At 38.7% G+C, this 61,671-nt stretch overlaps 1 protein-coding gene across 1 annotated transcript; it reads right to left on the bottom strand.

Moving 5' to 3' along the window:
- Positions 1-4,461: 4,461 nt before the first annotated feature.
- Positions 4,462-45,757, bottom strand: LOC121341487 (mucin-5AC-like). Its single transcript, XM_041415012.1, has 34 exons — positions 45,661-45,757; positions 34,082-34,147; positions 33,423-33,684; positions 32,709-32,823; positions 31,994-32,084; positions 31,059-31,168; positions 30,631-30,847; positions 29,591-29,716; positions 29,006-29,123; positions 28,016-28,154; positions 26,864-26,974; positions 25,595-25,664; positions 25,044-25,181; positions 24,795-24,959; positions 24,165-24,259; positions 23,271-23,397; positions 22,273-22,528; positions 20,675-20,727; positions 20,153-20,253; positions 19,248-19,399; positions 18,683-18,821; positions 18,482-18,595; positions 17,790-17,969; positions 16,311-16,550; positions 15,500-15,656; positions 15,214-15,342; positions 14,739-14,865; positions 14,001-14,044; positions 10,147-12,477; positions 7,205-7,248; positions 6,251-6,373; positions 6,053-6,151; positions 5,558-5,680; positions 4,462-4,608 (listed from the first exon to the last, which is right to left on the bottom strand). The coding sequence occupies exons 1-34, from the start codon at positions 45,755-45,757 to the stop codon at positions 4,462-4,464; spliced, it is 6,606 nt and encodes a 2,201-aa protein (XP_041270946.1).
- Between the last annotated feature and the right edge of the window lie 15,914 nt (positions 45,758-61,671).

Raw genomic sequence — 61,671 nt, 5'->3', positions numbered from 1 at the left:
CTGGATGGGAGTGGTGTCCAAGTGAAGAGTTATGAAATGGACCATGTGTGCTATTCCAGCTACAAAAAGAGCTGGCTTTATCTGCTAATATATGATAAATGAATTTGAAAGATTTGGTTTGCATAGCATCACTTTCTAGTACTGTGATGGTAAAGGTATCTGGGGCCCTCTCTGACCTAACAGCATCACCATGTGCAGTGATGATTATTAACCAGTCTGAAGCATTACTGTTATCAAGCTAACATTTTGGGATTTACTGTCCATTCACAGTGTGCTTTTTCTCCTAATCAAGAGTTTTGGTTTTTCTAACAAATGATAGTTGAGAGGAATCTTTCACAGCTGGTTTTTCTTTTATTTATTTCCTTAAAGTATTGAGTACCTACTGTGAAATAAAACTATGTTAAAATTGTGCTTTTTTCTAGCCCTTGAATATCAGTTTCTATCCCAACTTACCTTCAAAGGTTACAGTTTGCTTTCACATTTCTCCATTTTGCTGTGAGAGATAGGACGAGTGAAAATTAGTTTACTTTAAACAAAATGTTGGTGTTCTTGTGGCTGCTGAAGCATCTATTTAGCATTTTGTAGTTTTATTCGCTTTTTCATTTCAGTGTTAATCAGTGATGATGTGTGGGGTATAAAGAGAAATCAGTATATTTTGAATTATTAAAACATTTCAGAACATCAGGGTGAGCAAGGCCTCTAGGAGAAATGCACATATGTGTTTTCACAGAATAAGAAGGAGAAATGAAAACCTTATATTAGCAATCTTCTTTGCAGTTTTGAGTTGTAGCCTACTGAAGACTTGAGCTTTCTCTTCTAGATCCTCGGAAGCTTAGTCAGAAAACCAAGTTAATCAATTTTTATGCAGCAGTATATTTTAGAAGTATTTTCTTTACTATCTTGCCAAAAAGCATAATTAATTTTGTAAGATATACTTGGGTTATACTATAACTTTTGAAGGAAAATTTGCATATAAACCAGAAAAATGAGTTTATGGAAAGCAGGTAGATTGAAAATTATCTGAGCTACATATGCATTTCCATGGATGAGAGAATTATAAAAGTACTACTGTTTGAAGTGTTCAAAGAGTTCACTTAGAACATGTTTTATAAAACATCTCAGTGTATGAAAAATAGACCATTTTTGTAAGTTTTAATATATTTACCATTGAAAGAGAATGAAGGATGATTCAATTTATTTTAAAATTATCTCAAATTATAAAATAACTCCAGTGAATTACACTTTCCGTGTCTCTGGGGTCCATGTTTCTCTATGGATTACCAGGAACTTAACACTCACAGGACAATGTTGTTCTGGTTTAAATTTGTTACCTCTGTAATAGTTATCAGTTTAATGTGGAGTATTAACTTGATTTAAAATGCTTAAAGCTATTTGCAAAATTATTCTTTAAGTATTTATAAAAGAGTATGTAATGGGGGTAATGGTTACAAATTCCAGCCTGGTATGGCCAGGACACTCCTCTGTGACTACCCTACCTTCCCAGGTGCCCTTGTTTAATAGGTACAAGGCTCTGCAAGTGGAAACCGAATGATGAGGAAGATGGTTCATCTCTATAGGAAGACTCACTAAGGTGAAGTTTCCCTATGCACTGTGTTGAAATTGCTTCCAGAAAGAAAGATAAGGTATTGGCATAGTTCCAGTGAGGGGAACAGAAGGTCCAATTTCCTGGCAAGCCCCACTTCATAGGGAAGTCATCTGCTTCCCTGGGGGCTGGGTTACCGATAACATGAGGAAACTTTCAGCTCTGGTACAGCCCTTGGATTATTACCCCTTATTCCTTTCTCATGTAGGCAATTACGAAGTTTGCAATATGAAGGCCAAGGACAATCAGAAGAGGTTTCGGGGTCTTGGGACACGTGGTTACTATGGGATCAGGAGCATGAGTAGTGTTCTCCTTTATCCTTCCAGTTGCAGGGAATGGTGAGGGAGGAAACAAGAACCAGCAGATCGATACTTGGTGGCAACAGCTGGGCACACCTGTCTCAGACAGAGAGAAGGATCTTTGCACGAGGGTGCCGTGCTCGCTGAAAGAGCATTAAAGTGGATTGAAGGGGAAAAGGGCTAAACTCAGGCTTGCTAGACATAAACCTGGTGGCCGCACAGCAGTGTTGGACCAATGGAGTGGTAGCAAGATCCTTCACAGTGCTCTGTGATGTGTGAGTATGCTGGAGCACGTTTGAAATACATACAGTACATGCAGCATGAGGAACAAACTAAAGGAGTTGGAAGTGAGCAAATAAGGAGTTTTTTCATCTTTGTACCTCTTATGCCAGTGGGAAGAGCTATTTGGACAGGGGTGAGGGAATTTTACCTAGTTCCGGAAGAGGGCTGTATTCCCAAAGATGGCTAGAGAATATACCCCTCTGAGTCAGAAAACTTCCTGATGCCATTCATTGGACTCTGTCATTTAGGTAATGAAGATGGATATTGAACAGTCACCAGAACTGAAAAGTACTGAAAGTTTTATTGATCCAATAAAACAGCTTTGTCTCTGTTTTTGAGATGTGTTAGGACTATTATGTCTATAAAAAGGATATGCAATAATGCTTTCACTAGGATCAAGAAGGGCAATGTAGCTGCAATGTTTTCTTGCTTTATTTTTTAGACTCCTTAATTCTTTTTTACCTCAAATACAGTTTTGTGGTAAAGCATGTGCTTGCATATTTCTGTAAGTTACATGTGGTATTTTGCAGTTACCTGTTTTTACTCTTCAATACTGTAACATTAAAAAAAAAAACCCAAACACTGCAATTTAATTGACCTTTTTTTTAATTATTTTTACAAGTAAGACATGAAAAAAGAATGTTAAAGTAGGAGCACAAGTTATTTTTGGGAAGACATGATTCCAGCTTCTCTACGGTCTCTGCTTTCTTTTTCCAGTGATCATATCCTTAGCTGAGTTGCCATTGGGAACCAAGTGATACAGCCTGTTGCAGTTGGGAGCCATATTTTCTAGATTGTTGGAATTGGGAGTCAGGTGCTGCAGTGGTTTCTGAAGAGCAAGCATTCACACACTGGCAGCTTTCCACGTAGAGATAGGTATAATTTATGCTGGTTCCATTTTGGCAAGTGAGGGTCACCTCTCTCATTTGGGTGCTGAGTTCCTGGCAGCAACCACACTTGTGTTCCATCTGGTTTGCTTCAAGAGAGTACCTGTGTTCCACCGGGTGAAAAAAATGCATCTTGTTAAAAAGGCACAGAAAACCCCCTATGTGATTTTTGTTTTGCGAGTGTTTGGTTTGGTTTTGGGGTTTTTTTTTAACATCCTCTTTTCTTCCTTATCATGCACACTTATGATTTTCATTGTCTTCAATAATTAAACTGTTCTTGCTTCCATTGAATCCAATTCAGTTCAGTGGAATCATAAAAACATATTAACTTTGTTGCTGTTCTGCAGAATCGTGTAGGTTGGAACAGACCTTTCAGATCATCAAGTCTAAGCATTAACCCAGCACTACCCAGTCCACCACTAAACTGTGTCTTTAAGTGCCACACCTGCATGTCTTTCACATACTTGAAGGGATGGTGACTGAACTGCTTCCCTGGGCAACCTGTTCCAATGCATGACAACCATTTTGGTGAAGAAATATTTCCTAATATCCAATCTAAACCCTGGTACAACTTGAAGCCATTTTGTCTCATCCTTTCACTTATTACCTGGGAGAAGAGATCAACCCCACCTCACTACACCCTCCTTTCAGGCAGTTGTAGAGAGTGTGAATATTTCCCCCGAGCCTCCTTTTCTACAGGTAGAACACCTCCAATTCCCTCAGCTGCTCTTCAAGACTTATGCTCCAGACCCTTCCCCAGCTCTGTTGCCCTTCTCTGGACATGCTTCAGCACCTGCATGACTTTCCTTCAGTGAGAGGCCCAGAACTGGACTCAGGACTCAAGGTATGGCCTCATTATGGCTGAGTACATTGTCCTGGTCCTACTGGCCACACTATTGCTGATCCAGGCTGGGATGTTCTTGGTCGTCTTGGCCACCTGGGCCCACACTGGCTCATGTCCAGTTGCACCCCCAGGTCTTTTTCTACTGGGCACCTTCCCAGCCCCTCTGCCCCAGCCTGTAGCACTGTTTGGGGTTGTTGTGACCCAAGGGCAGGACACAGCACTGAGCCTCACTGAACCTCAAACAATTATTGATAAAGACATGCAACAGGACTGGCTGACACTGAGCCCCAGGAAACACCGCTGGTGACCATCCCCCAGCTGGAGGTAACCACTCAACACCACCCTCTGGGTCTGGCCATCCAGGCAGTGAACAGTTTTTTATGCAGTAAACAGTTCACCTGTCCAAGCTATGAGTTCCCAGCTTCTCCAGGAAAATGCTGTGAGAAGTGCTGTCAAAAACTTTATAAAAGTCTTTGTAGACAATATCCACAGCCTTTTCCTCATCCACTAAGTGGGTCCCCCTGTCCTAGAAGGAGATCAGGTTGGTCACGCAGCAGCTGCCTTCCCATACCCATCTTGGCTGGGCCTGATCTCCTTTTTACCCTGTATGTACTCCGTGATCACACTCAAGATAATTAGTTCCATGTCCTTCCCTGGCACCAAGGTCAGGCTGACAAGCCTGAACCCTGGGACCTTCATGGTTAACCAGATTGCTGACAAATTACTGAAAGTGGCTTTGTGAGCACCTTTTCCAGATCCCTCAGTACCCTTGGGTGATAAATTAACTTGACAGACCAGATAAAGGAAGCCATAGAGATGTTAAATGAATTTTTAGAACTTACATTGAGGAGCCAGGACAAGTTCCTTCACAATATGACAGCTGAACAGGTTCAGAAGACTCGCAGTCAGCATGGCTGATCACAGTTTCTTTGGTGTAAGGCTTGCAGGTTTTAGCTTCATAAAAAAAGGGGAGGAGAGAAAATATACTTCAGTTCTTTAGTTCTGAATTAAAGGAATTGTAAACCAGTTTCAAAGTGGTTGATGTCTGATTACTGAGAATCTGAAGTATGTGATGGGATAGGTACTGTGTAATGTATATGGAGTTGTCAGATTATTCTTTGATTTTTGGCTGTAAAGTGCATTTGGAAGATAATGCAGAGGCCTGAGTATTGCTGGTTTGATTTGTACTGTTCAGTATTAGGAAAAAAAATTTCATTTTTCTTTTGAACAAACATTGAAACACAGGATCTTAAATAGACTATGTGAAAACAGGATGAGTGAAGAATCCTTCCATTCACTCAAAGATAGTTACAGGTTGAGTATAGTGCTCTTCAGGCAGAACACAAACACAGCATTACTTACGTTTACATATTTTGCAGCAGCCATCAGATGTAATCTCTGTTTCATCCTTTGTAAAAGAAGAAGGATTTGTATTAGTACAAATAGTACTCACCATAGGAGTTTTCAATACTTGTAGCCTCATAAGAAAATACAACACTTTTCTTATTAATCATAGAGTAAGCCTAGTTTCATTCTAAAGACATTCCTGCAACTTCAGTAAAAGCAATTTGTTGTATTCTTCCTTGTCCCTCCTTGTTCACTTAAACTGAATTGAGTCAACGAAAGACTGAAAAAAACTTACAGGATCACACTCTGCGGGGTCGTACTCAGGGCATACTCTCTTAGTTTGGACTGCAACAAACTGATCTTCAATTTTTTCACATTTGTAGTGGCTGCACTGATCGAGTGGCAGGATCTCGTTAACCTAAGATTTTATAAGAAAAGTAAAAGTTGTTTTTTTTCATTGTGATCAGGTATGTCTGAGCTGATTAAATTCTCACTCCTCAGAGTCTCAGATGCTTCTGAACTTCTTTCAAGTGGCAAAAATGAAGTTCTACAAACTGTAGCTAGCTTGAAAGTTTAAATCCTGGCTCTGAACACTTATACCATAAGTTAGAAACCATTAGCCACAAAAATCAAAAATTTGATTCTAAATAATGTTCAACTCAGAAAGCTGATACATTGTTTTTTCAGAGCAATTTCAGTATTCTATTTTTACCATTAAGGGACATGAGTTGACTCTTAGCTGTTCTACCTTGTATGGCCTAACAGATGTGAAAATGAAAGGAATACTTACATTGAGCACATGAACCGTGTTGTTTCTGAGTTTGACTTTGCAAGCTACTTCAATACATTTCCCACAGCACTCTCCTTCCTCAGTCATGTATTGGTAACCCTACCCAGAAAGGCATGAACGAGAAAGTATGTTGAATTAGTGATGGAGAATTCTAGTCTTGCTGTAGCTGACTGGGCAGCCTAGAGAACCTGAACTCACCAGCGGGCACGATGTCTCACACTGAACTGTTTCACAATGCATAATGTTTGCATTAGTCTCTGGATCCTTCTCAGAACTGCAGGTGCACTTCTTACATGAATCAATTACTACTGACTTTCCAACCTGCAAGACAGAAAAAAAACAAAAAAACATTCAAATGACAACATTTCTATATAATATAAAGGCAGAGTTGAAAGCATTGCTGAGAACCACTAAGGTTGCTGAAACTCAAGTATGAGAGTTCTCAAATTCTCTTTGAATGTAGAGGTTTTTTGGCTTTATGCCTTGCAGGAAAGCTCATATTAAGAGGAAACTAAATGAAGCAATGTAAAAGAGAGCAGCAAATTAATTAAATTAAGATTGGTTTGTACTAATTTTTTTACCAGCTTTTTAATGCTCCATTTAAGAATACTTTTTCCTCTATAAGTTATGTTCAGTGGTTGTAAAACAATTATAATTTAAAATAGGTCTTTACATATGCAGATAGATAAGCAGACATCTAAATTTACAGATGGATTTTAGTCTTTCTAAAATGTATCCCCAAAGACTCCAGTGCTAATATTTAAATTACGAGTTAATGACCTAAGTACCAATTTTAGCAAAAGGGTTTAGGTATCAGTTAAATCAAAAATGTTAACTTTTGGGTTTATTTCAAAGAGCAATTGAGTTTGGGCTATTCATCAAATTGTCTGGTAAAGTCATTAATTACAGAAGTGAGAGGAAGCTTAAAAAGAAAGTACATCACTAAAAATGGTACACTCTTCTACTACTCGATGAGGAAGACTTCTGTGACAAATTTGACTTTGACTTTAAAATACCCAAACAATGTCCCATTAAGGGCTACAGAGAAAAACCCCCAAAAACAGGTACTGGGTAAAGAACTTTCTCAAAGACTTATTTTGGTAGAAAGATGTACCTTTCACTTCCAGCAATATACTGCTATATCATTCTTACCGTGTACAATGTTCCGTTAATCACACAGACATCAGGTATTGGTTCTAAAAAACAAAACAAAAAATAAATTCCAGAATAACTCAAATTGTGAGTCTTCCTGAGAAGTCAAGATGTTATCAGGTTTTGTTAGTAACACAGAGTATGGAAAAGTTGAATTCAATCCCCCTATGCGCTTAGACTTCATATGTAGTGTAGCTGAATGTTTATGTAAAGCTTTATCATTAAAATCAGCTGGAAGAGATGGAGAGAAATGGCTTGAAACACAAGCTATGCCTGAAAAATCCCTTTTCTGCTCTTTCAAGATCTGGTTCAATTCAAATTAAATTAGTTGTTTCCTCTGGGAACCCTCAGCCTCCAAGTGATAAACAAAGATGCTTCAGTTATTGATTCTTTATGACATTTCAATACATGGCTTGTACAGAAGATTGACCCTGTGGAAATACTAAAGGTATTCCTACCTAATGTAAATCTGACAACATGGCAGAACTCATCTATGTCTTTCACAGAACTGCTTTGAACTTGCCTGTTCCTTTGTTTTGACTTTCCTTTTTCAGGCTTAATTTATGGGTACTTTTTTCTTTTTAGTCTATTGCACAAGTATACATACATAAAATATGTGTATATAAAAGTGTATGTTCATAAATTAACTAATATAACTGTAGGATTTTTTTATTTTCATGAGCATCTGGCAAGAGTGTAAGTATAATTATTACTTTTCATACAATGTCAATTCAGTTATTGATTACAATTTACTTTGTACTATTGCTTCCTGTTACTTGGTCTTGTAGTTGACTGTTAAGCTTTTTAGTGTCTTATATTTATGCATCTTAGTTTAGGGGCATTTAGGCTGATGTTAATGTGCTCCAATGTTCCATTAATAACATGAAAAAGATTCATTGATAACATTTATAATTACAGGTACAAAGATAGTTGAACTACATAGACCAGTGAATGTCCAAAATATTATTCTGCTCTCCCACCCATTCTCTCATCAAAGTTAAATGAAAATAACATTATTTTTTTTAAACAAAGCTTCAATGCATATTTAGCCAAAAATCATTGTGTGTTCACTGAGACAGAAAAATTTAAGAAATATTTTGCTGTTATTGTGATACATTAGAACTTCCTTAGGTATTAACAGAAGTGCAAATGTAATTTACTGGAGTGCTATTTATACATGTATTTTTAATACTTACGGCATTCAAATGCAGGACAACATGGGTCTTTTTGTGGTAGTACAGCCATGGAAACAAATCCTAGGTCACAAGTTGTTTGCTGAGCTGTTTGGCATGGGAGTGGCTGGCATTGCACAGTAGCAGTGAGAAAGTCACAGACACACATCTGGCATTCATCTATCCACTCCTCTCCAGGCTGAAAATATGTAAATTATTTATTCTTAAATGCTCCTTCATCCTAGTTGTTTAGTTTTAACCTAAGATATACTCTCAAAATTAGTAGAAAATTCAGATTGGAGTTGTTTTAGCACATCATTTAAGAACAGATATGCTAAGAATAAGCACAGAATTTTCTTCTGCATAAAAAGAATGGTATTTTACATTTCACAGCTAGTCTACTTATGTCTATGAAATTTAAATGACTTTTACTAAAACCAAAAGTCTTTGCCGTGGTCTTAGTGAGCTTTTCCACCAAGAGATTACTTCAAAGTCTGGTAATGCCAGGTTAAATAATTGTGTGCTCTCAGGTCATTTGTTACATGACCAACTTTGTTATTGAGCTACATAGAGGTTGATTTGAATTGGCTGTTAAAGGACAGAAATTGGTCCGGTTTTGCAACAGTGGTGTATTAGAAAGTAGGGAGGGGAACCACCTTTCGTGCAGGATTGACATCAGTGCAGTTTCTTTCTACTGAAGTTGTGGTAGTTGTTGCAGTGGTTGGTGAGGCAGCTTGTGATGTAGTTGAGGGGGCGACTGAAGGAGCAGGAGTTGTCAGAGGACATGGCCCGTAGAAGGGCTCAATCTCACATTCTTTGCTGCAAAGTGCATAAAAATTACAGCCAGCTCTATCTGTTCTGTTGTATACCACTTCCCCTGCAGATGAAAATTGGAAGAGAAATTACAAGAATGAAAACACATAGGGAGAAAAACCAAGAAAATATTGTAAAAATATTAAGTGTATTCATGTATAAAATGTTCTATGTTTAGATGATTTTGAGTTGTTATATTTAATTAAATAGAGTCTTAGGAGTTCATATTGCTTATGAAATTTTTTATAATTGTAAAATCAGACACTTACCAGGAGAAAATAAAGTTTCAAACACATGACAAAAGCATGGAGGTATTTTGCTGGATGTAACAGATGTGCTGGTGGAAGAACTGAAGGTTGCAGGAGTCCTTGTTGTAACAAGACTTGATTGTGATGTACCAGTTGAAGCTGCTGTTGAGTACAAGTAATAATTTACTTTGCAGGTACAGAATTTTGATTGAATAATTTTAACATCTTCAAGAAGTCTATTCAACATTCTGGCAAACCAAGTGAACATTGAATATTTGCATTCAAATATTTGACCTATTCATAAGTGGAGATTATGGAAATTTTTTCATTGCACATTGAATAACATCTGACCTTTGGAAAATCTGACAAGATTTACCTCTAAAGTTTTGAAAAGTTTCAACTTTTTAAGGAAGTATTGATACTAGAAGATAATTAAGCTGAAACATAAATACTAGCAAAAAAGGGGGAGAATGATTTAAAATTTGTTTATGTGTTTTAACAAATATAAATGGTCATAGGCTAATATAATCACAGACTGGTATAGGGAAAGAAGCCACAAAATTCAGATATTAATGTTGGTCTAAAGAAAATGATGCTTGTAAAATTTTAAAAAGTAGACAAGGACATACCAGGACTGACAGTGGTGTTGAAGAAAACTGTTAGAGGGGTATCTTCTACAGTAGGACAAAAGAATGTTATAAGAATTTACCTGTAGTACTTCCAGACTGAGGAAGAGTGGTAGTGAACACAGCTGAGGGGCCAGAAGTGGTTGTTAATCTTATTTCAGGTGAAGTGGAGGCAGTGCTAGTGGTGGTAGTGGTGATGCTTGTGCCCTCACTAGCTGAGGCTGTGGTGCTGGGGCCAGCCGTGGTGCCTGTGGTGGTTCTTATTTTAACTTCAGAGGGTGTTGTGGGAGATGTTGTAGACTGGGTTGCCACAGTGGAGGTTTCTCCTGGAGCAGAGGTGGCAGAGCTTCTTGTGGTGCTTCCTGCTGTGGTTCTGGAGGTGCTGGCAGTGCTGGTGGCAGGGGTAGGCACTGTTGTTGTGGGTGGGGTGATGGTTGTTGTACCTTCATTCTGAGGCAGAGAGGTGCTGATGGTGGTAGCGGTCATGGTTGTGCGCTCTCTGGCTGAAACTGTGGTGCTGGGGCCAGCCGTGGTGCTTGTGGTGGTTTGTATTTTCATTGGCTCTGTGTATCTTGGGGTGACGATGGTGGTTCCTTCTGTTGAGTGGGTACTTGTTGTTCCTACAGTGGTTGTTATTTCTTGCTGTGGAAGTGTGGCAGCAGGAGTTGGTGTTGCTGCAGGTTTTGTTGCTACAGTGGTCGTTTCTGCTGGGAAATATGTTGTCGAGGTGCTTACAGTGGTTCCTGGGGTTGGTACTGTTGTCTGGCAGTGTTTTCGTTCACAGCACAGCACTGAGACCTCATAGTCAAAGCAGGTGGGGTACTTAATAGTCTGATCCTTATTTCTGCACACAAGCCCCCTGTCAAGACTGCAGTCAAATTTCTGTTCCATTATTTTCACCATGGTGTCAGAGTAGTCTTTAGCTCGGCACTTGATGTCTTGAGGCTTGGCACACAACTCATAACCAGCAGCTCGGATGTTTTCAAATGTCTCTAAATCTCCATTTTCGCTGCCCGGTGTAGGGGAGTCCACATTAAACCACTGTGTCCAGGCACAGCTCTCCACCACGCAGTTGTCTGTGGTATTGGAGATGCGGACAGTAGTGGTGCCTGGCATGGGCACTCTTGTTGTGGGTGGGGTGATGGTGGTTGTGCCTTCGGTCTGAGGGGGAGACGTGCTGGTGGTGGTAGTGATGATGGTTGTGCCCTCTCTGGCTGAGGCTGTGGTGCTGGGGCCAGCCGTGGTGCCTGTGGTGGTTCTTATTTTAACTTCAGAGGGTGTTGTGGGAGATGTTGTAGACTGGGTTGCCACAGTGGAGGTTTCTCCTGGAGCAGAGGTGGCAGAAGCTCTTGTGGTACTTCTCTCAGTAGTCCTGGAGGTGCTGGCAGTGCTTGTGGCTGGTGTGGGCACTCTTGTTGTTGTTGGGATGACGATGGTTGTACCTTCAGTCTGAGGCGGAGAGGTGCTGATGATGGTTGTGCCCTCTCTGGCTGAGGCTGTGGTGCTGGGGCCAGCCGTGGTGCCTGTGGTGGTTCTTAATTTTGTTTCAGGGGTGGAGGCAGTAATTGTTGATGTTGTTTGAACAGCAACAGTGGGTAATACAGTTTGAAGAGTTTCTTCTGTAGATGTACTGGTGCTTTCCCTGGTGGTTGTCGCGATGCTGGCACTGGTGGTAGCTTGTGTTGGCACTCTTGGTCTGGGTGTCGTGACAGTCGTGCCTTGTGTTGGCAGGGCTGTAGTACTGGAGATTATTGTGGTGCCCGGTGTTGTTTGTAGTGTTGATTCAGGGAGCGTGGAGATGGTATTGGGTGGTGATGGAGCTTGGGTTACCACAGTGGAGGTTTCTGCTGCAGTAGTTGTGATTTGGTACCCTCTTGTTGAGAATTGTGATGTTGTTGCTGTTACTGACGTTTCGGTTTGAGTCGTCGTTCTTTCTCGGTCTCTCATTGGTGTTGTAGTTACTTCACTTTCTTGTTTTTGTGTTGTTGGTATTATTGTTGTCTGTACTGTAAATGGTGTTGATTCTACAGCAGTAGTTGTGAATTCGCTTGTGGTTGTGGGTGTTGTAGTTTGTGCTTCTGAACATGGTATGTATCTGCAGCATGATATTCTGATTTCATAATTATAGCACTGCTTAGATTCTTGGTCCTGGTTATTGCATATTAATCCTCTGCTTTGACTACACTCTACAGTTTGGTTAAGGTTGGTAATTTCAGTATCTGGGTGTTCTTTGGCTCTGCATTGAACATCGCTTGGGTTTGTACACACACTGTATCCTTTATCCTTGAGATTTTGATATGTTTCATAATCTCCACTGTCCTCTTTGTTTTCAGGCTGAGTGGTATCATACCATTCTGACCACACACAGACATTTTTCACACATACAGTTGTCACTGGTGTTGCAGTTGTCATTTCTGTAATTTAAAAAAGGAAACATAAGTCTTGTCTGTTCTTAATAAAGAGAGATCCAGGAAGAAATTATTAATCTTCCATACACTTTTTGTTGTAAATAGTTTTTTAATATTAGGTAATATTTTAATTTTAATGAACTTGCTTTGGAGTTTCAAATTTCATTTCTAAAGTAGGTTTTGACTTTTTGCCTGTCTTATTATTGTAGAGGTAGTTTCTTTGACATCTGTACCTAAATATAGGTAATCTGATATCCTTTGCACAGTATGTCACTGCTTAGATAATAGATCACACAATTGCTTTGGTATAAGTAGAGGAGGTTTTATTCTCCTTGATATTATCTCTGTATTTATTTACACTTAACTGCATAACCATGCAGATTTTAAAATATTTTGACCAGTTAATGACTTTTCTATTTAGTTCAATATTACCACACGTAACATATTTATAAATATATGTACTTAACCTCTATGTATTTTATATATAGTACTTTATAATAGAGAATACAGATATACTATATATGAAATATATAATCTAATAGGTATTTTCCATGTATTTTCATAAGACTTCATATTCCTGGCACTATGAAGATAACCATGTGGAATAGATACTAATTTCTCAATATGAAGGTTATTTAATAGATGACTTAAATTTGAATATTTATTTCTTGCTGTAGTACAATTTTGCGGATATGTTTCTCAGAATTACTCAGAATTTGGTCATTGTAATAAATTAACTGCAGGAATAATATAGCAGTGTACTCCAGGTGTAGAATGAAACTGTTGATTTGGGTACTAAACACAATTATGAAAGGTTCCAAAGAATGGTTATAAATAGTTTAAACATTCCCTCAAACTAAATTTCTTATGTGCTCACTAATTTTAGAAATGGCAGCAACTGTCTTTCGTGTTTTCAGAAGCTGGTCTAGAACTGCTGGAGTTTTTTTGCAAGGAAATGAGAAGATTCTCCAGGATGCAGTGATTAATAAACTCTATTAATTTTCCCCCTGGGATCACCGTGATAAAACAGAGGAGACTGAGTTTGTAAGAAATGCTGTATTCATTTCTATATCCTTAACTATTCTTTTTCAACTAAAGCTACCAGGTGAACTGGCAGCTCCAGTAGAAGTCAATAGTTTCAAGTAAAATTATATCCTGTTAACTGATGAAAAGGTTCTGCCTTTCAGGTAATTTTTACTTACAGATATTTTTGAGTAATTTTAAAGATTATTCATGCATACCTGAAGCAGTAGTTGTGGGCTGACTTGTGGAAAATGTAAATGGGGTTGTTGTAAAAATGCCACATTTAAAGATGTTTCTGCTTATCGTTCCATTGACATCGCATGTTGCACTGAAACACCATCCAGTTCCATCTGTGGTGTTGTAGATGAGTTCACCATATTTATAGCTATTCCCTTCATAAATGCAGTTGCAGGCTGTAATTCAGAAGTTTATTGTCAGCTCATGCATCTGTGTAAAGATAGCATCCAATACTTCTTTTTCTAAATAATTTTTCTTAACTATCTTACCTTTATCATCAAACTTGCACTGTAAACCTTCTGATGTGCACTCACTGAAACAGAAAGCATAAAACCCCATATATTTTGTGATTGTGATGTAATATTATTAGTCATCTTTCTGACAGATACTGGCATCAAAAGGCAAGGCACTTTGTGTTTATTCCTAGAGTATTCTGTTCATTTTGGCTCCTTTTTGGCCATTATTTTCCAAAATCTTCCTTTATATTAAACCCAAACTTGCAAATAGCAGTGAAGTGAAATATTATGCAAAGTTACAGGTAGAAGTCTCAAGGAAGACTTTCCTTTTTTCCTTCATAACACTTTCCTTGCATTTGCAATGTTTTTGTACTAAAATAGAAGGCTAAAAGTGTAAGTCTAAATGCTCAAATGACACAAGTATGTTACAAAATCCTTGGAAGCAGGCCGCTAATAAATATCTTCACTCATGGCACAACATTTTTCCTGCCACAGGAATGTGAAATAAAGATAGCCTAGTCATAAAGGACTTCTTGTTCTTGATGTATCTTAATGCTGAGGATTTACAATATAATCGGGAACAAATTCATTAAAACATAAAATCACATAAAACCTTCTTATTAAGTAGGAAAACTAGCATTAGATCATAAGGCATTATTTCATCACAGGTAGCATGAGCCGATCCTGCACGTAACAGGAACATACAACTTCCCCCTGGAGTTTTGATCTTTTTTCCCTTGTATATAATGACGCTGGTGTGTTAAGTCTTACCATATATTACATTCATCCCGCTTATATATCTTTCCATCTTCATCATCATAACAGTCACAGAGACTAACACACTTCATCTGATCCTCATGAAAATATGGCTTGTCTGGTGGGCAGTTAGGGTAGCAGCCTGAAGGTGGAAAAGGTAAGAATGAGATACAGTGAGCAAAGGTTTTATTTGCGCCAAATGCATTTGCAGGGCTTGTTTTTAATAGTCATCATGTTTTTACTTTATGTTTTGCAATAGCTCTAGGAAGAAATGCAGAGTTACTAGCGTCAGCAGAGCCCATCCAGAAGAACTTATCCTAGAGATCTTCTTACTGCAGTTTCCATACTCTGCCTCCATTCACGTGCATGTATTGATATTAGAGAAAATTCAATTGTGCAAATGCAGCTGATGGAGGAAATATACTTCATCAAAGACAATTTAAAACATGGCAATATGTACCCTCTAGGAGGTACTTGCAGCTATTTTTACCTTCTAAACCTGGCAGGTCATTGAGGCATTTTCCACTTGGGTTCTTACAGGTCTTCATACAGGAAGCACCACAAGGCTTATAGTGCCATTCGCATTCTCCTTGCTGATTGTAATAATCACAGAACAGTGCTAAGGAGAAACAGAAAGTTGAACATATTCAGGGAAAGAAAAAAAAAGAGCCAACAGCTTAAGCATGAAAAATTGACACAGTGAGATATTAATGCACATACATAAGATACTGTACACTTAGCTACATTTTAGGGAGTGTTTATGACACAAAACTTACGACAAATTGTTGGGCTTCTCCAGGCTACGCATACACCAACTTCACTGCATGCTTGAGCATAGGCAGCTACTGCTGTGCAAAAGCAATCACAGTCTCCTCCAGTGTCACAGGCACAAGCATCTGTCACACATGCTTGGTAATATTTTGCTGGTTCAACCTGTTATTAAACAGAAATATAATACTATGCATCCTGCCTTCTAAGTGATTTCTTACCTTTGCTAGAGTAGTTTTCTTACAATTGTAGTATCCCAGAGGAAAGGCCTACATTGGTAATTTCTTTTTCTTTTGTTAGACACTGTAAGACACCTGAGGTGATGCCAAATGATACATCCAAATCATGTATTGACAGATTTTTAGAAACCTAGACTTGTATCCTGGTGTAAGATTAGATTAATTAAAAAAAAAAAAAATTAGGCAACTGCACAGTTACCTGACAACATTTGTTGTGTATTTACAGGTAAAGGCTATGCTGATACTTCATTCCTGTATTATTATTATTTCATTGAGCTTGCCTTCTCTGCCTGGTATGTGAGAATTGTTATTCAAGTCAGGTTGCAAGGAAATGCTTATAATTATGAAATTATTATTATTACTTTGTAGTTATTTTTCTTTTTTAAATGTCTTTTTATTTCTTACAAGTAGGAACTATAAATCTATTCCACTGAGGGTGATTCAGACTGGAGTTTTCCTGGCACAATTTGAAGTGAAACATATTAATAAACGAAGCATGCATGTTAAAACCTTTGAGAATAGCACCTTCAACAACCCACAGACTTCGTTTTCCCACAGTACATGTCTGCCCTGGTAATACCTGAGAGTGACAGGCAGCAAAGACATTGCTGTTGATGATGCTACACTGCTTCTCTGACCAGGATTTCCGATAAGGGTTGGTAGAACATGGGTCCTTGACACTGGAAGCATCAGGGCATGTAGAGGATACTTTCCAGCTGTTTCCAAACTCTAGGACATTCTCTACTACAGATTGACTCCTCGTAGTAAAGTCATTGACACTGTTGCCATCATAATTTCCACAGAGACCACAGACCTGGCCCTGCAAAAGGATGTAAATAAAAGAATAATAGATGTGAGAAAACTTGAAAATCTGAGACTGAAAGAATACTTGGAAGTCTATCTCTTAGAATGGTGGCATTCCATTCTATCAGTCCTAAACATCTTCATACTCTGGGATAGAGGAACAGAATATGACCACTAAGGCTAGAAGGATACTGTTCTTAACTTTTTTCTTTTAAATATGAACAATAAAACCAACTTTGTCATCATAAACCTTCTGTCTTTGAGGTAGATTTTTAACAAGGAAGTGAGGACTCACTCCGCTGATTAAAAGTTTCATTTAAGCCTGGTTTTATACAGTAGCTATACATATAAAAACAAACTTCCAGCTATTATTACCACTTCAGACACCTAATCTATTAATTGAGTCTTTACCATTAAGTCTGCTCACAGGTATATAAGGAAATTACATTTTCCTTGTGCATCCAGAAATATCCCTCATTCTGAATGTATGGATCTGTACAACTGTGAGAGGCTGCAATACATGCTTTTTCTATGAAACCAAGGTGCACACTTTCCATATTACTACTGTTTTTAAAAAATGCTGGTAAGTGATGCAGGGAAAGAACCTATGGTACTGAAAGAAGTTGGTTCTAAATTATGCTTAGTTTAAATACCTAATTTAAATGTCATTTTGGTATGCATTAAGATAGAAATTTCTGTATTTACTACAGTTTTTTGTGCTTATATATCATAATCTAAGAGAAGGAGTATGAAAATTTGAATTAATTTTCCTTAGCGTCTGTGTGGTTATATGCTTGACAAATACTTGGTGGCATAAAAGAGGCTTTTACTCATTATACACTCCTTGTTCTTGAAGTGTGATAATTTGTGTGTCAATAAGAACTGGAAACAATGGATTATTTTCAAGATCAAGCCTATTCAGCTGATTTATACACAGGTAGTTATGTAATTTTAATAAGTCTGATAACCTGTAACAAGGTTCCGTTTGTAATTTCAACAAAGTCAAGTCCAAAATAGTGTTTTGCCAACTGAAGTTCTGTCAGGCCAAATAGGCACTGGAAGCTGCCTTCCAAGCTCAGAATGGCAGCAGGATGATGACAAGGCTTCCTGAGGTACCAGTGGAATGGAAAGCAATGTGGGATGAATGGCAGGAATGCTAGAGACATCACTATGTGGGATCCTGGCAGGGTCTCAACAAGATTCACACCCAGTCAAACCTGGACAGTAAATTGCCATTGAACTGCTAGTTCCGCACCTTGAAATCAGGGCTGAGCTTGATGAAGATGCTGGTTTTCTTGTCCCACATGAGGATCAGTCCACTTTTGGTCTCAATTACCAGGTACATCCCCATATAGCGGACTGTGTATGGCACCTCGTCATTCTGTCCTCTCTTTACGACACTGACACGCTCTTCACCAAGGATCAGCTCATAGCTCTGAAACAGGAGGAAAAGGTAAGGAGAAATGAGCTCAGTAGCTGCAGCAGTGCTCTCAAACATGTTTTGCTGCTTTTAAGAGTACTATGAATAGTTTATACCATGAAAACAATAATCTAAATGCAATAAATCAAAGCAATATAATTAAAATCTCAGGTTCCTGGAAGTGTGGTAACATATTTTGAATGGCGTATGTTTAAAAAGTGTCTTTTGACTGTCATGGAGGAGCTACATTGCATACAATAAAAGAATCTTCTGACACAATAGGCTAAATTTCTGCCTTTAGACCTTTACTTTTCCCAAGGACGATGTAAGATAGTGTAGGAAGTTGAAAACACAGAAAGGTAGGAAGATCTACCAAATATTTCACTTGAATCTGATGTAAACTTAATTTAATAGTTGAATTGCTTTTTAAAATATTTTCCGAATTCTTTGAAGCAGTAGAAATCTAGGCTTCTCCTAAGCCTTAGCAGGTACAAAACAAAACTGCTCTGTATGCAAAACCTTCTTACCTCTAAGAAAACTTTGATAGACTTTGAGCAAGTTGTCCCGGTGTTGCCACAGGGAACATTTTCAGTGGCAACTCTGAAGGTTCCATTGACTGTGCCACTTTTCCCACAGTGGTCCTGGATAGAGAATAACATTTCAAGATATATTATTTTTACAGATAGGATCAGGATTACCTCTCATTTGCTACTGCTAGCTATCAGTACCTGGACTAGTGTGTATTCACAGTTTCCATTGAAGCTGAACCTTTTGTCATCAAAGGTATTATAATGACCATCTCCATAAACAGCACAAGTGCCCAAACATTGATCTTTGGTACATTCCCACTTCCTATTCTTGCATACACTAGAAAAAAAAAAAGAATTAAATATTTTAATAACAAAACAACTTACTCTTTTGTGTAGACATATCTGAACAATCAATATTTGTTTGGCAACCCATCCCTGCCAAATGCTGTATTTTTTCTGGGAATAAAACACTCTTTTACATTTTTAATGTAAAAACTAAAGAAAATTCTGTTCTGCTACCTGAATACCTTAACTGCAAAACTAGGTACTTAATAAACCCTGTAGTCCTAAAGGTTTCCTCCCATTTTCTGCTTTGGCCATCTGACAGATATCAGAAGGCAACCTTCTCATACTGTGTAATCCAAAACGAGAATATCTAAAATCCATCAACTGATTAGATTTGCAATCCAAATCTTTTACTATAAAAGGTCTTTAGAAAGGCAAATGATGGCATCAGGAATGCTACTTCTGCAGATATACTTACCAGGTGTTACAGTCGAAGTTGATCTTTTCCCCAGGCTGATACATGGCTTCATTATGAATACATGGACATTCCCCTTCAGGAATACAACCACCCTTTCCATCTAACACAAGCCCATCTGGGCATATGCAGCCAGATGTACATTGTGAGCTATACTGGAAAAGATAAAAGAAAAACATAATTTTAGAGTGAAATGATCACATTAGAAAAAGGAAGAATAATTTTCATTAAAGGTGCCTTATATGGTCTTATTGCTGACCAACTTAAATAGGAGAGAACTATAAAGTAATTAAAGGGTAACGGAACAAAAAAGTTATTAGCCATAGATTTAATAAAATATAAATGTGTCAAAGAAAAATGTTACCAATTCTGATTGTTCTGCTGGAACCCGTGAAATTTAAAAGACATTGGCTCTTGCACTTCGTAGTGGGTGATTTGTGACTGAATGGACTTCTTTTAAAAGAAAGACAAGTAATATTTTTTTCAGTTTAGCTGAGTTGTATTGAAATCTATCTCATATGGTACTTACTCATGAAATGGCATGTGGCTACCAAGAACTTTAGTGGAGTAACATGATTAGATGCAGTATGGTATGAGAAAGAATCATTTCTCCTAGCCAATTTTTAGCCTTTCCTAAAGAAGGCAAATAAGCAGTAGAGCTCTAGATTTTTCACTACTGGTTACTATTACCTGCAGTAGCTGAAGAAAGGTAGACACTAATCTTAAGAATTAATTTGGATATTTCTTATTATATTTTGATCCCAGGATTCCATTGTTTTAGGGCTTCTGCTACAAGAATAATGTATCTGTGTTGTAGGTTTGGAGTGGATCCAACAGATAATTATTTCAGCAACAAGAGCACAGACAAAACCTGGAAGCACCATTTCATTGGGCCATGAAATACTTACACACTGCATATCCAGAGTCTGGCAACTTTTTTGACATTCTGCTCCTGTTGTTCCTGCTGTGTTATTTTGACAGTCAAAGTAGACCATGGGAGATTCACAGACTAGAGGAAGGAAAGAAGTGGCACAGGGTTTATTCCACAGCTGTAGCCATTTAAACCACCTATAAGTTCTTTGGAAATTCCCTGTTTCAGTTAGTAGAGATTGTTGTCCCTATTCAACCTGCTGATTTACTACATAGTACTGGATTAAAAAAAAAAAAAACCAAACCAAAAAACAAAACAAAACAAACAAACCAAAAAAACCAAAAAAACCCAAAAAACCCCCACAAAATAGAATAAAAAGTCTTTATGTAAAATGAGGTTTTATGATTAATCTAGTTCACTCCTGCCTTTTATGATAACTGTAGCACTATGACTAAGTGAGAAATGCTTCTATTAAAAACCATTAAGAAGAATCAATTCTATGAACTATTCTGTGCAAAACCTGGTAAAGATAAAAAAGTAAGTGGAAGATTATTTTTACCTGAAGTTGGATTTGGTGCTCCAATGCAATTCAGTCTTCCCTGGACACAAGTGCTGTGAGAGAGGGAAAAACAATCTATTTTATTATCTCCTCTCAAACCAAATATTGAGATTGAGAGCTACTTATCCCTTGTCAAGTTTCAGAATTTTCAAAGGAATTCCAAAAACCTGTTTTGCAGTCTCAGGAAAGAACTTGTCTCAATACCACTACATGTGCTGCTTTCATATGATTCCATTGTTGCTTAGCAGGAAAATTTGTAGGTTGTAATGCGTGTATGCCATTGCTTGTTACTTAAAATTCTCATAAGATGTCCTCTTGTTGTTGTAATTTTATACTTGAAAGATTATAGAATTAAATAAAAAAAATGCACCAGTACAATTGCCCTATCAATCTAGAAATATTACAGAATCATAGAAAACTTTAGGATGGAAAAGACCCTTAAGATCCTCTAGTCCAACCATTAACCCAGCACTGCCAAGTCCACCATTACACTATGTCCCTAAGTGCCATATCTCTATGGCTTTTAAATACTTGCAGGAATAGTGACTCAACCAGTTCCCTGGGCAATCTGTTCCAGTGCTTGGCAACCACTTCAGTACAGAAATTTTTCTTAACATCCAATCAAAACATCCCCCAGTGCAACTTGAGACCATTTCCTTCCATCCCGCCACTTGGTACTTGGGAAAAGAGGCTGACCACAACCTGCTTTCAGTTAGTTTTAGAGAGTGTGTCTTCACTGAGCCTCCTGTTCTCCAGGTTAAACACCCCAGGTGCTTCAGCTGCTCCCCATAATACCTGTGCTCCAGACCAGCTCTGCTGCCCTTCTCTGAACACACCCCAGCATCAAAATGCCTTTCTTGTAGTGAGAGGCTAAAAACTGAACAAAGGATTTGAGGTGCGGCCTCACCAAGACCAAGTACAGGGGGACAATCACTTCCTCAATGTCAAAGGCTTTACAGAAGTCCAGACAGATAACATCCACAGCCTTTCCCTCATCCACTAACCAGGTCACATTGTCATAAAAGGAGATCAGGTTGGTCAAGCAGCAGCTGCCTTTCCCAAACCCATGCTGGCTGGGCCTGATCCCCTGTTTGCCCTGTATGTGCCACTCAAGACAATTTGCTCTGTGTCCTTCCCTGGCACCAAGGTCAGGCTGACAGTTCACCAGATCCTTCTTCTGGCCCACACTGCAAATGGGCATCACATTTGCTGACCTCCAGTCAACCAGGACCTGCAAGGTTAACCAGACTGCTGACACATGGTTGAAAGTGCCTCTGTGAACACTTCCACCAGCTCCCTCAGTGCCCTTGGCTGGACCCCATCTGGCCCCATAGAGGTGTGTGCATATAAATGGTGTAACAGGTCATTAACCAATTCACTTTTCATTGTAGTGGCTCCATTCTGTTCTCTGTCCCCATCCTGAAACTCAGAGGAATATGTACCATTTGTAAAAGTTGAAAATAAAGTTAAAAGAACTTAAAGTTGAAGAAATTGAAGATAGAGCATTCTTTTGAAATTCAGGGTGAAACCATCCTACACATTCCAGGCTTCAATGAGAAAACACACATTGTTTGAATGTTTTAAAAAAGATTACTTACCATACACGCCCACTTTCATGGACCACTTCTCCAAATGGTACAGGAGATCCTTTATAGTAGCAGGGGCATTCATTAGCAGGCACACATTTGCCACTCTCATCCATGTAGGTTCCATTTACACAGGTGCAGCCGTCAACTGGGACAAACTTGATGTTGCATGTGACATCAGGCTCACTCAGAGAGCGGCAGGTGGGTTGACAGGAAGAGATGGTATAGCTGTAGCTCAGGGATTTGGGACATGAGGTGGTGTATTTTGCTTGAGAGAGGAAAATAAAATAGATTGTTAATTCCCGACGGTAAATTCTCATGTGAAAAAAAGAAAAATCAGAGGCAGTAGAAATAACATGTAAACATACACCTCTGCTTATGTTGCATATTTCATGTAAATGTATTTCTGAATAATTTCAGAGTTTGATCTGAAAAGCTATTGCACATGTGGAGTAAAAGATGCATGCAAAGAAGAAAAGATTTTTTCAAATGGAAGTTCAGAAGGAAACCTCCATTTGGTGCTGCCATTCATTGCCAAGATGCCTAAACTTTTTGAGGAATGAGACAAGATATCTTCCTGAATGTCATCTGCTATGCTGAAAACAGACATACTGGGTGAGCAGAACCCAGCATGCAGCTTCAAAGACATGAATTTGCAAGTGTTCTGTTTGATATTATTAGTACTGTTATTCTAATACAACACATTATCTCTGCAATAACTTGTTATACGGGTAAAGCTGTAGTGAAACTCTTAAGTTGCACAGAAACAGGTGGAGGCACTTCCATAAAAACAGTCCCTTTCATAATCAAACCACATCTCCCTTCTATTCATATTCACTCTTGCCAGCAATGGATTGATTTTAAGGGGACAGCAGAGAATTACTCCAGGAGTGCACTTAACAAAATGCTGTCCTCATCATTTACTGATTTGTCTAGAAATGAGTAGAAAATAATCTCTGATCAGCATTTTTTACTGATGTGTGTTCTTAGGAAATGTGGAGAGTACTTACTGCAGACATCAGTCCTCCATCCCTGCAGCTGGATTCCTTTTTCAGCACAAGCTCTCACATAGGCAGACAGAGCTGCACACAGACAGTCCTCACTATTTTCACAGTTACAGGTGTCAAACATGCAGTTCTAAGAATGGAGAGAAAAATAAGGTCCCAGTGCTGGTAATATTGTCAGTCTTTAAAAAAAAACAGTGAACTTTATCTTTCAAGTCTTATTCCTTAATCTTTCTTCAGATATGCTCACTCATAGACAACAGCAACACAGCTTTATCACTTTCTAGTCTTTGTCTAAGGTTCCTGGCAGGGGAAAATGCAGGTAATGAAAATTCAGTCAATTACTGCAGTTATAATTAGGAAATAGTGGTCTTAAATCTGTTATACATTTTGCAGCTTCTTGGTCCTCTGAACCTTTTCAGTGGATATGCTGCACAACAGCTTCCAAAGCTCTTTCACAACGTGCAGTCCAGACACCCGTTTCACCAGTGTCAACACCTGGGTGGCTCCCAGTGAGAAAAGTGGTTTGCAACGCGTTGACAGCAGAGTGATGGTAATTAGGTAATGGGCTTTCTGTTCCAAGCAGTCATTAATGAGATGCCAGGCTGATAAAGTAACAATTGACTGATATTCAAACAAGCATTTGACATGCCTTTAAATACACTATCTGGCTTATGTGTAAAACCACCCTGGAGTAAATAGCTGCCTTTTCTCCGGCAAACAAGTCAGGATCTTGAAGCCAAGACTGACAAGTGAAATAATGTTACAACACAGAGAAACACATGCTGAAAGAAGGAAGTACTGCAGCACAGCAATGGGGATGCAGGCATTGCCTAAGACACGTCTGAAACAGTTCCTATTTCTATTGTTTCCAAAGGGAAAAGCAGTCGGGCAAAGTACCGTGTGGTAAACAGCGGGATTCACTGCATAGTGACAAGCAGCAAAAGGTCCTGTGCTGTCAGTGAGCAGTCCACACCAATGCTGAGCGTATTTTTCTGTGAAATGAAGACACAATAAAAATGCACATTACTCTTTGTACTTCATTAGTCACAAACCCATGCTTGCCCTGGCCTAAGCAGACAGTTCTGGCATTCCATTAAATCTCTTTTTCTCCTGTCTATCTCTCTCTCTCTCTTTTTTTTTTTTTTTTTTTTTTTTTTTCTTTTCCCGCTCAGCTTGTGGTTCATGGTTCCTAAAACCAAAGCAGAGGACTTGGTGAAGGAGATGAATTAAAGATTTCCAAAGATGATCCTGTAATCCACTTCTCTGACACCAAGCTGTCAGCTTGGACATCTACTCTTTTTTCAGTGACCTTGCAGTTTGCTTCACTTATGCTTCTGTCACTCTTTTTTTACATTGTTAGTTATCTTCAGTGCATTCATTTTGAATATTTGTTTCTGATTTCAGATGCAAGTTTTTATCAAATATTTAAGTCTTTATTATTTTTATCTTTGCTTTCCAACAGATGTTTTCCTTAGAGATTAGCAAAAAGAAAAAAACAAACCAGAAGAAATTTCAAGAAGCACTCACCATTATCAATGCTGAGTGCACAAGGATTCTCAAAACTCTGCTGGATATTGGGGCATGAAGCCTGAGTTTTCCATGTGTTAGCAAATGCTGATGCTGTTCCTTCAACTATTCCACTTATGACCTTGAAGTCATCAGTTTGGATGTTATTGAAATTTCCACAGAGACCTGTTGAAAAGGAGTGAAAAGTTTACACTGCTCTGACTACAAAAAAAGACATTGATCAAGGAGTTCTTTATTTCATTCACTCACCACAAGTTTGGTTTTTGAAAGAAGCGTCCAGACGCACAAACACTTGCATCATGGGTGTGAACTGCACCTCAACCTGGACGCCAAAGCTTGTGTCCATGATCATGAAGAATGAGGAAGGTCTGAACATGGTGACATTAGCTACACATGAGAAACAAAATGGTCACTTTCTGAACAAGGCCAAATGCTGAAAGCACAGTACTGTTCTTTTTTAATTCTATTGCATTTTTTGCAAATTCAGAAGTGAAACAAAGATCTGTAGGTCAGAGATATCACATGCAATCCTTAGTTCTTGAAACAAAAATAAAATTTATTTCTAAGCAAGTGTGAGCACAGGGGTAGTAACAAAAAAAGAGGTAAAAGAGGTAAAGAGATGTCTTCTGCCTTCACTTTTGTGCAGTGAGAAGGAAGTAAATCTGAGTAATCAAATCAGGAGACTGTGAATTCTGTTTGCTACTGTTTGAACCCTTGCCTGTGCTTGTCCAGCATGACACCAAACATCCCACTTTACTTCAAAAGCACTCATGTAATTTACGGTTAGAGGAAAAAACTACCTGCTGACATGGGCAGCTGGGTGTAGATGGAGTTCACGAACACACCGCCATCAGGTTTGACCTCCACGATCTGATAAGGAAGAGGAACAAAAGGCAACTCTGTGAATCGTAGAATGGTTTGGCTTGGGACGGACTGTTAAAGGTCATCCAATTCCAAACCCCCTGCTGTGGGACACCTTCCGCTAGGACAGGTTGCTCAAAGCCCCATCCAACCTGGCCTGAACACTTACAGGGATGGCACATCCACAGATTCTCTCAGCAACCAGTCCCAGTGTTTCACCACCCTCATGGTAAAGAATTTCTTCCCAATATCTAATCTAAACCTGTCCCCTTTCAGTTTGAAGCCATTCCCCCTTGTCACATCACCTTGTGCCCTAGGAAAGAGCCCCTCTCCACCTTTCTTGTAGGCCCATTTTAGGGACTGAAAGGCTCTCATTTTAGGGACTAAAAGTCTCTCCAGAGCTTTCCCTTCTCCAGGCTGAACAACCCCAATTCTCTTAGCCTTTCCTGATAGGAAAAGTGCTCCAGCCCTGTGTTAGTCTTTGTGGCCTCCTCTGGACCTGTTCCCACAGGTCCGTGTTCTTCTTATGCTGGGGAGCCCAGAGCTGGATGCAGCACTCCAGGGGAGTCTTCCCAGAGCAATGTAGAGGGGAAGAATCCCCTCCCTCACCCTGCTGGCCACACTGCTTTGGATGCAGCCCAGGCTGGCCTTCTGGCATGCCAGCCATGGGTGAAAAATAACTATAGTCTGAAGAGTAATAATGAGGAGGACCCCAGTGATATTAATTAAACCAATATTCAATAAAAAGATAGATCTTTGTGATATCACCTCCCCCTTATTTCTACTTGGTACATTTTACTAATTTTCCCTGCCAGAAAAGAATACTTTTAAAGGGACTTTTTCAGCTTTTCAGGAGATTACATTATCTTGTTTTCTTTGAACACATCTTAGTGATTAATTACCTCACAAACTGTTGTAACCATAATTACTAACCTTGAAGCCCATGGTCTTTTCCCATCTAATTGGCAGAGAAAATAGCTTTTTTCTGCTTTGTGAGTACAATGTGTTTCTTAATGAAATTCCACAAAGCCAAATTTATGGCTGATCTGATTTTCCTAACAAAATTCACTTCTTTTCGCTTGATTAAAAATATCATCTACTCATCATACATTTGCTGAAAATCAGACAAAGAAATGAAGCTGCCTGACTGATTAAGCCCTAGTTTCTTTTCTCCCCGTATTTTTATTGTGCTTATTTTGCATTCTTACAGTTTGTCCTTTATTCATGTTGAGGGTCACTGACTTCAGGCAGGTCTCGGTGTCGGTCAGGCCACACTTGCGTAGTTCTGCCAGGATGGTAAATTTTTCATCTTTACAGTCCTGGAAAAAAAAAAAAAGTCAAGTTATTTCACAGAAGACTAATTACAGAATTTTTCCCTATAAAATTTTCTCTCAATTCTGAAGAAGTATTTATTTTTCTGGAGAAGATACAGACTGTAGCAAATTCTAGAGCTTTCTTGGCTGAAGATTCAATTTTTCCCTGTTTGAATGATTAGGAACAAGAAATGTAGAATCTGGATTTTATTGATTGTATCCATACGGATGTCAAGATGGAGATCCATATTCGTATTTGGTGGTTTTATTCATGACAACTTCCAGTGTTTGATTCAATTCTATTGTAACTCTCATCTTTCTGTAGCTGGTATCAATGCTAGACAAAAATGTCTGATAAAATATGTTTTAGGTGAACAGTAACATACAATATTTTATTTCCATTTACTGAATGGTGCAGATGGGGAAAAAGGAAAGCAAACAACAAACAGAAAAAGCCCCAAAAAGATCAAAACATTTCACCTACATGTCTGTAATTAAATATTTTAATTATAATTAATTTCCAAATTTTCTATTTATTTTGAGTTGTTTTTAAATGTTTAAAAACATTTAAAAGCTAAGTGGAATGCATCAATTAACTTGAAGTGTTTTTCTGTATTTAAACTCTGCAAAAATAAAAAAAAAAGGGCTGGTTTGTAATCTATATTTTTAAGAACAGTTACTGTAATTTTTAGAGTTGTACCATTTGTCCAAATACTTTATAACAGAGTAACATGGCAAAAATTATGCAACTCAGTAAGAGAGCTAGATTAGTTGTACTGAAGGTTGCACACTAGGCAAATTCTTAAAAGGACAGTGCTCTTCAATTACTCTCTCACAGAACTGGACATTTTCCAGTGAGCACTGCACACGGTTGCATGACATCCTAATAATTACCTGATGATTGTCAGTGAAATGGCAGCGTAGCAAACATCTGGCTAAGCGGCAGGGAATTTAATGTCGGTATGTCAGAAGTTCTAAGTTTAGTAAGTGTTTTCTTTCTATAAATCTATAAGGCTTTATGACCTAGAAGTATCCTCTGAGTCCCACCTTAGAGAGGACGTAGGTGCAGTCTCCGTGGTGATCATAGTGCTTCTTATCATATGTGGAAATGTGGGAGCCTCCCACGACAGAGCACGTTCCTGGGCATAACTTGTCTTGGCAGCTCCACTGGCCTCCATTACAGGTACTGGAAGAATAAAGTTAGGTGGAATCAGTAAGAGTGGTCCAGAACAAGAGGACATACAGTGCTGTTAGGTGCAGCTGCTTTGCTATTGCTTTTTCCTTCAAGCTGTGGTTTGACACACAGGTTTAAGAGTTTCCAAAATGCGGTGAACTTGTGATGCATCGTATTAAAATAGATTTCTCTGGTAATCATTCTCCTTGCTTATCTGATTGTTTTTCTTCTTTGGACAGGTGAACTCTCCAAAACAGGTTTTGGATAAATCATTGTGTGGATTTTTTCAGGTAACATAAAGCACAACGACAAATTAAAATATTTTCTGGGTGGTTTTGTTGTTTTGTCATTGGTTTTTTTTTGTAATACAAATGTATCATAGACTAATAAATAAGAAAAGGTAATTCCACATCTGCTCCTGATGCAGACTGTGTCTGTTTTCAAAGCTGATGTAGTAGAGCACAGGCACAGGATTAATAATTGTGAAATTGTGCTTGTATTGTGTCATCCCTTGCTTTCTCGAGAGAAAATAAATATTTGCAAATACATTAATGACTATAACTTCATTCCCCTCAGAGAATTCCAAATGTTTGAACAAAATAAACAAAGAGGAAGCATTTTAATTGACTGGTGAGAAATCTAAACATTGTAAATCCTTGCTTTGATCACCATGAGATAGAGTGCAAAGCTAGTGATGGCTGTTGCTAAATAAAACAAATAATGTTCTTTAGGGGTGCTTTGGAAATGAAGCGGTCAGTTAAATACACACATCAACTACCAGTGATGCAATTGCATATAATAAACTATTAAAGCCATTAAATATATGAGAGGAAATAGTGAGTTAAAAAAGTAACAAAGGTTACCAGGTCTGGCATGGCTCTGAAAAAGAAGCTCCTGTAGCATAGGTTTTGCCATTGTAAATACAGGAGCACTCCTGCTGGGGAATGCAGCCAGAGTTGTTGATGTCATCAAATACAGTCCCTAAATTAAAAAAAAAAAAAGACAAAACCTTGATCAATTAAAGATGCATTTCCTATACACCATTTTATTTGTTATAAATCCTAAATATTTTCTTAGCAAGAGAGGTGCAGTTGTTGTGAGTGGACACAGCAATGATGAGGACAGCAGGACTGTGTCAGACTGCTGAGGGAAGGATTCAACCTTCACCCTTTGTATCCTTAAATTCCACCTGCTCTGAAAGAGGGACATGTAGCATAGGTGGCTGGTTGAAAGATTAGTCTTGATCTCATTGCTGTTCTTTTTTCCTGCTTTCTGAATATTGCACATGTATTGATAATTAATTCACACATCTTTTCTCAGCTGACACGTGACAAACTCCTGTCACTTGCAGCTGTGAAAAATACAACTATATGAGGCTTAAATCCCATGGAACCTACAGGTAAGCTCTTGTTCTTTGAGATCAGAGATGTGAATACTTAAGGACTTGCCTGGAGGGCAGAAACAGCCATCAATACAGTGCTCTTCACAAAACAGAGATCGTTCAGGATTCGTGCATGTATCAGTACAGGGGGAGTTGCACTCCTGGTACTGCATGTTGTAAGGACACTTCTTGGCTGAAATTTAAAGGAAGAGATTTTTTTTTTCAGTCAAAAGTATTTCTAGTTCTCTATACATGTAAATATTTATATCCATCTAAGTTTGTAAGCTAGATTTAAAAAAAAACACACCAAACTGCAATTGACCACTAGCTCTCAAAATTTGCAAGTTTAACCATGTAAATCCCTGTTTTACAGTTGAGATGTGCATTCCATGACTCTGGTGCTGAACTGGCTCAATGACTGGATTTCTGGGGATGGCAAGGTAACAACCTCAGAAAGCCAGCAAGGTCTGTTTCTACTGAAGGTTCCCTTCTGTATGAACACCTGCACTGCTAGTGAAATGTAAGACTTAAATTCTTAAAACTTTAGTATATTTGCATTTTGATATACCATCAGAAGGACAAGTAGCACCTCATGGGCTTTTGTTTTGGAGCAAATGACAGTATAAACAGCTACCCCATAATCAAGTATATGTTTAAATTAATACAAACTCATCACTGTCAAGCAAGAGGAGATAAACAGGTGGTTAGTTAGACATACACCTGTGAAGATCCAATCAGTTAACTGAGAACCACAAGCGCTAGAGCCATCATGAGGAAAAGAATCAGGAATACAAGCAAGCAAGCAAGCTTGCCTCATTCTTCCTTCTTGTTTCCCCTTTATTTCCTTCCTTCACTGTACCGGTTCCTTAAATTACACTTTGACTCTCATTAGAGTATCCATGTTAGTGTTTTGGTAGTGTTTAATTCAGTTTGCATTAAAATCCTTAGCTCTTTTGTCGAAGTCTTCATGCTAGAACTTATACATCAGAATTTTCTAAAGGATTCAGTCGTGAACAGGCTGTAACTCCTCCTGCATCCTCAGCATTATTTGAGAGCTTGTTTATTAGTTACTGAGCATGTAGTAAGGCTGTCTCCAGTGACACTCACGGCACAGTTTTGAAGTTCTCCAGTCCAGGGGCTGCCCACCAGCATGAGCACACTGCCGGGAGTACTCAGCAAAGGTGTCACAGATGCACGTGCTGTTTTTAGATTCTGCAGAGCGGCACAAGTCATCTTGGCAAGTCTTGATGTAGTCTTCAACATCAACTAGGTCATTACAGTCTGCAAATGCAGAGCTGGTCAATGTTTTCTCGCATATGTCATCCTTTGGAGGAAAAAAATAGACAAATCTCAGTAAACAGAAAGAAGTTGGGGGGGTTGGTATTGTTATTTTTTGTAATTATTATGTAACATAATTTTATAGCTCTCTTTAAGTTGTTGTTGCCTGAGGGCTTTTGCTATTGGCCTGTATGAAGTTGTAGAAGGGAACGGATAAATTTGAAAGAAAAACAAAAGGAAAGTCAAAAGATCCTTACGAGATTATCAGAGCAGTTATATGTTGGGATAGAAGTGGAGTCTTCACAGTGCTCTGTTGGCCCATCCATTTTCTGCATATTCCCAAACTGCAAGGCTGTCATCTTAATATCTGTAGAAAATAAGTTTAATAATGAAGATCAGAGGTTTTTGTTCAAAGCAACTGCCTGTTATCTTTTTTTTCTCTCAAAATCTGGGTCAAGGCTGGCCAAGACAGTTAGCTCCCTTAAGCTAAATGTGATCATCACCTCTTCCAAAGGAAGCGCTACATCACTACCTCAATTTTCTTTGTACAGCACCCTGGAAAAAGCAAACATTGGAAAACAATTCTCAGCCTATTACATCTAGATGCACACTACGATTTTTCCCAGAAAAATAACAAACCCTACTCAGATTATATTGAGCCATTCAGGGCAGAGGAAAAAAAAGATCTAAATGGGAATTTGGAGAATGGAGATTGTTGTAAGACAAGGTTTAGGAAAATGTTCCAGCTGGGAATAGTTAAAAATATAAGATTTTACAAAGATTATGCAAATCAACAGGGAAATGTGGATATACGGATTTTGAGACAAAAATGAAACTAGAAATGTACTGTCTAGAAAATATAATTGCCTTTTGTTTTATTGAATATATTTCTATATTTAATTATCTTATTAGTGAAAATCTGCTCATTTTTATGGAGTTACCTGATTAGTTTTACCAGCATGGTTTACAACAGTGGCAAGCAAGAGATATGCAATCAGTTGTTAGCACCAGTACTATATTTACACTCAGAGCATTAATTTACATAATCTGATCTCTCTACTACATATTTTTAAACAGAGATTGAATCATATCTTATGGGTAAATCATTTGACAGGATGGGAAAGAGGAATGCTGATGATGTCAGCCTGTTGGAGATCCCATAAACCTTTTTTTTTAAATTTAAAACACTTACTGTTTGAAATGAACTCATTGTATATGGGAAAGCCGTTGAAGTCACCACAAAGTCCACAAGTCTGATTGGCATATTTCTCATTCAATTCCAGCTACAATGATGAATAGCAAGTTGACAGAAGTTAGTATAAATATTCTAAAATATATTCAAGACCAGAGAAAACAGTTGCATCTGCGGTCTCTTAGTATATCTTGTCAGATCTGTGGAATTTTATTTAGCAATTTAATTCAAGCATGAAGGATGGAATAAAGACAGCTTATATTTGACTGCAGAGTCCAAGCTATTGATACTACTGACACACACTTCAAATTTCACTGCACTATCTATACTATCCTTAGCCACTTTCTATTGATTCTTCAGAAAGAAAATCAAATCCACAGAAAAAAATGAAGGTATAGGAGAGTGAAATTCTGCTAAAAAATATATTTGAAGGGGTAATTAGGCCCTATAATAATACTAATAGTACTAATAGCTAATGATACAATGAAAGTGATTTTTCATCCTGTTTTAAGCAGATGCTTGCCATCCACTATGTATAAATTCATGTAATTTTCTTTAGGACTACCTGGATGCAAGCCTATCTTTACTAAGAAAGAATTGCTCAACAGTGTGAGATAAGAAGGCAGTAGCAACCCCCATAACAGGTAGAGCCAAGCCTAATCAAAGATTAGCTCTGTTCTATGAAGGGGTAAACAGGTCCAGGAGCAGTTCTTACCAGAATGCTGTCCTTTTCATTCCACAATAACACAACACCGATTTTGCTGCCAACTTTCACATAAATGCTGCTCTTCTCTATCGTAATACCAGATTGACTATATGGCAGTTGAACTCTGGGAAAAGGCAGAAAGAATGCTAGTTAGCTTCTGATCCAAATGTTTGATAAGAAGGGAAAGTCTTGTGGTGTCCACCATCTGTAGGTCAGAAAGAATGCTAGTTAGCTTCTGATCCAAATGTTTGATAAGAAGAAGAGAAAGTCTTGTGGTGTCCACCATCTGCAGGAATTCAAAAATAGTGTATTTTTGGGAAAGAAAAGCAATTATGAAATAAGATGGTCCAGCATTATCAAATATGGATGCAAATTTGGATCCAGCTTCTCAGAACATTTCATCCAAATTTTATTTTTGAGGCAATCCTTAAGAGAAGGATTTATTTTGTATGGCATGAATTAATAGCATTTTATTCATTATTTATGTTGGTAAAATTGTCAGATCTATTAAAGAATACATAATTGTTTCCCCCTAAACACACCAAAGTACTTGGCAATAATTGGGAAAAAAAAAGCCTGTGGATTATGTTGGTAAAATTGTCAGATCTATTAAAGAATACATAATTGTTTCCCCCCCGCCCCCCAAACACACCAAAGTACTTGGCAATGATTGGAGAAAAAAAAAGCCTGTGGGTACCTAAGAAGTGTTATGAGTGAACTTACCTGTTGCCATCGACCATGACAGCATCTTTTGTTAGTTCAGCAACAACACCTTCGAGTTTCATGGTGATGCGGTTGATGGTTGGAGTGTTTGCCACCACTTCACGCCTAATCTGGATGTTGAAATCCTCATAGGGAGCGTTGCAGTGGGAGGCAAAAACGTAATTACAGAGCCCAGGGAAGGTGAATATGTCCCCATCGAAGGTCTTGAAGTGGAAGTTGCCCCATGTGCTGCACACACGGCCATTGTGAGCAGGATTAGCAGCTGTGAATTAAGACTGGCTGTTAAAAATTACTTAAAATCCCCAGCCTCCCCATGGGGAAAATCAGCTTGTCCAAAGCCTCGTTTTCTCACTAAATGTCTTTTGCCTTCCTAGCTCCATTTGCTGTTTTCTATCTAATCACTATACAGCTGAGTATGCATTCATCACTCATATCTCTTACTCATATACCCTACAAATGGTTACAGTTATGTTCAGCTGGAGCTTAATTAGTCACCTTCACTTCAGCTAAGACAACAGTTTATTTCTAATCACCATGTGTCTCTTCTGAATTATCCATGGCTTCCTTTATTGGTACCTTTCCCCATTTATATTAAAGTCTTCTGTCTGTACCCCTTAAAACTGAACACTTACTGAATACACTTAGTTTCCTTTACTTACATGTTATTGCTAGATTTGTTAGCAGTGGTGGAAAGATGTTCAAGTTAGCTGAAATTTTGAAAGAAGCTAGAAAAGAAATAAGAAAGAAATCAAAAACTAGCATAACAATACCTACATTTGCATGTAGAATACACCCAGGAAGGACTAGGGAGTTAATATGCCAGACCCAAGGAAACAATGTTAAGCCTGTTTTATTTTACACAGGTTAAAAGCAGATAATAAAATTTGAACTCAGTATACTTAAGTCATAAGAAAATTGCTTTCAGCTGTGATGTTCTGCATTTTTTACATGTTAATTTTGACCTTTTTATGAAACTGTGCTTCATTAGAATATTGGAATTCTTCAGAGACATAGAACAATACAAAGGGCTAAGCTGTATTAAATTAGCCTCTCACTGCTACAAAAGCAAATTTGCCTTCTCATTACACCTCCTCTTTCTAAGGAGAGAATAAAAACCTTAATTATCAACTTTTCTCTGTTTTATATTTTTCTATTAAGGGGCTGAAAACTCTTCAAATGGCCACACATTGGTTTTATAGGACAGACACAAATCATTACATGGCAAAAGTCAGGGAGGATGGGTTGGCTTCTTGGTTTCCCAACATCAGCCACTGATTTCACAGCAGGCCAAAGTGGTCTCACTTCCTTTTTTTAAAAGGAACCAAGCATCACTTTGGTTTTATATGTACATGTTCATGCAGATATGGATTCAGCCTCTACAAACACATCTGTTTGCTTAGTTAACTATGATCATACAAATTTAGCCATACTGTGTAATATGTGTGTGTGAACTTAGTAACTGGTGTCTAGTAAATATATTGCTCTTCTTAGAGAGATGTTAATAAACATTTCTTTTCATCTGGCACCACTGGCAATACGCTAAGGAGGGTTTTTTTAAAAGGCATTTTTATTATTCAGTATGGATGTAGCAAATAAATACAAATATGCAGTATAAATAAATGTACCATTCTTTTTCTGTAGAAGACCCCCAGAGAACTGACTTCCTATTTGGATTCCAATATGACCTCCTGTGAAAAAATTGTGAAAAGCATATTAAGAGTAATATCCTGTACCTGAACTTTTAAAGCAAAGCATTTAGCTAGGATCAAAGGACCCAGATACAACTCTGTAAAACACAGGGGAGAGTCTCCTTTATCACATCAGAAAAAACGAAACAGGCTCCTCAAGAAAGCTACAATGTTATTATAGAAAGAGACGTTCTATTACAAATTCTCAAAATTTCTAATCCAAATAACATATGTATTTTGTAACATGCTTTACAACATATTGTAATCCAAATAACATATATCTGCTTTCTTTGTTTCTCTCAAAACTCACTGCAAGAGTTCTAATAATGGGATAACACCCCTTATGTCACTGCTGCACTAGATCTCAGTAATATGTGAAACAATACAGGAGGAATTCACACCCCTTATGTCACTGCTGCACTAGATCTCAGTAATAAACAATGTGAAACAATACAGGAGGAATTAACAAAATGCAGGTGAGTTCATTTATTAAAATTGTTGTGTAGAAGCTAGGTTACAAGAAAAGGCATGGAAGTGGTTGAAAGAATCAAGGGGCTTCAAGCTTCATCCAATAATGGTTGCAGATATTGATGAGCTTCTTTAGTGCCTAAGCATAGGGCTTTTTCTCAGGGGGCAGACGGGAAGCCTCCATCATGGATCTGGATTTGCTCTACAGCTGGGTACAAGCAGGAGCCTCTGAGGGACAGTACATGGGCCATAGCCTGAGCAGTAACCTAGAAGTAACCTGATGAACCAGGTTTCCTGTTCTACCCACCTACTCACTCAAAGATTGTTCAAACTCACCTCTGCAGAAAACTAAGCATCATGCTGTAAAGCTATTTGACCAAGGGTTCTTGCTACAACACCTGAAGCAAAGACCTTTGAGGGTTGACAGATATTCTCTGGAATGCTTTGAAGGTTTCCTGTTCTACCCACCTACTCACTCAAAGATTGTTCAAACTCACCTCTGCAGAAAACTAAGCATCATGCTGTAAAGCTATTTGACCAAGGGTTCTTGCTACAACACCTGAAGCAAAGACTTTGAGAGTTGACAAATATTCTCTGGAATGCTTTGGTTCCTAGAAAAAGACTGACCCTGACCTCCTGGGTTGACATTCTAAGATCTTGGATTTTATAAGTAAATATACCAGGCATTTCCTGTAAAAGTTGAAGGGTTGCAACTTTATTTTGTGAAGGACCGAATGCACTCAGGATGTGATAAGTGTGCTTGTAACAGATTGACTAATAGGTACCTTTAACTGCCAAGTCTAAATCCTCACAGGATTAAAGTGATGAAATGACTAATATCTGAATCCTTACCTGGATTATGTGAATGAGCACTGTAGGTGTCTAGAGAATTTCTCAGTCAAAGCAGAACTGCCTATGGAGTTTCCCCTAAGTTAGGGCCCCCTTTTCCTCACACAATAGGTGAGAAGAGTCCACAGAGAGAGCCCCAAGAGATTACTGGCTTTGGAGCAGAGGGTTCTGGGCAATCCCACCGTAGCTAGAAGTTGCTGCAGTGTATGCAGTCTCTTTCAGCTCGAAACTTTTAATTCTTTTCTCATTTTACTTTGTGCTTGACTGCTAGTGATGTGCAAAGAAGTAACGTGGGACAGAGCTTAACCATTTTCCATTTCCTGCTCATCTTTAAGTATTATAGATAATAACATTAAGTAATGTTTTCACATCATTATAATTTATACTGATTATAATTGATGAAGAAGTAACGTGGGACAGAGCTTAACCATTTTCCATTTCCTGCTCATCTTTGAGTATCATAGATAATAACATTAAGTAAATGTCTTCACATCATTTTAATTTATACTGATTATAATTGATAAAAATATAATTGGTGAAAAAATTGATACAGATCAGGTAAGAGAAATACCTCTTTAACTCTATATAATAGGCTGAAGTTTGCTTTCACATTACACATCCATAGGAATCTCGGCAGGCATAGAATCACAGAAGGTTTGTTTATTCTAGTGCAGAAGCCTTTGTAACAGAGCAAAATAGATCTATATATGTATTTTGTTCTGTTAATTTTTCTCAAGGAAACAGCAGGAGCCTTTGTTTACTTAGCAAATACATCATTCCCAAGGAAATTCTACCTGCAGTTGTTTGTTTAGCAATTACACAATGCCACGTTGTTTACTGTTATAAAAATAAATGTCTCTCGGTTGTAAGAAATTTACTATTTGATAATTTGGAAACCAACCTAATGATTAAGAATTTTTGGTTGCATCCTGCAAAGTCTCTATCCTGCTGGTATTTATTGTTGTCACCAGTTTATAAAAGTTAATATTTGACACAAAATATAAAGGAAGTCACACAGTGTTTGCGGAGATGGCATGGGATGGGACCATTATTCTTTAGTCCGGATATCGGAAAATATTTCCCACAGGGTGTGTTTCAAATAAAGAGGTATTTGCTGGGCACTGTCTAATCACCACTCATTTGTCAAAGCGGTTGATCAGATTAGCACTGCACAGGAGAAATAACTTTCTTGTTCCATGAATGGCTGAAAACACTTCTGACCGACACTGTGTAACTCTAAACAGAAGTTTATACTCTACGAGACAGTTGTGTTTTCAAGCACAATATAGATCAACTGGACAGTGATTTAGTGTTTATTTCACAAACTATAAAGCAGTCTTAAATTATATTTGCATTTCTCAATATTTTGAAAATGATATGCAAGATAAATTTACCTAGGCAATCTGCAGATCTTAAGATGTCAGCTGACAGGCCAGAAATTACTGTACATGAACAGGACTGACTTATCAAGCTTGTACTCCTGCAAGTAGCCCAAATTTGATTGGTCCCATCATCTTAACAGGGTTACTTATAATAATAAAAACTGCCAAGACCAGCCCTGATCACTATAATATTGACAGGTGAAAAAAACCCATCTAAAAAAATAGATTGTGGTGTCCCTGTCCTGCTCATACTCAATATCTGTAATTTATATAAATATTTTGCATACGGTATTATAAATTAGTTACTGAAAATCCCTGCCATATGAATATTCCCTCCTGGTTTCTTTTGTAAAAGAAGTTGCAAGAAATGTTCAAAAGTCTGGTGTTAGCCCCTGGTAGGTGACAAAATATTGAAAAAGATTGACCAGTGGTCTGATCTAGCTACTGGAAAATACAGTGGTTTAGATTTCATAAGAACCATAACATTCATAATGAATTCTAATACAAAATGCAACAGGAATAAAATGCTTTTTAAAGGCATATGGGACACTGAAAATCTGACATTTTAAGACACGAATTAGAGGTTTTTTTGGATTTGATCTTCAAGGCTACTTTCCATATGTAGTTATATACAGAAGTTTGAGGCAATATTAAATTGGTCCAGTTAATAGATAGACATTTAAAATGAAAATATATAAAGAAATTTTGTCAGCCACCTCTTATATGAATCAATTAGTACGGATGTTTAAAATATATTACTAGGTCTAAACGGAGTATTTTTTCTTTTCCCAATAAAAAAGAAAATTTCTTACCTATTTGATGGATACAGCAAACTGCTAAGAGGAAAGCCCATTCTGGTAGCAATATCCCCCTGCCAAACCCCATCTTGAGTGGAGTTTGGCACAAGGATGTTGGGTCTAAACTTGATCAGGACTGCAGTTCACCTGTGCTTTGTAGCTCTTATATAGTAGGTGACTTTGGCTTCAGTCCCAGATTGATTCAGAGAGTGTAGAAAGGTGAGGTTTGGGGGATTTTAGCTATTGAACAGGTAAACAGAGGATGCTCTTCCTTCCTCAGAACTGGCCACTATTTGCATTTTGGGAGGAGTAAATACATTTACGTATGTACATTTTAAGATTATATCTAGTAAAGAAATGATTGCAAATAAAATACAACTCCTCCTCCACAAATAACAGGTCCTGGAACAAATTTAATTTGGTATTGCTTTACAGTTATGCAGATGGATGGCAAGTAAGTGTTCCAAGTTTTTCAGTACTACAATTGATGCCAGGCAACTCCTTGGCACAAAAAAACAAAAAAAAAAAAAAAAAAACCCAAACCCACTGATTTCTGAAATTTGTGGAATATTTAATATGTGGGGACCCAGCAGCGAGAAGTCCCTCCATGCTTATCAGGGCAGCTAATATTGTAAAAAGAACAGAATAACCTTGAAGGCTGCTGCAGTCTCATGTGGCCACTCAGTATGTGCCATGGAAACCCTTGTGTGAGGCACTGACAGGCATCAGGCACCCAGATGAGAAAGATTCACTCACACCTGTCCTGCATTTGTTAGAGGTGGCCTTAAACTTTAAAATCTATTTTTCAGTTCTCTGGTTTTGTCTTCTCATAGAAAACATCAGGAGCCAGCCAGCCAGTCTCGTGGCAGCTTTCTAGGACTAAAAAATTGATTATCGTCTGTGATCATGATTACATTGTTTCAGAATCATTCTTGTTTAATTCCATTCACATCCACAGAGCTATGAGAACTACAAATTAGTTAAACAGGCAATGAATCAAGGGTATAAGGTTTGCCAGTAACGGCTTAACACACTTCTTTTCTCTGAGCATTGCCTTTTTGCAGTTTTACCGGGCAATCATTTCAAAAGCAGAAACAAATGCATACTACAATAAGTGCAGACAGTATTTCTACTTCTTGTCACTTTATCTTTTTTAGCTTGACATTGGAGGTAGGATGAGTTGCTCCAAGCAGATTTCTGTCTATTTCCTAGGTCAATGGATCTTACTTTAATAGTAAAAGATGGACAAAACTACTCAAAGTTACTGAAACAATTCTTTTAAACTGCTAGGTTTGGCAAAAACAATTTCCAGTCCAGCACTTGGTATATACATCATTTTTCCTCAATTCACCCTCAGCTTTAGCCTCCTCACAGTTTTCCAGAGTGCAGGTAGCTGATGGATTTAAAAAACCTCCATTATAAAGAATGGAATGAAGGCTGCTGCTCAGTGGGGAATTTAGCCAGAGGGATCTGGGAAATATAATTTGGGGTGGGGGAGCCTCAGGAGTAAGGAGGAAAAAAACCACCAAAACTAGAATGTGTGGAGAGGCAGAAAGGAATTTCTTTGGGTAAAATGGGACAGTTTTACCTTCTACAATGTCTGTAAGATTCAGTTCAACGATGTCTGCTTGTGTTTATCATTTCTTCTGAAGGAGGGGAAGAACACAACTTCAGGAAGGTGTTCTAATTGTAAAATGGGATCACAGCCATAACCTAAGTCTCTTGGGCTCTTACCAAAATCCTACCCTGCAATTATACATTTAAAAATATTTCCGTAAAAGAATAGGGTGTATAATACAATATTCCATTCAGGAGTTACTGAATTGAATGATGTAATTATCTTTCCATTTCTTCCAGTTGAACCCCTATTTCCACTTCTGTTTAGCTCTAAAGAGATCAGAGCCTCACATATTTAGTGCTACAAAATGAATTAAAAATAGCTTTTTTATGGAGTGCTGTCTGGATTTGATTTCTGGATTGAAGTCAGTGGAAACTTGCTATGGCAATGTTGGGGTACTTAAGTCAACATTTTGGCCTGCTATAGTATAAAACATGTTCTCTGTCAAAATGTCCAGGATGTTTAATAAAGTTACATCTTCCTAATCAGTAGTAAGCTGTTTACACACTCTAAATCTGTATCTTTATGCTTCAGCAAACCAGGAGAAAAGAAAATACTGCATTTCCTGCCCATTGAACATTGTTTTATTCTGTGCCAGTACTCATAATGAATATAAATTCATCTGTACATAGAGAAAGCAAATGGTTTCTTGTTTACGTGACCAGCTAGCTGTATTAAACAAATATACTCTAGTCTCACTTACACAATTAGACAAGCCACCCAACAAACTTGGCTTTCAGCAACCAAGGTGCATATGCCTTTAGCAGTAGGCTGTTTGTGATGGTTAGGAGGAGCAGAGCTTGCCTCCCTTCTCAGTTACACCCATCTCTGCACGAGGGGCATAACAGAAAGTCAGGATCTTCTTGTGCTGCTTTCAAACATGCAGAGAGAGTTCCTTGTTTTCCACTGGCTGTATAAGAGCAAGGGAATATGATAAAGGGATGAGCTTTCTGAGGGGCAATCAATGCTTTTCATACTCATCTGGTAAAGGTGATGAAGATGTCCATGCCTAGGATGATTAGGAGTGTCACTGGGGTCATGGCTGCTTTCTCTTTTGCCCTGTCTCTTTTATGGGGACTGTTGCTGGGCAGAGTGCTACTATCAAGCACTTCCTCTCTTTTTCTAAGACAGTTTTTAATTTTCACTCTAATAACTCTTTGTGACCAAAGCAATGCGTCAGCCTTCAATATGTTATTCCACTAAGCATTTAGCAGTGCGCAGTGGTTGTTCAGAAGGCTGTCCCAGTTGTTCTCAAAGGTGTTCTTCAAAAGATATTCTCCAGGAATTTTGCTCAAACCTATCTGTATTCTGGAATTGCTTTGATTGCTACTGCTCAGTCTGAGTCTGAGATTTTTGATCTCTAGGGATGGTCAGACATGTTCCAGTATTCAGCTTATTCAACCTTACAGCCTCTCTGTTCCTCCCTCTCCACCCCAAGGAGTGGATGAAATTGTTAATAACATTAACAGGTGCAGAAGAAATTCACAGAATTCACATAGTGACTAGGTTGGAAGAGACCTTCAACATCCTTGAGTCCAACCCAAATTCAGGTCACTCTGTTAGGTGGCGTATGAAATTTTGAAAGCTGTACAGTTTTTTTGTTTTTTAATGGTTGCTAGGGGAATCACATCTGTAGACGAAAGTATCACAAAAATTACAAGGATTTAAGCAAACATGTTCATTGGTCACAAGAATTGCTTCAAGTGGTTCACACAGATTAAAAAACAGTTGTCAAGGACTTCTCAGTTTCCCAGATAACAGAGTAAAAAGAGTTTACATAGGAACAAGCTCTCACCTACAGTTGTATGGGGGAAAGAAACTCCAGAAGCAAGTTTTGAAGTGCTTTAATAACAGACACTTAGCAGCTGTTTTTACTGTTAACTTGTATCAGGAATATGCCAAGGGACCACAGTTTTTGGTACTGGCTGGCACTAAAACAAAGCACTTTCATTGCCAAGAGGAAATTTTCAGGGAAATGTCAAAGGCATTATTTATTTATTTAGTGCATTTTTGGTCTGTTTTTCTCAGTTTTAACATGTGTAAAAACCAGAAGTTTGTCTTGACATCTCTGTATTAATTCCATGGCAATTAATTCAGGATAGATCTGTAAAGATGACAGACACCAGTTATCGGAAAATTATTGGAAGTCATTGGAAGTTGACTGCAACAGCCAAGGATATGGCTGACAAATATTCTTCTCTCATTTTGGTCTTGTTTCAAAAATCTGTACCAATGGATTGATCACTAAAAGTACCTCTTGTAACAATCAATCAAATAATTCTGAGGATGGATATATCTCCAATTTTACCTTTTTTTCTTGCTTTCTTGCACAGAAGTAGGGGCAAAACTTGTGGCATTGACTATACTGGTTTAATCTAAAATTGTAAATGCCAGATAAAATTTCAATATCATATATACTATAAATACCATAATTACAACCTGAAAGTAGATCATGTAACATGAGGGTGGCAAAGGTAAGCATTCAGAATTTAGGTAGTGGTAGTATTAAGGCTCTTAGTAAAAACCCAAATCATTTAAACAAAAATCAAGCCTTTTGTGTTCAAATTACAGCTCCTGTACAGATAAGAACTTGTACCTCCTCACAAGTGTGATAAACCAGAGGCAGCTGGGACTCGGGTTTTGTGCATGGCTTGGGTTTGTGCCCAGGCATTGTGCCTCAGATCTGTGAAGCCATTGCTTGCCATGTCAACTGGCAAAATGAAAGAATTGGATTGGTCAGAGAAGAGCCCATTGTGGAGTGGAAAGTAACGTAAGATAATGACAGCCTGCAATCAGCGTCAACGAAGTTGGTATTAACTTAAGCAGAGGATCCGGCACACCCTTTCCCCAAGCTCTGTAGAGGTCTAGTTGCTGTCCTCAGCTTGTCCTGCTGAAGTTTTCTCACCTGTCTGATAGCCTCAGTCATTCTTTCCTTCCATCAGTCTACAGGTTACTCCCCAGGGTTTTACTTTCCAGCCCTTCCAAGGGATTCACTCTCCACCCTTTCTTTCAACGCTCTGTTAACTTCCCCACAATAAATATGTGCACTGCCACTGTGGAAGAAAATGCTGGATGCTCTCTGGCCATGGGCTCCTTTTCCTGGTTCTTAGAATAAATTATACAGCCTAGTTTTTTTTAGTAAAACGTGGCCCACATCATAGAGGTGTCTCCAGAGAAAACAAGGCTGAAAATCATGTGGAGAGAGAGTTAAACTCTTGCAGTGCATGGCAGATGAGCTCTGTATTATATACTGCTATCACTTTTTACTTTGTTACACTAATTTTAGAACTGGTTATGCAAGGTACTGTGGAAAGTGGAAGAAAACTTTCTAAGGAGATTAGATTGTCTAAGTGGGCAAAAAAAGGGTGAGAGCTAAGAGCAGTGAAGGTTAGAAATAATTAAGTAACTTGCCTCATTTTTCAGCAGTATTAGCCCATGTACCTTAATTACAGAGTGACCTCTTAAGTGTGTGTGGTTATATTAAAGCTTGTCTAGTTCCAACCCCCTGCTGTGGAACACCTTCCACTAGGCCATGTGCCCAAAGCCCCATCCAACCTGGCCTGAACACTTACAGGGATGGCACATCCACAGATTCTCTCAGCAACCAGTCCCAGTGTTTCACCACCCTCATGGTAAAGAATTTCTTCCCAATATCTAATCTAAACCTGCCCTCTTTCAGTTTGAAGCCATTCCCTGTTGTCCTGTCTCTTTCTGCCCTAGTACAAGTGCCTCTCCAGCTTTCTTGTAGGCCCTTTTTAGGGACTGAAAGGCTTCTCTAAGGCCTCTCCAGAACCTTCTCTTTTTCAGGCTGAAAAACCCTCTCAGTCTTTCCTGACAGGAGAGGTGCTCCAGCTCCCTGATCATCTTTGTAGCTCTTCTTTTGACTCAATCCAACAGGTCCATGTTCTTATGCTCCAGAGCTGGATGCAGTGCTCCAGATGAATCCCCTCCATCAAGCTGCTGGCCACACTGCTTTTGATCCAGCCTAGGATGCCATTGGTTTGACATCTGGAACGTCAAGCTTCTCATCTGCCAACACCCCAAGTCCTTCTCCTCAGAGCTATTTTTGATGCATTCTCTGCCCAGAGATGTGATTAATCACTTTTACCGTGTTGAATGTCCTTAAATTCACTGTTGTATTGGTTTGGTGTGGCAAGGTTTTCATAGCAGGGGGACTATAGGGTTGATTCCCCCACATTCTGTAGAGTCAACGCCAGCCAGCTCCAGCTAGCACTGCTGGCCAAAGCTGAGCTCTTCAGTGATGCTGGAAATGACTCTAGGACAATGTATTTAGGAAGTGGAAATAAATTACTCCACAGAAGCATTGCAGCCAGAGGAGTGAGAATATGTGAAACAGCTCTGCAGGCACCAAGGGCAGTGCAGAAGGAGGGGCAGAAAGTTCTCCAGGTGCTGGAGCAGAGATTCCCCTGCAGGCCATGGTGCAGCCCAGAGTGTGCCCCTGTAGCCCACGGAGGTCCATGGAGGAGCAGAGATCCACCTGCAGCCCATGGAGGACCCCACACCAGGGCAGGTGGATGTCTAGAAAAAGCTGTGGCCCTGTGGGAAACCTGTGCTGAGGAGTCTCCTGGCACGTGGCATACAAGCCAGCACAACAGGGCACTTAATTCAGCTGAAAGCATAACTTTTCCATTGTATATCATGTATATCCATTGCGTGAAAGCTGCTGGGTTTTTCACCTTCAGTATTTGTTTGGTTGTCACAGCGTTAGGATGATGTTCATAGCTCTCATTTTGTTCATCTGGCAGGATTTCAGCTTTGTTTTCCTCTTGTGCATAGTGCTGAGTTCACCTTTCTGAACTAATATCACCACCAATACCTTCTTATCTGTTTGGCATTTTGTTATCTGTTTGGCACTATTGTGGGTTTGCCTTGCCTTTTCTTTATTTCATAAGGAAATAAAGATTTTTTTTTATTATTTCATAAAATGCTTATTCTGTTGTATACTAATAACATACATGAACCAAATCTGACCTTTTGGATCCTTGATGGGAGACTTCAATACAGTTCATTTTTTTGTTTTGTTTTTCTTCTCCACAAGCTTGGCATAATTATTTCTTCTGTCCCAGTAATTGCATATATATACCCCCTCATTTTAATGACTTTTTAGTTTCCCAAACCAATCTTGAGTTTGTGTTTTTATTTCTTTGCCTGTTTCAGAATCTGCTGTTGAACACATTTTGGTGTACTTTTCCTTGTGATGCTTTCTCAGTGACACTTAATGAGTCACTTCTGCACATGTTCTTTGTAAAACTGTTCAGATTTCAGCACACTCATCAGCGCTGCACATATCCTCAAAGCTTGACAGACTACGATGTGCCCATATTGGCAGGTGACTTTTAATTCAGTCTGAAGATTGCAGGTTCAGGCTCTAAGTTTAACTCTCATCTGCAAACTGAGTTTAGAGGTCCAGCTGACCTTCTGTCTGAGGAGCCAAGCTTATCATTCTGTCTGTCCCTGTCAGTGGATGTCCTGGCTCCAAAATTTCATCACCTTTTTGTGCAAGATTATCCATTGTGAATTTAATTATTTTTCTACAGTTTTGGGGGAAAAAAAAGTGGTAAAAGTGCTTTATGATTTATTATTCCTCCAAATTCTTGGGTACATTAAAATGGTATGTTTTATAGATGACATATTTGTGGCTTGAAAATTCTTGGAGGGAGCTTCTAGGTCTTCATACAAGTACTCATCTTGTATCACAACTAAATGCTGCAGTACCAGCCTTTACCAATTCTGTTTCCATCTTTGTTTTCCTAACTCATTCCTATTTAAATTTCAGAGATCCTCTTTAGTGGTTAAAAGCCACCATGAGATTGCTAAATGTGCTTCTGCCTGCTCAGGAACAGGGAATCAGTGTTCTAGTTTAATTCCTTTCCTTACATATGGTCGTCTTCCCTAAAATGCTTCCTAAAAGTAGGATTTTCCAAATCCCTCGGCATTGCCATGTACATGAATCACAAGAGCTGCCACTTCCATGAAGGAGACGGACTGTGACCCTTGTGGCTGTGAGTGTTAAAGTGCTCTCCGTTTCTCATTTTATCTGTCAGACACTGGTGACTGCCGGACGCTGGGAGGAGAGCCCTGGGCTGAGAACAGCGCCTGCTCTCTGAGGGTGCTCTGCAGCCAGCAAACAGAATGAGAGAGCAGAGCAGGAACAGGGGTAAGCAAGCTTCTGCTTTCCACAGATCACGGCATCACCCTTTATTTTAAGACCAAGCAAGAATTACAGGACAGCAGAATGCTGCCTTGCCACTGCTGGGGTAAATAAAGCAGTTGAACTGATTTTCAAACCATGTACAACTCATTTAAAGTACTCAGTAAAAAAATCTGGTTATTTCTGCCTGTGTCTGTGTTTAAACATGGACAAGACACAATTTAAAGTAAGAATCTTGGTGTTTCTTTGAGTGCACTGCTTGACTAATTTTAGTTGCAACAAGAGGTTTCCAGAGCAAAACATCTGTACTGATTGTTGTTACTATTTTACTGCTGAGGTGAGTTGCAATTTTAAGTTTTGTTTTTTACAAACAGAAAGAACATACAAAACAACTCACACTTGGTTTAAATTAATTGCTATTCTGCATATGGTGCTTAGGGGCCAGTCAAAGCAGAATGCTAATGGATCTCAGGCAGTCAGTTTATTGTAGCTGAAATAAGTATTTAAACCTCTTAACTCTATTCTTTTGAGCATCTAAATAATGAGTAATATCAAGGTAGCTTATTAAACTGCATTGCATATAGAAGTGCTTGAAATTTCTAACATAATGGAAAAAGGAGGATACAAATATTTTCATTTCATTTTTCTGAAAGTATCCCATACCCATACTGCATACTGCCCATAGCTGTGATGAGATAGTGTAGCTGAGCGTCTATGTTGAGCATAATATTTTAATTCATATATCCTGTGCCTTGCACTAAGATGAAGTGATTTAAGCAACTTGTCATCCTCTACAACTCATCTCTTGATGGGGTAGGTAAAGCAGTTGAACTGTTTCAAACCACTTCCAACTCATTTGAAATAATTAGGAAACAAAAACTAGGCATTTCTGTTAAAGTCTGAGTCTGGATGTGGATAGGACACAATTTACAGTAATAATCTTGATGTATAATGCAAGAAATGCTAACAGAAAAAGTATCAAAATAAATTTGCTCTAATTCAGATTCAAAGTAATGGCAGGAATCGGGTAGGACTTTTGTCTCTCAAGGAGGTGGATATGGCAGTCTGCTGAGAGTCAGGAGTCCTTGGATTTGCTATCAGCTTCATGATGTAGAATGCAAAAGGTCTCTGTGTGTCTGATTTCTGTCTCTATCCCTGGCTAAATATTTTTATTATAAGTGTCTCAAGAAGAAACTAACAAATTTTACATTTCTATTCTATTCTGACAGAAAATCAATGCTGGTTGCTCCTTGAGTAAAAAACCTAAATATTGAAAATGGATAATTTTAAATGCAAACCCTTTCCCCCATATTCTGGTGTGCCAAGGGTAGGAATGGGCTCTTCTGCCTGCAGTGATTTCGTTATACCTTGACACTAGGAGCAAATTAAAGTACCTTTGATGTTGTCCTAATCTGAGCAAAGTAACTAATGCTCTCTTGTTTTACTAATGGAAGAGAAGTGTTTCACCTCTTGGGACTCTTGTATGTAATAGAACATAGTGCTCGATTAAAATAAACCCACGTTAATTGCAAGGGGTAAGGGGGTCTCAACCACAGACCTTGCTGTATACACACCTGGCCAATCCAGTGGGTTTTTGCATTTAGTGCTACTTATTTCCTAACAAAATCCTGTACATATCAAGATCAAAGACAAGTAAGACTTTGGTAAAGAATTTCCAGTTTGACCAGTCATGAAAGAGCTGAATGAGCTCATTCTGTACATAAGAGACTTTAGCTGTACCCAAAAAGACATCTGGCTCTAGAATTATTTACTAGGGTATTTGTGGATCAAATCCGTATGAAAGTTCTGAATGGAGCAAAACCTTTGGCATGTTATATTTTGAAACCAAGGAGAATTGAATAGAATGTCAAGAAACTCTCATGGTTGTTCTTTTGGGTGTACCCGCTAATTAGTCACTATTATAGCTAATATTTGCTCATAAAGTGAAAGGAACATAACTATATTTATGCATGTGAATTAGTCAGTTCTACATCAAAATTTATTTTTAAAATAATTTTCCTCAGACTATTTTTTTATTCAAAGGCCCTTGAAAGTTAATGTGGGAAAGTTATTCCTATGGGCTTATGGGCAGGAAGATTATCTGAATTGATTTAATGAAGAATGCCTTGGGAGAAGAACTGTCTTTGGGTATTTTTTTCTGTAGTCCAGAAATCCAGACAATGAAAGACATGACAAAGTTCTACGCAAATTTATATTTTTCTTAAATTATGCTAATTTGCTAAAACATAAAAATTTGCAGTTGTATTTTAGTGATTAACCTCCTAGCTCTCTTTTATCCTCTATTTTTCAGAGCTGGATAAGAATTTAATTTTCATAGAACATTATTGACCTCCCACTGAAATCAATGATGAAACTTCTATGGGAGCTCATATAAATTTTATTAATCCTTTAATAATGCATACTTTGATAATGATTGTATCTTTCCCATGCTGCCTTACTAAGTGAGCAAAGTGCTTCCTATCCCAAGGCAGTGCACAATGCAATGTATAATCACAGCATCTGAATGACTGCATATCTACTGCTATGATTTAATATCTTGAACAAGCAGTTATACATTGGCTTGAACATAACTGACTCCATTTTTTAATTGCTACTGAGTGTTTCTTATATCTTCATAGCACTGCCAGATGAGATTGCACAATATTTTCCATGCAAAGACCCTCTTTCCAAATGATATGATTTTTTCAAAATTTTAACTCCTTGAAATTTCTTTTCTAAAAATGTATTTTCTTAAGTTGACTCTTTATAGACTTTTGATACACTTCCGTCAAGGCTTTTATGAAGAAGGAGGTGGAAATACTTCAGTGGGAATGTAGAAAGAGTATAAATTGCTGGATATGTCACTTAACAAATCAACATTTAACAAATCAACAAAGCATCACCATGGAATTTGGTGGGGACTTGCTTATGTGTGAAAATCATGCCTTGTTAACTGCACTTGAAAAACCAAACATTTTTCCATTAGAACTGAGCAGAAATCAAGTTGTTAACACAACTGCTGATACCATCCTAGGGTGTTACATTTAGCTCAGAGAGATCCTGGTATTTCTATTGTGCAGTAAAGCATTTAATGGATGCCAAATCAAACTCTTAACCTTTCTGTAATTCAGCAGGAAAGTAAACTAGACACTGGGAAACAGAATCAAACCCTTCTGATAAACATGTTTGCTTTGGTAATAAGTTTGAAGGGTTTTTTTACCCCAACACTAGTGTAAGACAAGAACAGTAAGTAAATTGATGTTGGTTTTAACCAGATGAGAGCTCCTTCCACCCTGATTATTCAGTATAAGCATGACCACAAGTACATGAGAGAAAATGTCCATCCAAATGTTCATCCAAATGTCCATCCCTGTGGCTATGGCCACAGAATATGAAGGAAAGAGCTGAGCAGCCACAAAGTGATAATTCTGATGAACATCCTTGAATACTGCACAAACCTCTGCTCAGGGGAGCTTGATGTGATTCCTTTGACAGCACAGTCTCCATGGAATTCTTGTTGTTGGTTTTGTTGTTGATGTTGTTATTGTTTTGTTTGTTGTTACAAAGGGCATATGGATCATGGCTGCAGTCAGTAGAGAAGAAGCAAACAAAATGGAATTTAGAAGACGTTCACCTTGCTTTAAAAGCTCCTTCAGAGTGACCAGTTTCATGCTCTTTGTGACTTCCTCTTGCAGCTCAGCTGTTGCTAGCACATGAGTTTTCACTGCACCTTTTTGTTTTGGCCTTTGCTGTTGCTGTTACTGGATTATGAGTGTGTCAGCTTCTTCTTAGAGAAGCAAAGAAGAGGTGAGAAGTGTAGCACTGCCTGGGAGAGAGGGGAAAAGAAGACTGTGGGCCTTGGGGATCATACAGGGAGAATAGCTGGAATGAATGAGGGGGCAGAAGGTAGAAAGGTGTCAGAAGGAAGTGGGTACATGTGGATGACTGAGGAAGCTGAGATAGCAAATGAAATGGCAGCAAATGAAAAAGTGAATGGGATATGTCACTATTTGAACCTCCAGATCCTGGAGACAAAGTAAATCAAATTATAATTAAATTACAATTAAAGATACTGGCTGGCCTATGTGACTAAAAGAGTTAAACAACTTGGTTTAAAGAATTGCTTTCTGTGCTGTTCTGGGCAAGCCATGAAAAGGACGTCATGCTTCTGAATTTTATTTGTCTTGGAGGTGGTGCACGGACATCCTTGTGTCTCAGAGTCTCCTTTAGATGACATTGCTTGCTGGAGGTTAAGAAAAATTTCTGTCACTAGTCAACTTTGATCCCTCCCTCTGTTTGGTACTACTGTTCATTCCATGAAAACTGTGACTACTGAAAACTGAAAACTAGCAGAGCAGCGAACACACTACAGAAATAACTAGCAAAATCCTGTTTTCAAGAAGTTGTCTGTTTCCTTTAAGCTTCATAAACAGCACAGGTAACATTAGATGCTTATTACTGTTCCCTCTCTCCTCTCTTCCGTGTCTTTATGTTACCTTTTATCTCTAAGAATTCTCACATTTCTTGTTTGTACAGTACAGCAGAGAGTAATTCTATGCTCTTCTTCTACAGGCACCACCATGGCTTAATAAAGATCTGAATAAATAAAAAATAGGACAATGCAGAGAGATGTAAACAAAATTAAACTCTAATCTAGTTTGGCAAAGCATGCAGGTGCATATTTCAAAGAATTGATTCAGAGCATAGGATATTACAGTGCTTAGCACAGGAAAATTCTGGTCCATGTGAGTGGAGGTCTTAGCTGTTAGGGTAAAGCTGATGCCAAAGCAAGCAGTTAGTTTGTTCTAAAAAGCCTATGTCCTTAAATTACCTTTCTGAACAAGTATGTGGAATGGAATTGGGTTTTAAATAGAATCTGACTTTACAGACATCAGTAATCCCAGCTGTTCCAACACAGCTATTCATGACTTTAGAGTTTTATAAATTCTCAAGAATGTTGCTGAGTTGACACCTAAGAACCAGTACCCCACAGCCATGAAATGAAAATGCTCTTAATGAAATGCAATCAGAAAACTACAAAAAAATACACCAGATAAGGGAGGGAGAAAAAAAGAAAAACAAAGAGACAGAGAGAGTAAGCAGACTAGGATTGCCATTTCCTTTTTACTCATTCTTTCCTCTAAAGAAACGTTACTTATGCTGCTGCATGATTTTTTTGCAGAAATACTTCAGCTAAAACTCCCAAGCCTTGTTCTGTTTCTACAGCTTTCACATGGCTCCCAACAGCCTGTCTTGATTACTTCTATTGATCTTTTCATCAGAGAGTACATTTTTGACGAGGATTTACTTTATCTACCACCAATTATTTTACAAGGCTCTGATCTGTCAGCATGTGCATTGTGTTGGGGCAGAGTCAAGACCATGCTTCAAGGACATTTTTAGGCACCAGGCTGAAGGCAATACAACTCATCCACAATGGCAGTCTCTGTCTGACTGTTTGCTCTGTATAGATTCAGTTTGTGTGACGCTGTTAAACACCCAAGCCTTTGTCAAAATGAATAGGAGATTTATTATCTGAGATAAAATGACAACTACTCTCAACCTTTGCAGAACTCAAGGGCAAAGCAGTTTTTCCAGTTAGAAGAACTTTTTGTCCACTACAGCAGCTAATGACATTACATGCTTGGATAGAAGTGGAGGACCCTGCAAATTCCTGCCAACAAGCAACCATCACAGCCCCAAACACACCCATGTTAACAGCAGAGGGACCAATCTTTTCTGCTGGGAACAACCCCTGGAGACCCAGGCCCCTTGCTGCTTACAGGTGCTTGTTTAGAGTTTAACATGGTTGTTGGCATATCAGCCTTACACGCAGTGTAGTGAAATGTACATGTAACACTACAGGAAGTAAAAAAATAGCAACATATATGTCTCACTGTAGTAATGTTGATTGTCTAGAGTGTTTATGGTGGAACAGAAGTCCTGGGAGAAAGCCAGACTTCAAACTTATTTCTAAAATAATGCAGGATTTTTCTTCAAGTGTCAATGATGATAATTTTTTTTTTTGAAGCTGACTGTGATCCAAATTTTGTCCTGGCCATGCAAATCCAGTCTTCTGGCTTCAGCTGAAGGGGGTGGGAGAGGAGGATTTGGCTGGTTTGCACCACTTGCTGAGGTATACATACCTAAGAAATAACTCTCTAAGCTGACTGGAGGTTTGCTGTGCCAAAAAGCTTGCCTAATTTTTCTAATTATGCCAGCTGAGCCAATAAAACATTGCCACTGCCTATAAACCTTGTATTACATCTGACTTTGATTTGAAGAGAGAGGGCTGGCAGACTTCAGAGCAGTAAGGGTACATGTAGCTCCACTGATAATAAGGGGAAAAAACCTGTTTGAAATAAAAACAACAGTAGACAACAAATCTGCACTTTCCCTGTAGATCCTTTCCCTTTGGGGACCCTTGGCCACAAACTGCAGAAAGTACTCTCAGTGTGGGAGCTCATACGCATACCAATGCAGATTGCCTAACCCAGCTGAAGTATCTGAGTCACATCCTAGATGACACAGAACCTTTTGGGAAAAAGTAACAAAATAACTTCTTGCCTCAAGCAAAACACTCTGTTTGCTAAGGTGTTTTATTGAAGCTTAAGGCTGACAAGATAGACTGATGATCTTCTATGCTACTGCTCAATGAATCAAATGCACAGCTATGAAATTTCCTATGTAATTCTGAAAGCAGCTCTTTATATTTCCTGGAGACTAATAACAAAATTTCTTGAGAAAAGTGAAAGCTTATGAATTTAATTTAAAACAAAAGCACACACTGATTAAAAAAAAAAAAAGTTTACAATATGTATTGTAAACTTTAAAAAGTTGTATGTCAATAATGAGAATTAAAGTCAGTAGCCTGTATCATTTAACAGAAGCAAGGCAATATAATCACAAGTACAAACACGCATTAAGATACATGATATAATGGATATTAAGAATGAAACAAAGAATAAATAACAAGACAGACATAGCCTCAAGGAATGCAAGCAGGGATAGAGTTGTTCTTTCAGTAAGGTGGAAAACAGGCTGTCCTTGTATGTTTTGTTGTTTCCTTGTAAGAGACATGTTTGATCTTGGCAGTCATTACTTTTGCAGTCAGGATGCCAGAGTTCATTGGTATGACACATCAGATTCTCAGCAGTGCCAGAACAGTTTGGCCCTGTGGGGACAAATACATACAGCTTTGAGCCTTCCCTGACTCAGCCCATCATCTAAACTAACAGAATCCTCAGGTTTGCCTGAAGGTCCTGTGAGCAGAGCAGGGATGTGCTCCCAGCAGAGACCAGGACACAAGGGGCTGTAAAACGCAGTACCAATGCAGCCAGGCAAGCAGGGTACACCAGCAAAACCTGCTGATAGAAACAAAGGGGCTGTAAAGAGGACACACTTTCAAAAACCAGCTGGATACATTTTTCTCTTTCTTCTCTTTTAACCCGCTAAGATAAATCCATACCAAATCCCAGTGACGTTAGAAACTTGACTTCATGGTGAACGGTGGAGCAGCTTGCTTTGTTCACTGTGTACAAATACTATGTGTATCCCAGCTGTATAAATACTGTGTGGAGTGTGCTTTGCCACAGGGGATATGGGATGGAACAAGGGCATTGCTGTTCCTTGTCTGCAGGGGCTGACCCCAGGGCTGCAGCAGGGCTAGGGCACCCCTCCTGGGGCCTCAGGGGTGTTGGGGACCAGTTTGCCAGCAGCACTTTTCAACCTTTTACATGGAATCTTGGGCAGGAGTCAACAGGTTACCTCACTGAGGTGGATTAACCTGTGCTCCACTAAATTATTTTGAGGTGGAAAACTTGTGATTTCACTTGCAGTTCCTGTTTGCAGTAGGGGATGGGCTTGTTGTAATCCAAATTCCTGTCTGGAAAAAAGAAGGAAGGATCTATTAAAAGAAAGGTAAAAACAAAGTCCCAGCCTTTTCAGGCACAATCTTGGTTGCTGTCCCAGTAGCAGAAATGCAGCAGAGCTGCCAAGTCCTCTCAGAAGGGGTTTCCCAAAGAGGCAGGAGCACCAGGCTGCAGGTCCATACCTTGCTGTCCTTCCCCTGGAGGAGTGGGGATGCTGGTGAATTGCCATCCAATGGAACTGCATCCATTGGTGCCCTGTGTGTGTGGCACAGGGTGGTGACATCCCCCTCTGCACGGGGGTGCACTGACAGAAATCACACTTGGCAGCCCCTTTCTCTGGGAGTCAGACACCTCATAATTGGGTGGACACCATCCCTAGGGGCTTTGCCAGGGGCAAGGCTTCTCCTGCTACTGGTGCCCACATCCAGCAGGGCCATGAGGGGTTAATAGGCTGTACCTGAAAGTCCCATGGTGAAAGGGGTCCTCCTCCTTATGTATTGTTATTATTATTATTATTATTATTATTATTATTATTATTATTATTATTATTTATTCCCACGGTGAAAGGGGTCCTCCTCCTTATGTTCTCCTCAACATTTCTCAGGAGGACACTCCTGGAGCTCGGGGATTTTTGGGTCAGGCCCTGGGAAGGACATGATCTCCTTCTTCCTGGCCTCTCACAGCTCCTGTACTGCCAATGTTTTCCAGCATCTACAACAATTTGTCATAGCCGTGGAAAAGCTCTCAGAAGAGTGGTTGTTCTCTTTCTTCCTTCCCAAAAAGCTCTTACACCATGGATGAACTGGTTGTGGCACATTCAGATAAATTTGTTTTATCTCATATTGATTACTCTGAGTCCTTGTAAAAGGAGCTTTCAAAGACCTGCATGGGGCACAATGTAGTTAGATTTTTTTATTATTTAATGGTATTTGTGACTGAATTGTGTATGAGAGATGATTTGTAATGTATTATATTAATTATATCTTTGATATAAGCTTTTAAAAACCATAGTTGCCAGAATTGAAGCAATTTACCAGTGGATGACTTATTATGGGCATATTATTTCTGAATCCTTAGCTTGGCCACATCAACAGGTCAGATTATTCTCACTTAGCCTAAACTGAATTGACAACTAAGAGAAATAAATAAACCTGCCTTTAGAAAAATGGCTGCCTCTTTATCTTCACTACCATAAATGCAGAAGGATTGTGGTTCTCATGCTTTGTGTGTCATTTCCAGCCAATGAAGCCCTGGTGATCTTGTCACATGTGTTGGAGAAATCGTGTAATAACACCAGCATGATCATACCAGAATGAATGAACCAAACTAGGGTAAATTCTCTGTGTCTCTGGTAATTTTTAACCACTGTATTTTCCTCAGGTGTGCTTCCTGAGGAAGGGTAAGTGAGGTGTCCTTACTGAGGCATCTGGGATGCTCAGGGATCTTTTCAGTTGGGTGGATGAACTGTAAAAAAGAGTCTCTAAGCCATTTTTGTGGTTTCCTGAAAGTCTCAGAGATTAGTCACTGTGCATATTTATATTCTCTGTGAGGTAAATTGAGATCCTGCTAGAATCATGTCCATTGTAGTCACCTCAGTGTAATGCTGACAAGCTTTTCCGTGTGCCTCGGATTGCAGGCTGCCCTTGATGGGCTTGTGGCTTAGGGTCACTGTTTCAAGTGAAATTCTGCTTCAGGAGTGCTTCTTTGGTTCTGGAAAGTGCTTCTTTGGTACTGAGGCAGAAGAGCTTTGTGAAGTTTGCAGGAATTGAGTGGACTCGAAGTGTTCTTTGCCCTTTCTTTGCAGTTTACTCTGAGCCTGGAGAGATAAGAAGTGGCAGAGAAGAGAAGATCACACAATCTTTTAATCAGCTGAAGCCTTCATGGTGCCAAATAAGCAACTGATGATTTAAATCTATTTTATAGTGCAGTTGTGTCACAGGAGAATATAGCCTATACTGGTTACTGTGAAAAAAAATCAATTCTACCCCAGCCAAGACCAGCACACAGTGACTAGCAAACTTAATTTTATTTTGTAAAAACCCAAATAATATTGGAAATCTAAAATAATTTAGGTTGAAAATTTACTTGCGATGGAATCTCAGCTGGGATTAAAATACTGTTTATTGGAATACTGTTCAGTAAAATCCTGTACAGTACTACTGAGGGATGGATAACATTGTTCCCATAGCTTCCTTGCTAAATGTGAAAATTAGATCAAGTGTACTGTGACAACTTCTTTATTATGAATGCTGTAAAACCACTTGCCATGAAGCATGTGAGGTAATGTTTTACATTATCTTCAGCTGACCAAATTTAGTGCAATTGCAATACTAATTTCCTGTAAAATAGCAGGTATCTGAATAATGGACCTTAATTACCATTAGAATGAGGTCATAAAGCACAAAAGCATTGATAGAGCAAATGATAAAACTACATCAGGTAGAATAATTCTCATTCTCCAGAATACAGAGCAACCAGCAATTAATGTGAGTAAGAAATTCAGTTCTGTTGTGGCAGGAGGTCATTTCATGAAGGTGTTTATCATGTCTTTTCTGCAGATTTCCATGTTATGGCTGTGTTGCAGTTGGCAGCCATGTGCTTCAGTAGCTGTGACTTTGAGTAATACAGAAAGCTCAGTTTTGGCCTCCCACCTCTCTAGAGGTCAGTTAGACTGGAATGAGAGTTTTTGACTGACTTCTCACTGAGTGAGGGAACAGTTGCAGAGTTCACATTTGACATTGTCTGAAACAAAAGCCAGTTTCAAATTTGCCTTGGAATCATGCTCCTCTCAAGTATTTCTGGTTTGGTTTTTTTTTTTTTTTTTTTTTTTCCTTTTTTTTTTTTTTTTTTTTTTTCCTTTTTTTTTTTTTTTTTTTTTTTAAAAGTCAGTGAATCCCAGTGATCGTTGTAGCTAGACTGGAATACAGAAACAATGGTTTAGTTTCAGGACTGGCTACTAAGACTTTACACATTTTAATTTTGTGAGACTAAGCGTGTGACATATCCACAATTACTCTATTTAAGAGCTCCATTTTTGACTGCCTGGACGGCCTTTGCTTTCTTAAATCAGAAGGAGGGAAAAGTGGGATTTTATTTTTCTATGCATGGTCATAACAGGAGGAGGGCAGTTAGGGGCAGGCAGAATAAGTTTCTGTCTATTTAAGAAAACCCAAACCCAATTGTTTTAATAGTGGAAACATTTGCTGGTTACTCATAATCAAATTGTAGTTATAAATAGGAGTTATAATGAATGCCAAAAGAAATCAGAGGATCAAGAAGGAAGATAATTTTTGAAGCTGTACAGAGCAAAGGAAAATTGGACAGTCATGACCACTGCATCCTCTGCAAAAATGTACTTCCTGTGCATTTATAATTGTTTTATTATTACATTAATAATGTTTGAATAGAACTAGTCTCCTTTTCAGTTATAAAACTCTATCTTAATCTGGCTTGTTGCCAGAGAGTGGCCTTTTTTTTTTTGCAATGGTTAGAACAAAACCTACTGAAGAGGTGAAAAAATTCCTTTCTTTGAGTTGGGTTTTTACTATTATGAAGTGTGGCTTCCATTCTTGAGTTCTCTGTTATCAGCCCAGCTCCTGAGCTGTGCCACAAACAACCTTAAGTCTTTCAATAGATGTTTTCAATAGATGTTTTCAGAAAATGATGTGGTTTAAACACTGCCTTGATTTAAGAGGCAAATTAATTACTGGAAGTGGATTCAAAGCTGGAATCTGAATAGACATATAATTTCAGGTTATAGTTCATATGTTGCTGATAATTACAATGAATAATTGAAAAGTGATTATTAGTAATTTGTTATTTATACTGCAGAGTTTTAAGTGGGAAGAAGGAATAACAGTACGCTGGTCGTGAAAAACTTGAGCCACATAACAAGAGACCAGAGTTGAGAGTGAAGGTATGAATGCCCATTAATTCAATATTGAGTTTAGACACTAAAACTTTGAATATTGGTGGGGTTTTTCAGCTGGAATAACCTCTAAGTGAATGATTTCTCTGCTGCAACGATGATCAGATAAGAAAAAAAAAATTAAGTGATGTATGAACAAATCTTGTTATGTTATGTGGAATGGATGCTTGTAGATTCAGGAGTATGTTAAGGGCAAAGCCCATGCTCAGGATCTGAAAGTAAGGAATAGTTGTGTGGCTCACTTTGAAGTGCCTGGAAAGAAACTCTTCTGACAGCAAACCTGCTCATCCACGTCTGTAAGCTGTGAGCCCAGAGCCCTCTGGTGTTGCCAGAGGTGTAACAAACATCAACCATCTACACCAGCACGGCTCAGGGTGACCTGCAGGTACTCTGACCTGTCAGGAAAGACCTGCCAAGCCAAACACTTTCTCCCACCCAATCATTTATTGACTCCATTATTAATCTATGGTTTTAAAAAATGGCATAATAAGGTAAGTGGCATAATTTGTCCTAGCTTGTAGGAAGGTTTACTTTGGAGCTATTACCCAATCTGTGTCAGCGACAACTCAGAGCAAAGATAGGTCCTGTGTAAAGGAAAATTTAGGAAGAATGTAAGTCTGCTCTACTGCATCCATTGCAGTGCTCTGGTTTATATGTACTCCATGTCTTGTTTCAAGATCTTTCATTTTGTCTTTAATGCCCAAAGCATTGTTCCCTGTCCTTCTTCTGAACTGAGGGTTCCCATTTGCTCTTTCCCAGCACTGGGACTGCATCTGTGATAGAAATCCTTCCTTCTCCAAGGCAGGGTCTCCAGTACTTCCTCAGGCACAGCCTTGTGTGTCTCCATGATTTACCTTGGCTTATGTTCCCCTTGCTTCCTGTCTCCCCATGCCAGGACTGAAGGCTGTCAGTGCTCTTGCTTCTATTTCTGTTTTTTCTTTCCTTTTTATACCACCAAACCCTGCTGTCCCATTATCACCTGTCAGTGCTTCCATGTGCCACATGTCTCCCCTTCTCTTCTTCCTCATTGTATTATTTTTTTTCTCTTTCAGTGTGTGAAATGGCTAGTGGTACAGACTTATTACACACAGGGATCTCCAGGAAATAGGATATCTTCTGGGATGCTGAAATACAGGCTTTGTATGGGAAAACAACAAATGATCTTGAAGCAACATGCAGGAAATCTGCCATTTCAGTAGCTCAGCGGTGGGCAAGGAGCTGTTGTGGACCAACAAAGTGCATAATAATTGATTTTCTATAATAGACATCATTTCCCTTCTCTGGAATGAACAGGAGAAGAATAATTTCCTAGCCTGCCTGGTAGGGCCAGAAGCTCTGTTACACACTGAACTAGTCATGAATTCAGCAGTGGTGCTGCAGTGGGAAGCCTGGCGGGTTATCTGGGAAGGGAGGAACAGAGCAGTGTGCCACCTGGGGGCCTCGCTGGGCAGCAAAAGAGCCCAAGGCATGGAAAAAACTGTCAACAGGAAGCTGGGACCGGAGCTGGGGATTTCTGCCAGCAGGAAGTCTGATGGTGTTAGTGTTTCTCACGGAAAACTCAGTGCTTGCCTCTGAAGGGGGAACTACAGGGGTGGTTATTGTCATGTAAAAGAAAAAGAGGTGTGAGAGCAGCCGAAGCTGCTGCAGGGCACCCTGTTACTCCCTGTGTTGAGCCTTCCAAACTATAGGGTAGGAGAAAAGTTTAGTAAAACAACTTCAGCTTTTTACTGCTCCCCTTACAAATACTAGAGCAGTTATTCATAGAATGTTGCACTATACAATGTACAGTCAGAGTTGTGGTGGCTGGTTCAAAGTACCCTGTTACTAAAGCTGAGTAGTGTAAGAAAAATTCCACAAATGCCAGAGGTGAAAAGGAGACCAGAGATTCCTGCAATTTTATTTGAATAAAGGGAGAGAGCCTACCACAACACACACCTGTGGCATTTTCTCTCTGGAGGTTTCAGAGGGGGCACTCTCCTTTTATCCTCAGCTCCCAGCTGCATGTTGCCCTCTCCCTTTCCCCACTGGCTGAGGCACCAGGAAGGTTCAGCCTTCCAGAACCACCTACCACATATCCCACCTTGCACCTACCGTTTTACCCTAAAATTCAGGAACTCGGGCTGTGCAGACCCTTGTCTGTTTCAGGAGCAGAACTGCCTGGGCTCTGCAACAAACCTGCTGCCCAAAGTCGGTAGAGACACCGGGACCCATTTCAAAGACCTTAACACCCAACCTTCACCCAGCAAATTGTTTGTAGAGACATGAGCTTTCCTCTCAGTAGCAGCCACATATATTTACAACAGTGCAATTTCAGGGATTTATTTATGTTGCAGTGGGCTCTAAACCATGAGAGACTGGTTTGAAATACTTTGGCTAGTTTATGGCAAACAGGTAAAGAACTTTCAGGGCTACAAAACATGCAGACTCAGAGAGATGCTTGTCTCTGAGAGTTCACTAAGTGATAGCAGCTGAGGTGATGTGCTTGGAACACTTCCAAATGTTTGGGTTTGAGTGGTTTTCATTCAAAGCAGTATCAAAGCTCTATAGGGTGTTAGGTACCACACTGACTTTTGACCTGGAACTATGTTTTATGGACTCAGCAACTCTCATGCAAGGGATTCACTGAAAAGTCAAGGCAGACATGCTGTAAAATGCTCAAAATTTATTAATCATAATTGCTTTTTTGTGTCTTAAGGAACAAAAATAAAATAATATTCAAAACCAAAAGAAAATATACCATACCCAGACAACATGACTGAGAGTAAGAAATGGGATAACATTAATTGTGAAAGAAATTACCTAATAAATCAGTTTTCAAAAAAAAAAAAAAAAAAGTAATAAATAGTAGTGGTCCAACTTTTTTAAGCTTCCTAGGAAAGAATTTACAATTATTATTATTATTATTATTATTATACTTTTGCTAAAAAAATCCTTCATATGCCTCTGTTGGCAAATATATATATATTTCTTCTGTAAACAATTAACCACATAACAAAACAAAATTAAAAATCCATATTTTCATACAGCTACTATGCTGATGGTGTTATGTAAACAAAAAGTAGTGTGCAGCAGCTTCTCACAATAGGATTTTTCCTTTTCCTCACAAAAACAGGTAGGGAAATATGTCCATTATAAATTGTTCAAAATATTGAAGTTTATAGTTTTGAAAATATATGGCCTTCTGCCCTCTAAGTTTTCCTCAACAAGAAAAAAGAAACCTATAGAAGCAGAGGGGTACAGTTTTCCTTGGGTTTGGTTTGTTTTCTGGATTTGCCTTTTGATTTTTCTCGGTGAACTGGAATGAAAATGTTATTAGAAGTCCAGCACTTCCCAGAAGACAAATGAACAGAAAATGTCAAGATGAATTTACACCTCTCAAGGTGTAAAAGAAAAGATGTAAAAACCAATGGGAGATACATTGATAATGAAAGCTGAAATTCTGTAGACAGACATACAGGGGGTTTATGCAGGAAACA

This window comes from Onychostruthus taczanowskii, unplaced genomic scaffold, assembly GCF_017590055.1.
Source record: "Onychostruthus taczanowskii isolate IOZ18803 unplaced genomic scaffold, ASM1759005v1 scaffold49, whole genome shotgun sequence".
In the NCBI taxonomy this organism is placed as follows: Eukaryota; Metazoa; Chordata; class Aves; order Passeriformes; family Passeridae; genus Onychostruthus; species Onychostruthus taczanowskii.
Note: the sequence above shows the minus strand (reverse complement) of the source record. Positions and strands in the feature narration are given on the sequence as shown.

Coding starts and splice junctions, on each gene's coding strand:
- LOC121341487 (XM_041415012.1), bottom strand. CDS start 45,757: ATGGATAATCTTGCACAAAAAGGTGATGAAATTTTGGAGCCAGGACAT. Junction 31,169..31,993: donor CAATGAGTTCATTTCAAACA/GTAAGTGTTTTA, acceptor TATTTTCTACAG/ATATTAAGATGACAGCCTTG. Junction 22,529..23,270: donor ATGGAGGACTGATGTCTGCA/GTAAGTACTCTC, acceptor TCCTCTCTCAAG/CAAAATACACCACCTCATGT.